The sequence below is a fragment of the Sphaerodactylus townsendi genome, linkage group LG04 (assembly GCF_021028975.2).
Source record: "Sphaerodactylus townsendi isolate TG3544 linkage group LG04, MPM_Stown_v2.3, whole genome shotgun sequence".
Lineage (NCBI taxonomy): Eukaryota > Metazoa > Chordata > Lepidosauria > Squamata > Sphaerodactylidae > Sphaerodactylus > Sphaerodactylus townsendi.
The window spans coordinates 14,557,911-14,628,494 of record NC_059428.1 but is presented as its reverse complement, the minus strand read 5'-3'; positions in this window follow the sequence as shown (position 1 = coordinate 14,628,494).

Below are 70,584 nucleotides of genomic sequence, written 5' to 3'. Positions count from 1 at the left end.
AGTCCATCTAGTCCAGCACTCTGCTACTCGCAGTGGCCCACCAGGTGCCTTTGGGAGCTCACCTGCAGGATGTGAAAGCAATGGCCTTCTGCTGCTGCTGTTCCGGAGCACCTGGTCTGCTAAGGCATTTGCAATCTGAGATCAAGGAGGATCAAGATTGGTAGCCATAGATCAACTTCTCCTCCATAAATCTGTCCAAGCCCTTTTTAAAGCTATCCAGGTTAGTGGCCATCACCACCTCCTGTGGCAGCATATTCCAAACACCAATCACACATTGTGTGAAGAAGTGTTTCCTTTTATTAGTCCTAATTCTTCCGCCCAGCATTTTCAATGAATGCCCCCTGGTTCTAGTATTGTGAGAAAGAGAGAAAAATTTCTCTCTGTCAACATTTTCTACCCCATGCATAATTTTATAGACTTCAATCATATCCCCCCTCAGACGTCTCCTCTCCAAACTAAAGAGTCCCAACACGCAACACGCATCCCCCTGCCCCATGGTAGCTATGCCACTGGTCTCAGGCAATGGACTTCCACATTACCTACCAACTGGTTCTTTTACCTGGAGAAGGAAGGGAATTTGTCAGCCATTCTGGAACCCCATTGGGTAGGAAAGTGGGGTATCAATGAAGTAATAAATAAATGCCTTCTGACAAAGTGATGATAATGTTGCGGTGATAAGATGGAGGCGGAGCCGCAGCTGAAAGTTGACAGTGTGTGGCAGGAACTGTGTTAAATGCGAGGACGAGCATCTTTGGAAAAGCACTCCAATGGGTGTGGAGCCTGTCACATTTTAATACATGTGCTGATTTATTTATTTTTTAAAAAAATTGTAAATAAACTCATTTTCATGCACCTTCGGCCTCTTTTGCTTTCTCTTTCTTGTCAAAAGGAACGCGACCTTACAACACTTGACCGAACCGTTGACTGATTTCTGCAGATTTGAGAAGCAAGGAATAGCTTCTATTTTAAAAGTCCTGACAGCTCTCATGCGCTATGTTCGAATTTATAAGCACCAGGAGTGATGCACGAATACAGAATATCACCCAGAGAACTGGGGTGTGTTGTTTGTGTAGCCCACAATACAAGAAACTGCAAATGGATCGTTTATAACTAAGGGTTATGAAATTGTGTATAGAGCAGGGACAGCAAGCAGAGAAAAGTTTTTCTCCCTCCTAAAATATTAGGACTTGAGGACACCCAATGAAAGAGGGGGGACAAGAAGAGGCGCTTGGTCACTGTTCTGTTCCCCAAGCGAAACTGTTTCTGGTGCCCTGAGCCCGTCCAGAACAGAGTGGGAGAGTCACAAGGTTCGACAGTTCAAACAAAAGGTTTAATGTATTGTCAAAAGATTTCATGGCTGGATTCAACTGGTTCTGGTGGGTTTTCTGGCCTAGAAAACCCACCAGAACCAAAAGGTTTAATATTTAGAAGAATGGAGACCCTAACCCCTCCCAGGGTCTGCCTAAAATAAAGTAATTGCTTGACTGGACAGTAGAAGCTGTGGACTTTTATTCTTTCTTTGATTGCTTCCAGGAAAGTCCACTTCTGTAAGTTCCTTGAGTCTTTATCTGGCTACTATTCTCTGCAAACCTTAACTTTGTGCTCTGTGTATACCTTTGATGTGACAAAATACTGCTGCCTCCTGACTCCCTAGGCACCTGTATTGAACTGAACTGACTGAACAGGTGGATTACTGGATAATTAAAAAACACACTGCCTCTTGGGAAACTTCTTGAAGGGATAGGGCATTGATGGCGAACCTATGGCACGGTTGCCAGAGGTGGCACTCAGAGCCCTCTCTGTGCACACGCGCAGACAGAGTGCCCCCCACACACATCTAGGCTAGCCTGGGCCGCTGGGCTCAATTATTAGCATTAAACATTAGACCTACTTTTGGGGAAATAGTGTAGGTTACCCTGTTAAACGCTGTTAAACCCCACTGATTTTCATGGCAAGAACTAAAGTGTGATCCTTTACCTGGGAGTAAGCTCGGTTGCTGGCAATGGGACTTGCTTCTGAGTAAACCCTCCTAGGGTCATGATTCACCCGTTGGAAGAGTTGCACGGTTGCTTCAAAGCAAAGCCATCGACTACCACCAAGCTTGCTCCTGAGTAACGCAAGCCAATCATTTTTTCTAAACGAAAACCTCAGTATTCAGGTTAAATTACCGTGTTGGCACTTTGTGATAAATAAGTGGGTTTTGGGTTGCAATTTGGGCACTCGGTCTCGAAAAGGTTCGCCATCTCTGGGATAGGGGCTAACTAAAATTCCCTCCCTTTGGAGACTATAGAGAGGACTAAACCCATGCTATCTATGGGAAACTTATACTTAACAATGAAAGTAATATAGGGCCATGACAGTCACCCAATGAGTTATTGAAAAGTGGGATCCGCTGCCAGAGGAGTTAGCACAGATGGCTTTTAAAGAAGAGGGGTACATCAGTGGCAAGTACCCATGTTGATTAAAAGGAATCTCCTCATTCAGAAGCTGTCAATCTCTGAATACCAGGAGTAGGAAGCAATACCAAGGGGAGCCTCAGCCTCTGTGCCCCGTTGTTGGTCCTCCAGAGTAACTGGTTGACCATTGAGTGAGACAGGATGCTGGATTAGACAGGCCACTGGGTCAGATCCGGCGTGGCTGTCATGCTCTTAAGCACAGCCCCACTACTCCAGAAAGCATTGTGGTCAGTTCCACCTTCACTTTTCAGGACCCCCTGTAAAAATCTCAGTTATCCAGCAACAATCCTCTCGTGCAAAGATCCGATAACGGTGTATCGGTGCCAGGAACTAGCCTTTCAACTGTAATCAAAGGTCTGTTTCAGAGTTCGCCTTCTCTTGGCTTGCCTTGGAACGACAGAAAAACCACATTTGCCTTCCAAGAAGGCCTGCTCCTCACACCGCTTGGCTCCTGTCCCAAGATTTCATTATTTTAACCCTCCCATTAGCTCCCATTAGGGCTCCTTGTTTGAAGAGCTTTTACAAAATTAACCTTTGCAACCTCTGCAATTAGCAGAATCCTTTTTTCCCCCCCCCGCAGCAGCAGATTATATTGTTGTACCTACCTCCTTCAGACACAATACAGGATTGTGGTTTATTTTAAGAATGCTTTGTTGTAAAAGGAGGAATTATTCTACTCGTGGACGGTCAGTCCATTGTATGCTGGTTTCCTCAGCAAAAGATGGTTTCAGAGCATTCTTCATTTCCCCCACCTTTCATGCAAAGACCCAGGTAGTGCCAGAGTTTAAACCATGGTTATCCTAGGGCAGGGATCAGTGATGAAGGAACTGCGCTCAGGGCATGAACTGCCCCCACATGCCCAACACACACCCCCAACATGCCCCGATTCAACAGGCCCCCGCCCCCTCGTGACTGCAATGGGTGAACAGCCCCAGATATCCCCACTGAAGCTACGCCTCTGGCAGGGATCCCTGAGCTTTTTGAGCCAGTGAGCATCTTTGGTATTCTGACACAGGATGGTGGGCCCAGCCCCAAAATGTCACCCACAGAAGGCAGAGCCCAATCACAACATTTCAGAGAGAGAGAATATGCATAACTCACAAAGTGACTCTTCAACATTTGAGGCAGAGGCTCCATTTAACTGGATGCCTTTTAATCTGCCCAGCCAATCAGAAGCCCTGTTGGGTACAAGCTCACCTGGTCCTGCACACTTTCTAGGGAGGGGAGGGGAGGGGAGAAAGATGGTGTTGGACGCCATTTTGTTAGGTGCACGGGCACCACGTTGTGAACTCCAGATATACAAGGTCCTTGTTGCATGGGAAAGCACAGTTCAGACAAATTGTGGTTAACAAAGAAATGCCTTGTCTTGATCAAATGTCTTGATCTAAGGCCGTGGTGGCGAACCATTGGCACTCCAGATGTTATGGACTACAATTCCCATCAGCCCGTGGCCAATTAGCCATGCTGGCAGGGGCTGATGGGAATTGTAGTCCAAAACATCTGGAGTGCCAAAGGTTTGCCACCACTGATCTAAGGTATCCTTACTAACTCTAGCTAGTGCTGTGAGTCATGTTCAAATGCTGTCACACTGGTCATAATTTATTGAATTCATGATTTCTGAGCAATGTTTTTGCCAGTATGTTGACTTTAGGCTGTTCATTTCTTCCAGCGGGAGCCCTTCGGGGATTGGGCGGGATATAAATCCAATAAATAAATATAAATAAATAAATAAAATAAAAAGTCAGCCAGTGTTGCAACCCCACAACTCTGCCTGTTTCTCAATTCCATCTCAACATTGGTATAGTCCATGAAAATGGAATGGTGTAGGTGTTTATTTCTTTGTGTGCCTTTGCGTTTGTTACCATAAAGTCACAGCTGACTTTTGGTGACCCCGTGGGGTTTTCAAGCCAAGAGATGTTCAGAGGTGGTTTGATATTGACTGACTCTAACCCTAACTTAGGCTGACCAGACGTCCCGCTTTTGGCAGGACAGTCCCGCCTTCAAACAATTTGTCCCGCGTCCTGTGAGTTATTTCAATTGTCCTGATTTTTGGGAGGCTGCCGCACTGCCTTCTGGGGTGCAAGGCAGTGCGGCAGCCTCCCACGCACGCGGCCGCAGGAGCACGGCCTTCTGGGGCGCTGCCATTTCCCACCCTGTCATAGGGTGGGAAACAGCAGCACCCCAGAAGACAGTGTGCTCCTATGGCTGCGCACGCATGCGTGCACGGCCACCTACCCCCCCGTCTTGGTTCACAAAGGTGACCATCTGGTCACCTTACCCTAACTGCAACCCTGGACTTCCTTGGTGGTCTCCCATCCAAGTACTTATCAGGGCTAACCCTGATCAAACCCTGCTAAACTTCTGAGATCCATTGAGATTGTGCTGATCTTTCTTTGTTTACACCGTTCCTTTCAGCTCTATGGAACTCAAGACAAAAACCTAGGTTCCTAGGAGATCTCCCATAGTGGCACTAATCAGATTTGCTGAGGTCCAGAGAAGCTACTGAATCATTGTTTTTAGGGCCGGGGGGCGGGTCCTATATCTCCTAACATGGGAGTAAGACCCAATAAACGTGTTGGGCCTTCCTCCAAAGTAGATATTCACAGAACTGTGCTACAAAGGTATGAACGTGTAAATGCAGTGGGTCAGATTGTTTGTTTTGCAGAGTCATTAACAATGCCATCTCAAGCAAAGATATTCTTTTCAAAACGCTTCGATTTCAGTGGCAGTACAGCATAACTCTGTTTAGGAGGATACTGTAAACATTACAATGATTTTATTGCAGTTGATGAAACATGATCTGACATCTGTTGTGGGGATTGGAAAGGAAGGATTTTGTAGGCCACTTTGATACTCCATATGGTTAGTGTGACCAGATGTCCCGCTTTTGGTGGGACAGTCCCGCTTTTGACTAATTTGTCCTGCGTCCCGGGGTTTTTTTAAAATGTCCCGATTTTTGGAAGGCTGCCTTCTGGGGCGCTCCCCTGTGACAGGGCAGGAAACGGGTTTGGCAGTGTGGCAGCCTCCTGCGCTGCCGCACTGCCTTCTGGGGTGCTCCCGTTTTGGCTGGAAACGGGAGTGCCCCAGAAGGCAGTGCGCTCCTGCGGCTGCGCATGCGCGCTAACCCCCAATGGTGTCCTGCTTTAAAAAGGTGAAAATCTGGTCACCTTACCTATGGTTGAAAAAAGCTGAGTATAAATCCAAAATCTTCTCCTTCTATTAAAATCTATTTTAATAAATAAATAAATAAATATTGATTTAAAATGGCATAAAAACATAGCAACAATGATTGTGACAATAATTGTGACAAGAGCAGAAAAAGAGAAGAAAAAGTAAAATACTTTTTATAAATACTAACAGTCTTAGCCATCCACCAGAAAATGTAAAATGGTGCCTGTCAGACACAGGTAATATTTTTTTAAAGATATATTCAACATTTATTGAAAAGCAATTAAAAATAAGTCTGATATCAGGGTGGAGAAAGCGGGAAAACATAAAAACATAACAATTGTATTCTGGGACTGCACCATCACCCAGGCGTCACTCTGAAGCTGGAAGCATGGTGGTCAAAGTGTCCACTAGAGGGAGCCCTAGGAATATGGCAAAAGGATTATTCCGGTGAAATTAGGGAAGTCAATTTTATCCTAGAACCCACACAGTTTTTCTCAATGTTTTTGCCATGGGTAGAGTTACCAGGGTATGATTTTAGACATCCTGGTCCAAGAATCTATGAACATGTGCAGAGTTCATTTCCCTTGCCAAGAGTACAAGGATGGAGAGTGCTGCTTAGCATTTTGAGCACTTAACTTTGCCTACATAGAATCATAGAGTTGGAAAAGCCCCCAGGGCCATCAAGTCCAACCCCCTTCCATGCAGGAACACACAATCAAGGCACTCCTGACATATGTTCATCCAGCCTCTGTTTAAAAACTTCCAAAGAAGGATCCATTCCTGTTAGTTCCAAGTAAACGATCTCAGGATCTGCCGGAGACCCATGGACTAATGGATTTGTTTCATATGACAGCTTCCTATGAATCAGTCCTAGTTTTTTAAAGGGTTCTTACAAAATAAGCCATTTTATGAGGGAAAAAAACCATAAAGGGGAGGAATTACATATAATATGCAAGATAACTTCCCATGAGATGGCGAAATTACTTGGGGAATTCCACTCCTTTGTTTTGGGCAGTCTTTCCAGTAGCCTCTGGAGAATAACTATTAAACTTAGTAACAACCTTATTTGTCAAGTTATTTATTTTCCAAGATAAATGTACAACTGCTGATTGATTCCCAGCAAGGATGGCCCAGTTCAGATATAATGCAATAACCACAATAACCACACACGCCAGCTGGGTGACCTTGGGCTAGTCACAGCTTCTCAGAGCTCTCTGAGCCCCACCTACCTCACAGGGTGTTTGTTGTGAGGGGGGAAGGGCAAGGAGATTGTAAGCCCCTTTGAGTCTCCTGCAGGAGAGAAAGGGGGGATATAAATCCAAACTCTTCTTCATCATCTTCTTCTTCTTCTTCTTCTTCTTCTTCTTCTTCTTCTTCTTCTTCTTCTTCTTCTTCTTCTTCTTCTTCTTCTTCTTCTTCTTCTACTTTGCAGAATTAAGATTCAGTTTGCGGGAGGTCACTCAAACCCTGGTGTGTCTTGACAAACGGTGGTTTCCTCACCTTGGTAGTTTCTCTTGCAGAGATGCAGCTGGTATCCCAGCCTGCATTGCAACAAGAGCCATACTGGGATCAAACTCTTCTTCTTCATCAAGTCAAAGTTAGGTCAGGATATCCCTACTTGTCCTTCACATTAAAACCATGGTTCATAAATCAAGTGCAAAGTCTGGTCTCAGATTCTAGTTTGACTTGGTGTGACACAGTTAAGTGGCCCCTTCCGCACAGGCAGAATAATGCACTTTCAATCTGCTTTCAAAGCACTTTGCGGCTGGATTTTACTGTGTGGAGTGGCAAAATCCACTTGCAAACAATTGTGAAAGTCGATTGAAAGGGCATTATTCTGCATGCGCGAAAGAGGCCAGTGTGAACCCTCGTTCAGTCAACCACATTAGCCATATTTGTTTCTTTAAACCACGGTTTCCTATTATGTCTGAACTGAGCCACTATCTTCTTGCAAAGGAAGTGCTCTAACCACTGGCCATTGAAAACCATTTCATCACAGAAGTGGCTATTTCCACATAAGGAGACATGAAGTGGATGCTGAGAGGAAGAAGAGGACATTTCTCAAGTGCCCTCGCTGGGTTCAATCCCAGTAGACCTTTTCTCTTCCCTGAGGAAGAGTTTGGATTTATACCCCACTTTTCTCAACTGTAAGGAGTCTCAGAGCGGCTTACAAACTCCTTCCCATCCTCTGAAAGAACTGTGACTAGCCCCAAGATCAGGGGTCACTGAGGGAGGGAGGTCACTGGGGGAGGGGAGGAAGTAGTGGCGTAGGAGGTTAAGAGCTCGTGTTTCTAATCTGGAGGAACCGGGTTTGATTCCCCGCTCTGCCACCTGAGCTGTGGAGGCTTATCTGGGGAATTCAGATTAGCCTGTGCACTCCCACACACGCCAGCTGGGTGACCTTGGGCTAGTCACAGCTCTACGGAGCTCTCTCAACCCCACCCACCTCACAGGGTGTTTGTTGTGAGGGGGGAAGGGCAAGGAGCCCCTTTGAGTCTCCTGCAGGAGAGAAAGGGGGGATATAAATCCAAACTCTTCTCTTCTTCTAGTTGTGAATTACCTGTGTTGTGCAGGGTGTTAGACTAGATGGCTCTTGAGGTCCCATCTACCTCTATGTTTGGGGGCATTTTTCTGAACTAGCGAGGGTCCACCTATGCTCTTATGACATAAATGAACTTAAGCATGCCTCCTTTATCTCTGAAACGGACAGAAGTTCAACAGGCAAAGCATCTCCTGGCCCTTTCCTGAATCCAAAGAGAGCCACCTACTGATTTCTGCATGTCACTCAGCAATTAAAAGTCTAGAAGCTCTGTCTGGACAAAACCACGCCACCGCAACCCGACCATTGTAAAAGCCAGATGAACTGTCAGCATGGCAATTGAAAACTCTTTTCACGTCTCAGAAAGAAAAAAAATCATCACTGAGAACAATCAGAGCCCTCGTTGGGATACGAGTGTCAAAGGGAGGGGGCAGGAGAGAGATTGTGAGAGAGACTGTTTATTTCCATTTAAGGTGATTGACAAGGGCCATGATATAAATAAATTCCCATGAGGCCTTTGGACAAGATGAGGAGCTATTGAATACTGAAGTGGCCCTGCAGAGGGGACTTAAGAGGCTGGAAGAGACAGGGGCAAGGCAAGGTTAATGAGGAAAAATTGCAACAGCAAATCACACACACACACCCCATTTCGGATTCCATGATCTAACCCAACAGAAGAACCCAGCTAACAGATTTGGGAAGGAAGGTGATTTGAGCTAGAAAACGTACAGTTGGAGAGGAAATGAGTGAAGTGGTCTGTTTCCATCCCTGCCAATTTACACAGCCTTCAAATTTCAGGCAGAGTTTGGTGCGGAATAAAAATCTCCATCAGCGCACCTAGAGTTGTTGCACACCCTTTGAACTTATGAGACGGAAAGAGTCCCTCTGCATTCAACGGTTCCGTTAACAGTTTTCATTCTCTTTCCTCACCTGCTTAAGCAAACAGGGTTTAGATTCTCCCCCAAGCAGAGGAGGGAGAGAAAAGGAAATGTGGTTGGATAGGACAGGATGAGGAATTTTTTCCCACAGGTGCCTATCTTGGAAATGCAGCATCTCCAGGTTGCAACCTGGCAAGCCAACACTAACGGGGCTCTTCCCGTTTGACATTTAGGTAAGGGCTGTGACCCAGCAGTGGAATATTTGCTTGATATGCAAAGGGCCCCAGGCTCAATTGCTTGCATTTCCAGGTTTTTTAAAGAAACCAGTTAACCAAGAGACATGGATGTGTAGGCGCAGAAGGCATATAAAGGATATACTTTGTTATATGCAAAGGTTTTCTTCTTGCCCCCCATTACTTTCTTTCTGTAATGGGGAGTTGGCAACCATAATGCAGCTGAGCAAAGAAAAGATGCAGGCCTGAAAGTCTATTCTCTTTCTGTTACTTGGCAAGCTTGATAGTTTAAGCAGAGTGCCCTTTGTCCAGAGTTATACAAAATGTGCAGATTCAACTGTTTCAAGGTCTTAGATGCCTTGAATTTGCCCTTCTTCTGGAGACAGAAGATAGAAACATGAAAATGTTTAGGCTCTTTTCCTAGGAAGAAGGACAACAAAAGGCAATAGAGATAGGAAAGAAACAGGTCCTAGTTCATCTTGCGTCAAAGGATCAGATGCTCCCATCTTCCAATAAAGGTCTTAGAATACTCAAATGTTTTAGGGAAAGGGAAAATCTCCACCTTTCTGTTTGACTAAGTGATGATGATGAACTTTGGGGTGTATTCTTTTTACTGCTATTCTGATGTAACCTATAAAAGTAAGAACACACTGTCATTTTACGTGGTTCCCCTGATGCTGTTTGCCCGGTTGTTGGCGTGAATAAAATATTAAATTTTATTCCTTTGTCGGCTTAAGCTTTTTGGCTTAAATATTTTGAACCCGTTACCCTGCTGTAACAGATGGACCAATGCTGTGATTCAAAATAAGGAAACTTCATGTGTATTCATATGTGCTTGGTGATGACACTTAACCCTGTTACTAGCCATGTGACCAAGAAAAGAGATCAAAAGAGAAACTAAATGTACTGTATTTATGTAAAGTTTCCCCTTCAGTCGTGTCCGACCCTGGGGTACCACTGCAAGCAGTGATTTCATAGGCAAGCCGTTTTTGTGGGGTAGTTTGCCATTGCTTTCCCTGGCTATTCTTTACCCCCTAGCTATGAGCTAGGTACTCATTTACCGACCAAGAAATGGATGGATGGCTGAGTTGACCATGAGCCAGCTGCCAGGATATCTGACCCACAGGGGGCTCGAACTCCTGACCGTGTGAGTGGCAGTGCAAGCTCTTAACCACTACATCACGCAGCTCCTTTATGTACTAACCACTTTTTCTTATGTAACTATCACTCAGAAATGTTAAGTACATTGTTTATAATTCATGTGGCAGATCATATTCTGTTATTACTGGAACCACTTTAAGTCAGATTGTCTGTCAATTAATATGTATTCCTAAATGATAAAATAATTTTTTTAAAAAAGAGAAACTAAATGTATCTGCAGCTAACTCCGCTTCACAGGTTTTGGCTTCTCATGATCCATTTTTTCTAATTGGATGGAATGTGGTTCCACTATTCTCGACCCTGGCCACTGAAGGGGAGTCAGAGTAGATACTCAGAAGTTTCTTAACTCACAGCACCTGGATTCTCTTATTTGGGTAGCTAAATGTCTCTGCTTGCTGGGTTTCAATCAACAGCACAGTTATTTTCCAGCTTGAACTTGTTCATTGTAGGCCTGAAGTCTAAACCTTTCTTTGGCCATTTATGCACTTGTGGTCTGTCATACAGCGAGCATGCATACCTTTCAGGTCAGATTCTTGGTTGCACACATGTTTCCCTCCCCCCAAACACACCACACTGCAGATCAGAGAAGCTCGTGGTTTTTTTAAACCCGATAATACAAAAAATCCCCCCTCCTCACAGGGAAAGAGAAAGGAATTAGAGTGTGTTTTGCTTTTGGGGTTTTTTATCACTTCTCTGGGCTTTCTCCGTCCACACAACGGCCGTTCCTCCCCATGGAGATAGAACAAGGAAGAGCAGGGTGGGCTACAGGACACATCAGCTTTGCTGTGTTCACTTCACAATAGAAGAAACTCACAGAAACAGAAAACCTAGGGGCAGAGGTGGGATCCAGCAGGTTCTCACCAGTTCCCGAGAGTGGTGTGTGCCGAGAGGTGTGTGCCGAGAGGGGGTTACTAATTGGGTCTGCTTTTCCGTTAGAAATTCCATTAGGTCCAAAAATCATAAAGTCCTGTTGTTTCCTATGTGGCTGGTGAGCGAAGGTAGAAAACGGGATAATTCTCCCCGTTGGGCTGTTTTAAAAATATGTTTTAGAAATTTGGTAAAGTTCCTTGTTTAAGGAAAGTATCCTTCTTCTGATTTCTAGAAACAAAATTATTTGAACATATTAAGTATTTGACAGGCAGTCAATTAGAGGAGAAGCAGTTGTTTCTGTTGGCAGCAGACAATAGGACTTGCTATAATGAGTTTAAATTATGGACAGAAAGATGCCAGGCTAGAAATTAGGAACTTTTTTTTTACAGTAAGAGTTTTTTTACAGCAACAGAGAAATTATTAATGCCCTGCCCCCAGAATGCCCGCCCCCGCCCCTGTCGTGCCCTGCCCAGCCCCATTGGCGCTATGCCACTGTTTGAATCCCACCACCATGGGAACCTGTTACTAAAATTTTTGGATCCCACCACTGCCTGGGGGGAGGGGAAATGCAAAGCACACAGCAGTGAGGTAAACGCTGCATGCATAAATGGGCTTTATGTCAGGAATTGACATGGTGATCAAGGGGTTTCTCAGCTCAATGCTACTGTAACAAATTATGCTAACAGGGATGGCATGTACTTTGAAATGCACTTTCAGTTCAATGCAGTTGTTTCAGGATATATGTAACCAAACTGTGATATGCTGATGGAACTTTCCTTTCTATTGATCCTCCTTTATGGCTTCACATGTTTGTAGATATCTAGGCTGACCTTGATGGTTGAAACCCAGGGGAAACGAGAAGTAACTGTTGCCCTGCGGGGGTAGACATGCCAGGCGTCTGTATCTCTCTCTGTCCCCAACTTTGGGGCGCCTACGCTCCAAAATAACTCTTTTTATTTTTTATTTATTTATTTATTTATTTATTTATTTATTTATTTATTCTTTAGATTTTTATACCGCCCTATCCCCAGGGGGCTCCGGGCGGTGTACAACATATAGACATAATACAGTCATAAAATAGCTAAAACCTTTAAAAGCAGCGGTAGAAACAAAAGACTAAGTATAATAAGTATAATAAATATAAGTGGCGTCCGACAATCCCATTTTCAAAATCCTCTCCCAAGGGTGGGAGGGACGGCAGTCCCATTAGGTGACAAAAGGCCCAGGTGTAAGGGGCCGAGAAAAAAAGAAGAAGGGGGGCACCATCAGCGGCCGGGTCCTCCAAAGGCCCGGCGAAACAGCTCTGTCTTACAGGCCCTGCGGAACTCGCCAAGATCCCACAGGGCCCGGACAGCTGGGGGAAGAGTGTTCCACCAGGCCGGGGCCAGAGCTGTAAAAGCCCTGGCCCGTGTAGAGGCCAGCCTCAATTGGCGCCTCAAGGTCGGTGACAGAGAAAGATACAGTCACCTGGCACGTCTAACCCCACACAAAAACTCCATTTCTTGTTACCTCTCGGATATCTCCCACAATAACCAAGTCTAGGCAGCAGCTGGTGTTTAAAACAAGTAAGCAAGTCAGCAACCTTTTCCAGTTAGAACCAAACTGCACCCAATTTCAGAGCAAGAGATCCACAAATAGCCATTCCAGGGAAAGGCCATATGCATAACTTGGACATTCGAGAATGTTTCTGTTAATAAGGATTACTATTAATGTTAATCAGTATGTTGATTTAAAATCGATTAATTTTTGGCAGCCCAGATGTTGGTTGTCGTGAATCATTTTCTAGGAACACTCGAGGTGTAACCGTAAGATATATACAGACTCAGGATAACACTGAGTAAAAATTAATAGACAGTTGGAAAAATATAAAGATTGAGAACTATATGGAGTTAGAAAGAAAAGTGATATTAAAATGGTATAGAACACCAAAACAACTAGCCTATATGATAAAAGGACTTAGTTCTAAATGCTGGCACTGTGGAGACCAAGAGGCATATTATAGCCATATGTGGATAGAATGTTCAGAAGTAAAAAAAAAATGGACAACTGTATTAATATATATCGAGAAACTGGTGAAGATAAAGATTGATCTAAATAATGACTTAATGTTCATGGGAGTAATGGAAGATAGAAGGGTGGAAAAACAATATAGTTATATATCCAAAAGAATGATTAGAGCAGCCCATGCAACAATAGCTCTGGGCTGGAAAGAAAAGAAAAAATGGACACTTCAGAAATGGTAAGAATATATCTGGAAACAAGTGACACTGGATATTTTCGATATACCAACCAAAAATAAGACGTGGCAAGATAAACAGAATGAAATTTTGAAGATATGGATAATATACGTGGACCGGATGAAAGAAGCTCGAGTCATCGATGAAAAATGGGAGAAGAGGCTACAAAGAATGAACTCACTGCTGTTTTGTGTGAAAAAACTAAGAAGCAGCAGCAATGGGGGGAGGGAAAAAAGGGGGGAAATGTATTGTTTGAAAATGTATGAAGAAAGAAATTATTATCATAAACTGTAAAATTCAAATGATACAATAAAAAAATTCAAAAAAAAAAGGATAACACTGAGTGATGGTTTTAGTGCGTTTGTGTTAATGCCATCAAGTTGTTCCAACTCTTGGTGACCCTGTGAATCAATATCCTCCAAAATGTCCTTTTGTTAACAGTCTTGCTCAGATCTTGCAGGCTGAAGGCTGTGACTTCTTTTATAGAGTTGGTCTATTTCACATTGGGTCACTCTCTTTTCCTGCTGCCTTCAATAACCTTCTTGATTTTTCCATTGAGTCTTGTCTTCTCACAATGTTACCAAAGTATGATAGCATCCATTAAGAAGAAGGAGGAGGAGGAGGAGGAGTTTGGATTTATACCCCACCTTTCTCTCCTGTAAGGAGACTCAAGGTGGCTTACAAGCTCCTTTCCCTTCCTCTCCCCACAACAGACACCTTGTGAGGTAGGACTTTGTGACAGAGTCCAGAGAGAACTATGACTAGCCCAAGATAACCCAGCAGAAATGTAGGAGTGAGGAAACACATCTGGTTTACCAGTTAAGACCAGAGGTGGGATCCAGCAGGTTCTCACAGGTTCCCGAGAGTAGGTTACTAATTGTTTGTGTGTGCCGAGAGGGGGTTACTAATTGGTGATTTTGCCACGTGATTTTTGCCTCAGTTATGCCCCTCCTCTCAGCAGTAGCGCACAGAACTTGAAGCAGTCCAGCAGGAGGTGCACCGGCGTGCGTGGCAGCCTGCACCTGCGTGCATTCGTTTCCCGCCCAAGGACCGGCGCGGCAGCTGCGTCCTTGCCACAGCCCCACCCAGGAATGCCCCGCCCCTGGAATGCCCAGCCACGCCCCTGTCGTGCCCCACCCAGCCCCATTGGTGCTACGCCACAGTTTGAATTCCACCACCATGGGAACCTGTTTCTAAAATTTTTGGATCCCACCACTGGTTAAGACCATGGATGGTGGAGGGAAATAAAGCGCCTCCTGCCCGGCCGTTCATGTAGGAGTGGTTTCAATCCAGGATTTTTCAAAAGGATCACTGGTTTAGAAATTTTTGAAAATTCCGGGTTGCAGGAAATAAATTGAGGCAGGCTCATTTTGGGGGCGGGACCTGCACGAAGTCCCCCCCAAAAAAATGGGTTACATGGCATCCTACCCCCTTTACTTTTGGCCTGTGTGGCATTGACCTCAGCACCATCTGGATCAGCCCTGAATAATAACACAGTTGGGGCAATGCCCTGCCTCTGAAAATGGTGTTCTTGTTGCAACATTTGCAGGGAGTCTTGCCGACTGCGAAGCTGGGCATGGCTCGTGTCTCACAACCTGTTTGCCAAATAGCGATTCCAAGCAGCGTTTTACAACCAGTCTGCGCAAAGGATTGTTTAAAGACTGCCGTTTTAAAAAAGGGTCTCTCCCCAACACTATGCCATTTCTCCAAATCAAAGGCCCCTTCCGCACAGAGGCTGGGAAGGTCCCAGAACCAGCTGGGACGACGGCGCCGTGGAGCGCCGCCGTCCAGCCGACCCGCCTCTTCCCTATCCCTCTCCCGTCGCCTCCGTCGCCCTGCTGGCCTCCGTAGACCCGCCCACGCTGCCCTCCGACCTCCAGGGGTCGGAGGACAGTGAGGGAGGGCCTTCGGAGGCCAGCAGGGCTTAACGGAGGCGGCAAGGTGAGTGGGAGAGGGACGGGGACAACAGCGCATTCCCGGCGGTGCCATTCGCACCGCGCCGCCGGGAATGCGCTGTATTCCAAAAACCTCCCTCCAGGAGGGAGGTTTTTGGAGGCAGCCTGAGGCCGCCCTGGGGGGCGGGGGAAGGGAGCCAGGTCGGCACTGCTGCATTTTGGCAGCGCCGCCTGTGCGAACGGCTCCCTGGGGACAACTTTTTTGCCGTCCCCAGGGCATCATTATTGGCCCGTGCGGAAAGGGCCAAAATTAGGAGTTTTGTTATATGGAACAGAACCCAGAAACTTGAACAGCCGGGATGAATAAGAAATCCAAAGCTCACACCTAGAAAAGCTTCCGAGAGATTTATCTGTAGCATACACTCTCTTATTAAAAGACGAGAAAGCAGAATATTTTTTTTTTCAGACAACTTTCCCTTTTTCCTTCAGGACTCCGCAGGTACGGACAAAATGTTCCTTCGCCGGATACCGCATACAGAAGTCAACTACATTATCATTCCCTTGGCAGAATGGCTTAATGAGTTCAGGAAGATAAAAGAAAGGAAAGCAAAAGTGTTTTTTTTCCTAGACAATGGTCTCTTTTTCATTAAGGACTTAGAAGATAAAAAAGGCAATGTCTCCATTAGAATGTTTGCTAGACAAGGTGTCAGCAAGTACATTATTCTGCTTTCGACGAGAACGAAGCCACGGTGCTTTGATTTCCACAAATCGCACTTTCCAAAATCAAACGTGCCCGGCACACAATGCTTGTTGTCTCCCAAGATGCACGCCGCCCAGACTGCCAATTCACAGTCTTTTGAGAACCTGTTTGCGTTTGCAGAGGGAATGGAATTCAGAGCGGCAGCTGGTCAAACAGAGACTGTTGATGCAAAGTCATTAGACTGCCTCGTTTGCGCACGGGCAGGTTGTGTAGTCATTTTAAAGCCATGTACTGCTTTTCCACGCAGGCACCATCAGTGGCATCCATCCAATGTACTGGACTGAACTGCAGCTCCTAAGGAAAGAGCCAGCGTGGTGTAGTGGTTAAGAGCAGGTGGATTCTAATCTGGAGAACTGGGTTTGATTCCCCACCTGAGTGGCAGAGGCTTACCTGGTGAACCAGATGTGTTTCTGCACTTCTACATTCCTGCTGGGGGACCTTGGGCTAGTCACAGTTCTCTTTGAACTCTCTCACAAAGTCATACCTCACAAGGTGTTTGTTGTGGGGAGAGGAAGGGAAAGGAGCCTATAAACCACCTTGAGTCTCCTTAACAGGAGAGAAACTTGTGGGTGAACTTGTGGGTTATAACTTCAAACTCCTCCTCCTCCTCCTCTTCTCCTCCTCCTCCTCCTCTATTTGCAATCTGATGTTGGTAGATTCCACATGGTCCAAATATCCCAGGTTGAGCAAGGGAAATACCCCTGTTTGGCCGAGACATGCGCAACTGAACTAGATGAGGCAGTGCTCCCCCTCCTCGACTTCACCATGAGGCCAAGCTGTCATTTTGTAAAGTGAGTTCATATCAGGGAACCCCTTGTAATAGAGCCACAGGGCCTGGTTCTGGTTGAGACCTTCAGGAAGAAGAGGGGCTTCCCGCCAAAACATTATTCCGACCCAAAATAGTATTTGGGACATGTTGGTAACTAATGCCCCACCTCACTATTTCAAGTTGGGAAAATAACACAGATGGGAAGGAAGGACACATTCTCCCTCATACAATAACAGTAAGGGGACCAAATGGTCACCTTTGTAAACCAGGACAGGCGGGTAGGCGGGTGGCCGTGCATGCGCACGCAGCCGCAGGGGCGCACTGCCTTCTGGGGCGCTCCCGTTTCCCACCCTGCCACACTGCCTTCTGGGGAACGGGAGCGCCCCAGAAGGCCGTGCTCCTGCGGCCGCGTGCACGGGAGGCTGCCGCACTGCCTTGCGCCCCAGAAGGCAGTGCGGCAGCCTTCCAAAAAGCGGGACACTTCAAAAAACCCGCGGGACGCAGGACAAATTATTTTAAGGCGGGACTGTCCCGCCAAAAGCGGGACGTCTGGTCAGCCTAAATAACAGGGCCCCTGCAGAGCTGTTGAAAGGAGTTCTGTGGAGGGAATTCACTCTACAAAATGGCGGCATGTCCTGAGGGTGAACTTGTGGATGCAGTCTTGTTTCGTTTGGTCCTCAGCGCACCCGTTCAGCTCTGAGAAAAGCCAAGGCCAGAGAGACAAAGCCTTCTTTCCTCTTGTTTTCACCCCCCAGCAGGATCAAAATGACCAAAGGAAAAAGCTCGTAAGGGAAAATTAGTGTTTTCTTCTGTCAAGTGGGTGGGGAAAGAATGAACAAGAGAGGGAGGAAACAGAAAAACAGTGTCCAAATGCACATACTTAAAATGCTTGCAGTGTGATTTAGAACAGGGGTATTCACGCCTGAGCTTGGGGAGAACCACATTCACGTTTACAATCAACCCAAAGAGCCTCATGACTGTGAGATACACTGTGTATCACCACATCAAACAGGCACATACACAGCAAAATAAGATACTGCTATTCATGTGAAGTATATACATGCTAACCAGCGTGGTGTAGTGGTTAAGAGCAGTGGACTCTAATCTGGAGAACCGGGTTTAATTCCCCACTCCTCCAGCTGAGTGGCAGAGGCTTATCTGGTGAACCAGATGTGTTTCCGCACTCCTACATTCCTGCTGGGTGACCTGGGGCTAGTCACAGTTTTCTCAGAACTCTCTCAGCCCCACCTACCTCACAAGGTGTCTGTTGTGGGGGGAGGAAGGGAAAGGAGTTTGTAAGCTGCCTTGAGTCTCCTTATAGGAGAGAAAGGCAGAATAGACATCCGCCGCCGCCGCCACCGCCGCCGCCGCCTCCTCCTCCTCCTCCTCCTCCCCCACCACCCCCCCCTCCCCCCCCTCCGCCCCCCCGACCCCCCCCCCCCCCCACCCCCCCCCCCCCCCCAACCCCCCCCCCCTCCCTCCCCCCCCCCCCCCCACCCCCCCCCCCCCCCACCCCCCCCCCCCCCCACCCCCCCCCCCCCCCACCCCCCCCCCCCCCCACCCCCCCCCCCCCCCACCCCCCCCCCCCCCCACCCCCCCCCCCCCCCACCCCCCCCCCCCCCCACCCCCCCCCCCCCCCACCCCCCCCCCCCCCCACCCCCCCCCCCCCCCACCCCCCCCCCCCCCCACCCCCCCCCCCCCCCACCCCCCCCCCCCCCCACCCCCCCCCCCCCCCACCCCCCCCCCCCCCCACCCCCCCCCCCCCCCACCCCCCCCCCCCCCCACCCCCCCCCCCCCCCACCCCCCCCCCCCCCCACCCCCCCCCCCCCCCACCCCCCCCCCCCCCCACCCCCCCCCCCCCCCACCCCCCCCCCCCCCCACCCCCCCCCCCCCCCACCCCCCCCCCCCCCCACCCCCCCCCCCCCCCACCCCCCCCCCCCCCCACCCCCCCCCCCCCCCACCCCCCCCCCCCCCCACCCCCCCCCCCCCCCACCCCCCCCCCCCCCCACCCCCCCCCCCCCCCACCCCCCCCCCCCCCCACCCCCCCCCCCCCCCACCCCCCCCCCCCCCCACCCCCCCCCCCCCCCACCCCCCCCCCCCCCCACCCCCCCCCCCCCCCACCCCCCCCCCCCCCCACCCCCCCCCCCCCCCACCCCCCCCCCCCCCCACCCCCCCCCCCCCCCACCCCCCCCCCCCCCCACCCCCCCCCCCCCCCACCCCCCCCCCCCCCCACCCCCCCCCCCCCCCACCCCCCCCCCCCCCCACCCCCCCCCCCCCCCACCCCCCCCCCCCCCCACCCCCCCCCCCCCCCACCCCCCCCCCCCCCCACCCCCCCCCCCCCCCACCCCCCCCCCCCCCCACCCCCCCCCCCCCCCACCCCCCCCCCCCCCCACCCCCCCCCCCCCCCACCCCCCCCCCCCCCCACCCCCCCCCCCCCCCACCCCCCCCCCCCCCCACCCCCCCCCCCCCCCACCCCCCCCCCCCCCCACCCCCCCCCCCCCCCACCCCCCCCCCCCCCCACCCCCCCCCCCCCCCACCCCCCCCCCCCCCCACCCCCCCCCCCCCCCACCCCCCCCCCCCCCCACCCCCCCCCCCCCCCACCCCCCCCCCCCCCCACCCCCCCCCCCCCCCACCCCCCCCCCCCCCCACCCCCCCCCCCCCCCACCCCCCCCCCCCCCCACCCCCCCCCCCCCCCACCCCCCCCCCCCCCCACCCCCCCCCCCCCCCACCCCCCCCCCCCCCCACCCCCCCCCCCCCCCACCCCCCCCCCCCCCCACCCCCCCCCCCCCCCACCCCCCCCCCCCCCCACCCCCCCCCCCCCCCACCCCCCCCCCCCCCCACCCCCCCCCCCCCCCACCCCCCCCCCCCCCCACCCCCCCCCCCCCCCACCCCCCCCCCCCCCCACCCCCCCCCCCCCCCACCCCCCCCCCCCCCCACCCCCCCCCCCCCCCACCCCCCCCCCCCCCCACCCCCCCCCCCCCCCACCCCCCCCCCCCCCCACCCCCCCCCCCCCCCACCCCCCCCCCCCCCCACCCCCCCCCCCCCCCACCCCCCCCCCCCCCCACCCCCCCCCCCCCCCACCCCCCCCCCCCCCCACCCCCCCCCCCCCCCACCCCCCCCCCCCCCCACCCCCCCCCCCCCCCACCCCCCCCCCCCCCCACCCCCCCCCCCCCCCACCCCCCCCCCCCCCCACCCCCCCCCCCCCCCACCCCCCCCCCCCCCCACCCCCCCCCCCCCCCACCCCCCCCCCCCCCCACCCCCCCCCCCCCCCACCCCCCCCCCCCCCCACCCCCCCCCCCCCCCACCCCCCCCCCCCCCCACCCCCCCCCCCCCCCACCCCCCCCCCCCCCCACCCCCCCCCCCCCCCACCCCCCCCCCCCCCCACCCCCCCCCCCCCCCACCCCCCCCCCCCCCCACCCCCCCCCCCCCCCACCCCCCCCCCCCCCCACCCCCCCCCCCCCCCACCCCCCCCCCCCCCCACCCCCCCCCCCCCCCACCCCCCCCCCCCCCCACCCCCCCCCCCCCCCACCCCCCCCCCCCCCCACCCCCCCCCCCCCCCACCCCCCCCCCCCCCCACCCCCCCCCCCCCCCACCCCCCCCCCCCCCCACCCCCCCCCCCCCCCACCCCCCCCCCCCCCCACCCCCCCCCCCCCCCACCCCCCCCCCCCCCCACCCCCCCCCCCCCCCACCCCCCCCCCCCCCCACCCCCCCCCCCCCCCACCCCCCCCCCCCCCCACCCCCCCCCCCCCCCACCCCCCCCCCCCCCCACCCCCCCCCCCCCCCACCCCCCCCCCCCCCCACCCCCCCCCCCCCCCACCCCCCCCCCCCCCCACCCCCCCCCCCCCCCACCCCCCCCCCCCCCCACCCCCCCCCCCCCCCACCCCCCCCCCCCCCCACCCCCCCCCCCCCCCACCCCCCCCCCCCCCCACCCCCCCCCCCCCCCACCCCCCCCCCCCCCCACCCCCCCCCCCCCCCACCCCCCCCCCCCCCCACCCCCCCCCCCCCCCACCCCCCCCCCCCCCCACCCCCCCCCCCCCCCACCCCCCCCCCCCCCCACCCCCCCCCCCCCCCACCCCCCCCCCCCCCCACCCCCCCCCCCCCCCACCCCCCCCCCCCCCCACCCCCCCCCCCCCCCACCCCCCCCCCCCCCCACCCCCCCCCCCCCCCACCCCCCCCCCCCCCCACCCCCCCCCCCCCCCACCCCCCCCCCCCCCCACCCCCCCCCCCCCCCACCCCCCCCCCCCCCCACCCCCCCCCCCCCCCACCCCCCCCCCCCCCCACCCCCCCCCCCCCCCACCCCCCCCCCCCCCCACCCCCCCCCCCCCCCACCCCCCCCCCCCCCCACCCCCCCCCCCCCCCACCCCCCCCCCCCCCCACCCCCCCCCCCCCCCACCCCCCCCCCCCCCCACCCCCCCCCCCCCCCACCCCCCCCCCCCCCCACCCCCCCCCCCCCCCACCCCCCCCCCCCCCCACCCCCCCCCCCCCCCACCCCCCCCCCCCCCCACCCCCCCCCCCCCCCACCCCCCCCCCCCCCCACCCCCCCCCCCCCCCACCCCCCCCCCCCCCCACCCCCCCCCCCCCCCACCCCCCCCCCCCCCCACCCCCCCCCCCCCCCACCCCCCCCCCCCCCCACCCCCCCCCCCCCCCACCCCCCCCCCCCCCCACCCCCCCCCCCCCCCACCCCCCCCCCCCCCCACCCCCCCCCCCCCCCACCCCCCCCCCCCCCCACCCCCCCCCCCCCCCACCCCCCCCCCCCCCCACCCCCCCCCCCCCCCACCCCCCCCCCCCCCCACCCCCCCCCCCCCCCACCCCCCCCCCCCCCCACCCCCCCCCCCCCCCACCCCCCCCCCCCCCCACCCCCCCCCCCCCCCACCCCCCCCCCCCCCCACCCCCCCCCCCCCCCACCCCCCCCCCCCCCCACCCCCCCCCCCCCCCACCCCCCCCCCCCCCCACCCCCCCCCCCCCCCACCCCCCCCCCCCCCCACCCCCCCCCCCCCCCACCCCCCCCCCCCCCCACCCCCCCCCCCCCCCACCCCCCCCCCCCCCCACCCCCCCCCCCCCCCACCCCCCCCCCCCCCCACCCCCCCCCCCCCCCACCCCCCCCCCCCCCCACCCCCCCCCCCCCCCACCCCCCCCCCCCCCCACCCCCCCCCCCCCCCACCCCCCCCCCCCCCCACCCCCCCCCCCCCCCACCCCCCCCCCCCCCCACCCCCCCCCCCCCCCACCCCCCCCCCCCCCCACCCCCCCCCCCCCCCACCCCCCCCCCCCCCCACCCCCCCCCCCCCCCACCCCCCCCCCCCCCCACCCCCCCCCCCCCCCACCCCCCCCCCCCCCCACCCCCCCCCCCCCCCACCCCCCCCCCCCCCCACCCCCCCCCCCCCCCACCCCCCCCCCCCCCCACCCCCCCCCCCCCCCACCCCCCCCCCCCCCCACCCCCCCCCCCCCCCACCCCCCCCCCCCCCCACCCCCCCCCCCCCCCACCCCCCCCCCCCCCCACCCCCCCCCCCCCCCACCCCCCCCCCCCCCCACCCCCCCCCCCCCCCACCCCCCCCCCCCCCCACCCCCCCCCCCCCCCACCCCCCCCCCCCCCCACCCCCCCCCCCCCCCACCCCCCCCCCCCCCCACCCCCCCCCCCCCCCACCCCCCCCCCCCCCCACCCCCCCCCCCCCCCACCCCCCCCCCCCCCCACCCCCCCCCCCCCCCACCCCCCCCCCCCCCCACCCCCCCCCCCCCCCACCCCCCCCCCCCCCCACCCCCCCCCCCCCCCACCCCCCCCCCCCCCCACCCCCCCCCCCCCCCACCCCCCCCCCCCCCCACCCCCCCCCCCCCCCACCCCCCCCCCCCCCCACCCCCCCCCCCCCCCACCCCCCCCCCCCCCCACCCCCCCCCCCCCCCACCCCCCCCCCCCCCCACCCCCCCCCCCCCCCACCCCCCCCCCCCCCCACCCCCCCCCCCCCCCACCCCCCCCCCCCCCCACCCCCCCCCCCCCCCACCCCCCCCCCCCCCCACCCCCCCCCCCCCCCACCCCCCCCCCCCCCCACCCCCCCCCCCCCCCACCCCCCCCCCCCCCCACCCCCCCCCCCCCCCACCCCCCCCCCCCCCCACCCCCCCCCCCCCCCACCCCCCCCCCCCCCCACCCCCCCCCCCCCCCACCCCCCCCCCCCCCCACCCCCCCCCCCCCCCACCCCCCCCCCCCCCCACCCCCCCCCCCCCCCACCCCCCCCCCCCCCCACCCCCCCCCCCCCCCACCCCCCCCCCCCCCCACCCCCCCCCCCCCCCACCCCCCCCCCCCCCCACCCCCCCCCCCCCCCACCCCCCCCCCCCCCCACCCCCCCCCCCCCCCACCCCCCCCCCCCCCCACCCCCCCCCCCCCCCACCCCCCCCCCCCCCCACCCCCCCCCCCCCCCACCCCCCCCCCCCCCCACCCCCCCCCCCCCCCACCCCCCCCCCCCCCCACCCCCCCCCCCCCCCACCCCCCCCCCCCCCCACCCCCCCCCCCCCCCACCCCCCCCCCCCCCCACCCCCCCCCCCCCCCACCCCCCCCCCCCCCCACCCCCCCCCCCCCCCACCCCCCCCCCCCCCCACCCCCCCCCCCCCCCACCCCCCCCCCCCCCCACCCCCCCCCCCCCCCACCCCCCCCCCCCCCCACCCCCCCCCCCCCCCACCCCCCCCCCCCCCCACCCCCCCCCCCCCCCACCCCCCCCCCCCCCCACCCCCCCCCCCCCCCACCCCCCCCCCCCCCCACCCCCCCCCCCCCCCACCCCCCCCCCCCCCCACCCCCCCCCCCCCCCACCCCCCCCCCCCCCCACCCCCCCCCCCCCCCACCCCCCCCCCCCCCCACCCCCCCCCCCCCCCACCCCCCCCCCCCCCCACCCCCCCCCCCCCCCACCCCCCCCCCCCCCCACCCCCCCCCCCCCCCACCCCCCCCCCCCCCCACCCCCCCCCCCCCCCACCCCCCCCCCCCCCCACCCCCCCCCCCCCCCACCCCCCCCCCCCCCCACCCCCCCCCCCCCCCACCCCCCCCCCCCCCCACCCCCCCCCCCCCCCACCCCCCCCCCCCCCCACCCCCCCCCCCCCCCACCCCCCCCCCCCCCCACCCCCCCCCCCCCCCACCCCCCCCCCCCCCCACCCCCCCCCCCCCCCACCCCCCCCCCCCCCCACCCCCCCCCCCCCCCACCCCCCCCCCCCCCCACCCCCCCCCCCCCCCACCCCCCCCCCCCCCCACCCCCCCCCCCCCCCACCCCCCCCCCCCCCCACCCCCCCCCCCCCCCACCCCCCCCCCCCCCCACCCCCCCCCCCCCCCACCCCCCCCCCCCCCCACCCCCCCCCCCCCCCACCCCCCCCCCCCCCCACCCCCCCCCCCCCCCACCCCCCCCCCCCCCCACCCCCCCCCCCCCCCACCCCCCCCCCCCCCCACCCCCCCCCCCCCCCACCCCCCCCCCCCCCCACCCCCCCCCCCCCCCACCCCCCCCCCCCCCCACCCCCCCCCCCCCCCACCCCCCCCCCCCCCCACCCCCCCCCCCCCCCACCCCCCCCCCCCCCCACCCCCCCCCCCCCCCACCCCCCCCCCCCCCCACCCCCCCCCCCCCCCACCCCCCCCCCCCCCCACCCCCCCCCCCCCCCACCCCCCCCCCCCCCCACCCCCCCCCCCCCCCACCCCCCCCCCCCCCCACCCCCCCCCCCCCCCACCCCCCCCCCCCCCCACCCCCCCCCCCCCCCACCCCCCCCCCCCCCCACCCCCCCCCCCCCCCACCCCCCCCCCCCCCCACCCCCCCCCCCCCCCACCCCCCCCCCCCCCCACCCCCCCCCCCCCCCACCCCCCCCCCCCCCCACCCCCCCCCCCCCCCACCCCCCCCCCCCCCCACCCCCCCCCCCCCCCACCCCCCCCCCCCCCCACCCCCCCCCCCCCCCACCCCCCCCCCCCCCCACCCCCCCCCCCCCCCACCCCCCCCCCCCCCCACCCCCCCCCCCCCCCACCCCCCCCCCCCCCCACCCCCCCCCCCCCCCACCCCCCCCCCCCCCCACCCCCCCCCCCCCCCACCCCCCCCCCCCCCCACCCCCCCCCCCCCCCACCCCCCCCCCCCCCCACCCCCCCCCCCCCCCACCCCCCCCCCCCCCCACCCCCCCCCCCCCCCACCCCCCCCCCCCCCCACCCCCCCCCCCCCCCACCCCCCCCCCCCCCCACCCCCCCCCCCCCCCACCCCCCCCCCCCCCCACCCCCCCCCCCCCCCACCCCCCCCCCCCCCCACCCCCCCCCCCCCCCACCCCCCCCCCCCCCCACCCCCCCCCCCCCCCACCCCCCCCCCCCCCCACCCCCCCCCCCCCCCACCCCCCCCCCCCCCCACCCCCCCCCCCCCCCACCCCCCCCCCCCCCCACCCCCCCCCCCCCCCACCCCCCCCCCCCCCCACCCCCCCCCCCCCCCACCCCCCCCCCCCCCCACCCCCCCCCCCCCCCACCCCCCCCCCCCCCCACCCCCCCCCCCCCCCACCCCCCCCCCCCCCCACCCCCCCCCCCCCCCACCCCCCCCCCCCCCCACCCCCCCCCCCCCCCACCCCCCCCCCCCCCCACCCCCCCCCCCCCCCACCCCCCCCCCCCCCCACCCCCCCCCCCCCCCACCCCCCCCCCCCCCCACCCCCCCCCCCCCCCACCCCCCCCCCCCCCCACCCCCCCCCCCCCCCACCCCCCCCCCCCCCCACCCCCCCCCCCCCCCACCCCCCCCCCCCCCCACCCCCCCCCCCCCCCACCCCCCCCCCCCCCCACCCCCCCCCCCCCCCACCCCCCCCCCCCCCCACCCCCCCCCCCCCCCACCCCCCCCCCCCCCCACCCCCCCCCCCCCCCACCCCCCCCCCCCCCCACCCCCCCCCCCCCCCACCCCCCCCCCCCCCCACCCCCCCCCCCCCCCACCCCCCCCCCCCCCCACCCCCCCCCCCCCCCACCCCCCCCCCCCCCCACCCCCCCCCCCCCCCACCCCCCCCCCCCCCCACCCCCCCCCCCCCCCACCCCCCCCCCCCCCCACCCCCCCCCCCCCCCACCCCCCCCCCCCCCCACCCCCCCCCCCCCCCACCCCCCCCCCCCCCCACCCCCCCCCCCCCCCACCCCCCCCCCCCCCCACCCCCCCCCCCCCCCACCCCCCCCCCCCCCCACCCCCCCCCCCCCCCACCCCCCCCCCCCCCCACCCCCCCCCCCCCCCACCCCCCCCCCCCCCCACCCCCCCCCCCCCCCACCCCCCCCCCCCCCCACCCCCCCCCCCCCCCACCCCCCCCCCCCCCCACCCCCCCCCCCCCCCACCCCCCCCCCCCCCCACCCCCCCCCCCCCCCACCCCCCCCCCCCCCCACCCCCCCCCCCCCCCACCCCCCCCCCCCCCCACCCCCCCCCCCCCCCACCCCCCCCCCCCCCCACCCCCCCCCCCCCCCACCCCCCCCCCCCCCCACCCCCCCCCCCCCCCACCCCCCCCCCCCCCCACCCCCCCCCCCCCCCACCCCCCCCCCCCCCCACCCCCCCCCCCCCCCACCCCCCCCCCCCCCCACCCCCCCCCCCCCCCACCCCCCCCCCCCCCCACCCCCCCCCCCCCCCACCCCCCCCCCCCCCCACCCCCCCCCCCCCCCACCCCCCCCCCCCCCCACCCCCCCCCCCCCCCACCCCCCCCCCCCCCCACCCCCCCCCCCCCCCACCCCCCCCCCCCCCCACCCCCCCCCCCCCCCACCCCCCCCCCCCCCCACCCCCCCCCCCCCCCACCCCCCCCCCCCCCCACCCCCCCCCCCCCCCACCCCCCCCCCCCCCCACCCCCCCCCCCCCCCACCCCCCCCCCCCCCCACCCCCCCCCCCCCCCACCCCCCCCCCCCCCCACCCCCCCCCCCCCCCACCCCCCCCCCCCCCCACCCCCCCCCCCCCCCACCCCCCCCCCCCCCCACCCCCCCCCCCCCCCACCCCCCCCCCCCCCCACCCCCCCCCCCCCCCACCCCCCCCCCCCCCCACCCCCCCCCCCCCCCACCCCCCCCCCCCCCCACCCCCCCCCCCCCCCACCCCCCCCCCCCCCCACCCCCCCCCCCCCCCACCCCCCCCCCCCCCCACCCCCCCCCCCCCCCACCCCCCCCCCCCCCCACCCCCCCCCCCCCCCACCCCCCCCCCCCCCCACCCCCCCCCCCCCCCACCCCCCCCCCCCCCCACCCCCCCCCCCCCCCACCCCCCCCCCCCCCCACCCCCCCCCCCCCCCACCCCCCCCCCCCCCCACCCCCCCCCCCCCCCACCCCCCCCCCCCCCCACCCCCCCCCCCCCCCACCCCCCCCCCCCCCCACCCCCCCCCCCCCCCACCCCCCCCCCCCCCCACCCCCCCCCCCCCCCACCCCCCCCCCCCCCCACCCCCCCCCCCCCCCACCCCCCCCCCCCCCCACCCCCCCCCCCCCCCACCCCCCCCCCCCCCCACCCCCCCCCCCCCCCACCCCCCCCCCCCCCCACCCCCCCCCCCCCCCACCCCCCCCCCCCCCCACCCCCCCCCCCCCCCACCCCCCCCCCCCCCCACCCCCCCCCCCCCCCACCCCCCCCCCCCCCCACCCCCCCCCCCCCCCACCCCCCCCCCCCCCCACCCCCCCCCCCCCCCACCCCCCCCCCCCCCCACCCCCCCCCCCCCCCACCCCCCCCCCCCCCCACCCCCCCCCCCCCCCACCCCCCCCCCCCCCCACCCCCCCCCCCCCCCACCCCCCCCCCCCCCCACCCCCCCCCCCCCCCACCCCCCCCCCCCCCCACCCCCCCCCCCCCCCACCCCCCCCCCCCCCCACCCCCCCCCCCCCCCACCCCCCCCCCCCCCCACCCCCCCCCCCCCCCACCCCCCCCCCCCCCCACCCCCCCCCCCCCCCACCCCCCCCCCCCCCCACCCCCCCCCCCCCCCACCCCCCCCCCCCCCCACCCCCCCCCCCCCCCACCCCCCCCCCCCCCCACCCCCCCCCCCCCCCACCCCCCCCCCCCCCCACCCCCCCCCCCCCCCACCCCCCCCCCCCCCCACCCCCCCCCCCCCCCACCCCCCCCCCCCCCCACCCCCCCCCCCCCCCACCCCCCCCCCCCCCCACCCCCCCCCCCCCCCACCCCCCCCCCCCCCCACCCCCCCCCCCCCCCACCCCCCCCCCCCCCCACCCCCCCCCCCCCCCACCCCCCCCCCCCCCCACCCCCCCCCCCCCCCACCCCCCCCCCCCCCCACCCCCCCCCCCCCCCACCCCCCCCCCCCCCCACCCCCCCCCCCCCCCACCCCCCCCCCCCCCCACCCCCCCCCCCCCCCACCCCCCCCCCCCCCCACCCCCCCCCCCCCCCACCCCCCCCCCCCCCCACCCCCCCCCCCCCCCACCCCCCCCCCCCCCCACCCCCCCCCCCCCCCACCCCCCCCCCCCCCCACCCCCCCCCCCCCCCACCCCCCCCCCCCCCCACCCCCCCCCCCCCCCACCCCCCCCCCCCCCCACCCCCCCCCCCCCCCACCCCCCCCCCCCCCCACCCCCCCCCCCCCCCACCCCCCCCCCCCCCCACCCCCCCCCCCCCCCACCCCCCCCCCCCCCCACCCCCCCCCCCCCCCACCCCCCCCCCCCCCCACCCCCCCCCCCCCCCACCCCCCCCCCCCCCCACCCCCCCCCCCCCCCACCCCCCCCCCCCCCCACCCCCCCCCCCCCCCACCCCCCCCCCCCCCCACCCCCCCCCCCCCCCACCCCCCCCCCCCCCCACCCCCCCCCCCCCCCACCCCCCCCCCCCCCCACCCCCCCCCCCCCCCACCCCCCCCCCCCCCCACCCCCCCCCCCCCCCACCCCCCCCCCCCCCCACCCCCCCCCCCCCCCACCCCCCCCCCCCCCCACCCCCCCCCCCCCCCACCCCCCCCCCCCCCCACCCCCCCCCCCCCCCACCCCCCCCCCCCCCCACCCCCCCCCCCCCCCACCCCCCCCCCCCCCCACCCCCCCCCCCCCCCACCCCCCCCCCCCCCCACCCCCCCCCCCCCCCACCCCCCCCCCCCCCCACCCCCCCCCCCCCCCACCCCCCCCCCCCCCCACCCCCCCCCCCCCCCACCCCCCCCCCCCCCCACCCCCCCCCCCCCCCACCCCCCCCCCCCCCCACCCCCCCCCCCCCCCACCCCCCCCCCCCCCCACCCCCCCCCCCCCCCACCCCCCCCCCCCCCCACCCCCCCCCCCCCCCACCCCCCCCCCCCCCCACCCCCCCCCCCCCCCACCCCCCCCCCCCCCCACCCCCCCCCCCCCCCACCCCCCCCCCCCCCCACCCCCCCCCCCCCCCACCCCCCCCCCCCCCCACCCCCCCCCCCCCCCACCCCCCCCCCCCCCCACCCCCCCCCCCCCCCACCCCCCCCCCCCCCCACCCCCCCCCCCCCCCACCCCCCCCCCCCCCCACCCCCCCCCCCCCCCACCCCCCCCCCCCCCCACCCCCCCCCCCCCCCACCCCCCCCCCCCCCCACCCCCCCCCCCCCCCACCCCCCCCCCCCCCCACCCCCCCCCCCCCCCACCCCCCCCCCCCCCCACCCCCCCCCCCCCCCACCCCCCCCCCCCCCCACCCCCCCCCCCCCCCACCCCCCCCCCCCCCCACCCCCCCCCCCCCCCACCCCCCCCCCCCCCCACCCCCCCCCCCCCCCACCCCCCCCCCCCCCCACCCCCCCCCCCCCCCACCCCCCCCCCCCCCCACCCCCCCCCCCCCCCACCCCCCCCCCCCCCCACCCCCCCCCCCCCCCACCCCCCCCCCCCCCCACCCCCCCCCCCCCCCACCCCCCCCCCCCCCCACCCCCCCCCCCCCCCACCCCCCCCCCCCCCCACCCCCCCCCCCCCCCACCCCCCCCCCCCCCCACCCCCCCCCCCCCCCACCCCCCCCCCCCCCCACCCCCCCCCCCCCCCACCCCCCCCCCCCCCCACCCCCCCCCCCCCCCACCCCCCCCCCCCCCCACCCCCCCCCCCCCCCACCCCCCCCCCCCCCCACCCCCCCCCCCCCCCACCCCCCCCCCCCCCCACCCCCCCCCCCCCCCACCCCCCCCCCCCCCCACCCCCCCCCCCCCCCACCCCCCCCCCCCCCCACCCCCCCCCCCCCCCACCCCCCCCCCCCCCCACCCCCCCCCCCCCCCACCCCCCCCCCCCCCCACCCCCCCCCCCCCCCACCCCCCCCCCCCCCCACCCCCCCCCCCCCCCACCCCCCCCCCCCCCCACCCCCCCCCCCCCCCACCCCCCCCCCCCCCCACCCCCCCCCCCCCCCACCCCCCCCCCCCCCCACCCCCCCCCCCCCCCACCCCCCCCCCCCCCCACCCCCCCCCCCCCCCACCCCCCCCCCCCCCCACCCCCCCCCCCCCCCACCCCCCCCCCCCCCCACCCCCCCCCCCCCCCACCCCCCCCCCCCCCCACCCCCCCCCCCCCCCACCCCCCCCCCCCCCCACCCCCCCCCCCCCCCACCCCCCCCCCCCCCCACCCCCCCCCCCCCCCACCCCCCCCCCCCCCCACCCCCCCCCCCCCCCACCCCCCCCCCCCCCCACCCCCCCCCCCCCCCACCCCCCCCCCCCCCCACCCCCCCCCCCCCCCACCCCCCCCCCCCCCCACCCCCCCCCCCCCCCACCCCCCCCCCCCCCCACCCCCCCCCCCCCCCACCCCCCCCCCCCCCCACCCCCCCCCCCCCCCACCCCCCCCCCCCCCCACCCCCCCCCCCCCCCACCCCCCCCCCCCCCCACCCCCCCCCCCCCCCACCCCCCCCCCCCCCCACCCCCCCCCCCCCCCACCCCCCCCCCCCCCCACCCCCCCCCCCCCCCACCCCCCCCCCCCCCCACCCCCCCCCCCCCCCACCCCCCCCCCCCCCCACCCCCCCCCCCCCCCACCCCCCCCCCCCCCCACCCCCCCCCCCCCCCACCCCCCCCCCCCCCCACCCCCCCCCCCCCCCACCCCCCCCCCCCCCCACCCCCCCCCCCCCCCACCCCCCCCCCCCCCCACCCCCCCCCCCCCCCACCCCCCCCCCCCCCCACCCCCCCCCCCCCCCACCCCCCCCCCCCCCCACCCCCCCCCCCCCCCACCCCCCCCCCCCCCCACCCCCCCCCCCCCCCACCCCCCCCCCCCCCCACCCCCCCCCCCCCCCACCCCCCCCCCCCCCCACCCCCCCCCCCCCCCACCCCCCCCCCCCCCCACCCCCCCCCCCCCCCACCCCCCCCCCCCCCCACCCCCCCCCCCCCCCACCCCCCCCCCCCCCCACCCCCCCCCCCCCCCACCCCCCCCCCCCCCCACCCCCCCCCCCCCCCACCCCCCCCCCCCCCCACCCCCCCCCCCCCCCACCCCCCCCCCCCCCCACCCCCCCCCCCCCCCACCCCCCCCCCCCCCCACCCCCCCCCCCCCCCACCCCCCCCCCCCCCCACCCCCCCCCCCCCCCACCCCCCCCCCCCCCCACCCCCCCCCCCCCCCACCCCCCCCCCCCCCCACCCCCCCCCCCCCCCACCCCCCCCCCCCCCCACCCCCCCCCCCCCCCACCCCCCCCCCCCCCCACCCCCCCCCCCCCCCACCCCCCCCCCCCCCCACCCCCCCCCCCCCCCACCCCCCCCCCCCCCCACCCCCCCCCCCCCCCACCCCCCCCCCCCCCCACCCCCCCCCCCCCCCACCCCCCCCCCCCCCCACCCCCCCCCCCCCCCACCCCCCCCCCCCCCCACCCCCCCCCCCCCCCACCCCCCCCCCCCCCCACCCCCCCCCCCCCCCACCCCCCCCCCCCCCCACCCCCCCCCCCCCCCACCCCCCCCCCCCCCCACCCCCCCCCCCCCCCACCCCCCCCCCCCCCCACCCCCCCCCCCCCCCACCCCCCCCCCCCCCCACCCCCCCCCCCCCCCACCCCCCCCCCCCCCCACCCCCCCCCCCCCCCACCCCCCCCCCCCCCCACCCCCCCCCCCCCCCACCCCCCCCCCCCCCCACCCCCCCCCCCCCCCACCCCCCCCCCCCCCCACCCCCCCCCCCCCCCACCCCCCCCCCCCCCCACCCCCCCCCCCCCCCACCCCCCCCCCCCCCCACCCCCCCCCCCCCCCACCCCCCCCCCCCCCCACCCCCCCCCCCCCCCACCCCCCCCCCCCCCCACCCCCCCCCCCCCCCACCCCCCCCCCCCCCCACCCCCCCCCCCCCCCACCCCCCCCCCCCCCCACCCCCCCCCCCCCCCACCCCCCCCCCCCCCCACCCCCCCCCCCCCCCACCCCCCCCCCCCCCCACCCCCCCCCCCCCCCACCCCCCCCCCCCCCCACCCCCCCCCCCCCCCACCCCCCCCCCCCCCCACCCCCCCCCCCCCCCACCCCCCCCCCCCCCCACCCCCCCCCCCCCCCACCCCCCCCCCCCCCCACCCCCCCCCCCCCCCACCCCCCCCCCCCCCCACCCCCCCCCCCCCCCACCCCCCCCCCCCCCCACCCCCCCCCCCCCCCACCCCCCCCCCCCCCCACCCCCCCCCCCCCCCACCCCCCCCCCCCCCCACCCCCCCCCCCCCCCACCCCCCCCCCCCCCCACCCCCCCCCCCCCCCACCCCCCCCCCCCCCCACCCCCCCCCCCCCCCACCCCCCCCCCCCCCCACCCCCCCCCCCCCCCACCCCCCCCCCCCCCCACCCCCCCCCCCCCCCACCCCCCCCCCCCCCCACCCCCCCCCCCCCCCACCCCCCCCCCCCCCCACCCCCCCCCCCCCCCACCCCCCCCCCCCCCCACCCCCCCCCCCCCCCACCCCCCCCCCCCCCCACCCCCCCCCCCCCCCACCCCCCCCCCCCCCCACCCCCCCCCCCCCCCACCCCCCCCCCCCCCCACCCCCCCCCCCCCCCACCCCCCCCCCCCCCCACCCCCCCCCCCCCCCACCCCCCCCCCCCCCCACCCCCCCCCCCCCCCACCCCCCCCCCCCCCCACCCCCCCCCCCCCCCACCCCCCCCCCCCCCCACCCCCCCCCCCCCCCACCCCCCCCCCCCCCCACCCCCCCCCCCCCCCACCCCCCCCCCCCCCCACCCCCCCCCCCCCCCACCCCCCCCCCCCCCCACCCCCCCCCCCCCCCACCCCCCCCCCCCCCCACCCCCCCCCCCCCCCACCCCCCCCCCCCCCCACCCCCCCCCCCCCCCACCCCCCCCCCCCCCCACCCCCCCCCCCCCCCACCCCCCCCCCCCCCCACCCCCCCCCCCCCCCACCCCCCCCCCCCCCCACCCCCCCCCCCCCCCACCCCCCCCCCCCCCCACCCCCCCCCCCCCCCACCCCCCCCCCCCCCCACCCCCCCCCCCCCCCACCCCCCCCCCCCCCCACCCCCCCCCCCCCCCACCCCCCCCCCCCCCCACCCCCCCCCCCCCCCACCCCCCCCCCCCCCCACCCCCCCCCCCCCCCACCCCCCCCCCCCCCCACCCCCCCCCCCCCCCACCCCCCCCCCCCCCCACCCCCCCCCCCCCCCACCCCCCCCCCCCCCCACCCCCCCCCCCCCCCACCCCCCCCCCCCCCCACCCCCCCCCCCCCCCACCCCCCCCCCCCCCCACCCCCCCCCCCCCCCACCCCCCCCCCCCCCCACCCCCCCCCCCCCCCACCCCCCCCCCCCCCCACCCCCCCCCCCCCCCACCCCCCCCCCCCCCCACCCCCCCCCCCCCCCACCCCCCCCCCCCCCCACCCCCCCCCCCCCCCACCCCCCCCCCCCCCCACCCCCCCCCCCCCCCACCCCCCCCCCCCCCCACCCCCCCCCCCCCCCACCCCCCCCCCCCCCCACCCCCCCCCCCCCCCACCCCCCCCCCCCCCCACCCCCCCCCCCCCCCACCCCCCCCCCCCCCCACCCCCCCCCCCCCCCACCCCCCCCCCCCCCCACCCCCCCCCCCCCCCACCCCCCCCCCCCCCCACCCCCCCCCCCCCCCACCCCCCCCCCCCCCCACCCCCCCCCCCCCCCACCCCCCCCCCCCCCCACCCCCCCCCCCCCCCACCCCCCCCCCCCCCCACCCCCCCCCCCCCCCACCCCCCCCCCCCCCCACCCCCCCCCCCCCCCACCCCCCCCCCCCCCCACCCCCCCCCCCCCCCACCCCCCCCCCCCCCCACCCCCCCCCCCCCCCACCCCCCCCCCCCCCCACCCCCCCCCCCCCCCACCCCCCCCCCCCCCCACCCCCCCCCCCCCCCACCCCCCCCCCCCCCCACCCCCCCCCCCCCCCACCCCCCCCCCCCCCCACCCCCCCCCCCCCCCACCCCCCCCCCCCCCCACCCCCCCCCCCCCCCACCCCCCCCCCCCCCCACCCCCCCCCCCCCCCACCCCCCCCCCCCCCCACCCCCCCCCCCCCCCACCCCCCCCCCCCCCCACCCCCCCCCCCCCCCACCCCCCCCCCCCCCCACCCCCCCCCCCCCCCACCCCCCCCCCCCCCCACCCCCCCCCCCCCCCACCCCCCCCCCCCCCCACCCCCCCCCCCCCCCACCCCCCCCCCCCCCCACCCCCCCCCCCCCCCACCCCCCCCCCCCCCCACCCCCCCCCCCCCCCACCCCCCCCCCCCCCCACCCCCCCCCCCCCCCACCCCCCCCCCCCCCCACCCCCCCCCCCCCCCACCCCCCCCCCCCCCCACCCCCCCCCCCCCCCACCCCCCCCCCCCCCCACCCCCCCCCCCCCCCACCCCCCCCCCCCCCCACCCCCCCCCCCCCCCACCCCCCCCCCCCCCCACCCCCCCCCCCCCCCACCCCCCCCCCCCCCCACCCCCCCCCCCCCCCACCCCCCCCCCCCCCCACCCCCCCCCCCCCCCACCCCCCCCCCCCCCCACCCCCCCCCCCCCCCACCCCCCCCCCCCCCCACCCCCCCCCCCCCCCACCCCCCCCCCCCCCCACCCCCCCCCCCCCCCACCCCCCCCCCCCCCCACCCCCCCCCCCCCCCACCCCCCCCCCCCCCCACCCCCCCCCCCCCCCACCCCCCCCCCCCCCCACCCCCCCCCCCCCCCACCCCCCCCCCCCCCCACCCCCCCCCCCCCCCACCCCCCCCCCCCCCCACCCCCCCCCCCCCCCACCCCCCCCCCCCCCCACCCCCCCCCCCCCCCACCCCCCCCCCCCCCCACCCCCCCCCCCCCCCACCCCCCCCCCCCCCCACCCCCCCCCCCCCCCACCCCCCCCCCCCCCCACCCCCCCCCCCCCCCACCCCCCCCCCCCCCCACCCCCCCCCCCCCCCACCCCCCCCCCCCCCCACCCCCCCCCCCCCCCACCCCCCCCCCCCCCCACCCCCCCCCCCCCCCACCCCCCCCCCCCCCCACCCCCCCCCCCCCCCACCCCCCCCCCCCCCCACCCCCCCCCCCCCCCACCCCCCCCCCCCCCCACCCCCCCCCCCCCCCACCCCCCCCCCCCCCCACCCCCCCCCCCCCCCACCCCCCCCCCCCCCCACCCCCCCCCCCCCCCACCCCCCCCCCCCCCCACCCCCCCCCCCCCCCACCCCCCCCCCCCCCCACCCCCCCCCCCCCCCACCCCCCCCCCCCCCCACCCCCCCCCCCCCCCACCCCCCCCCCCCCCCACCCCCCCCCCCCCCCACCCCCCCCCCCCCCCACCCCCCCCCCCCCCCACCCCCCCCCCCCCCCACCCCCCCCCCCCCCCACCCCCCCCCCCCCCCACCCCCCCCCCCCCCCACCCCCCCCCCCCCCCACCCCCCCCCCCCCCCACCCCCCCCCCCCCCCACCCCCCCCCCCCCCCACCCCCCCCCCCCCCCACCCCCCCCCCCCCCCACCCCCCCCCCCCCCCACCCCCCCCCCCCCCCACCCCCCCCCCCCCCCACCCCCCCCCCCCCCCACCCCCCCCCCCCCCCACCCCCCCCCCCCCCCACCCCCCCCCCCCCCCACCCCCCCCCCCCCCCACCCCCCCCCCCCCCCACCCCCCCCCCCCCCCACCCCCCCCCCCCCCCACCCCCCCCCCCCCCCACCCCCCCCCCCCCCCACCCCCCCCCCCCCCCACCCCCCCCCCCCCCCACCCCCCCCCCCCCCCACCCCCCCCCCCCCCCACCCCCCCCCCCCCCCACCCCCCCCCCCCCCCACCCCCCCCCCCCCCCACCCCCCCCCCCCCCCACCCCCCCCCCCCCCCACCCCCCCCCCCCCCCACCCCCCCCCCCCCCCACCCCCCCCCCCCCCCACCCCCCCCCCCCCCCACCCCCCCCCCCCCCCACCCCCCCCCCCCCCCACCCCCCCCCCCCCCCACCCCCCCCCCCCCCCACCCCCCCCCCCCCCCACCCCCCCCCCCCCCCACCCCCCCCCCCCCCCACCCCCCCCCCCCCCCACCCCCCCCCCCCCCCACCCCCCCCCCCCCCCACCCCCCCCCCCCCCCACCCCCCCCCCCCCCCACCCCCCCCCCCCCCCACCCCCCCCCCCCCCCACCCCCCCCCCCCCCCACCCCCCCCCCCCCCCACCCCCCCCCCCCCCCACCCCCCCCCCCCCCCACCCCCCCCCCCCCCCACCCCCCCCCCCCCCCACCCCCCCCCCCCCCCACCCCCCCCCCCCCCCACCCCCCCCCCCCCCCACCCCCCCCCCCCCCCACCCCCCCCCCCCCCCACCCCCCCCCCCCCCCACCCCCCCCCCCCCCCACCCCCCCCCCCCCCCACCCCCCCCCCCCCCCACCCCCCCCCCCCCCCACCCCCCCCCCCCCCCACCCCCCCCCCCCCCCACCCCCCCCCCCCCCCACCCCCCCCCCCCCCCACCCCCCCCCCCCCCCACCCCCCCCCCCCCCCACCCCCCCCCCCCCCCACCCCCCCCCCCCCCCACCCCCCCCCCCCCCCACCCCCCCCCCCCCCCACCCCCCCCCCCCCCCACCCCCCCCCCCCCCCACCCCCCCCCCCCCCCACCCCCCCCCCCCCCCACCCCCCCCCCCCCCCACCCCCCCCCCCCCCCACCCCCCCCCCCCCCCACCCCCCCCCCCCCCCACCCCCCCCCCCCCCCACCCCCCCCCCCCCCCACCCCCCCCCCCCCCCACCCCCCCCCCCCCCCACCCCCCCCCCCCCCCACCCCCCCCCCCCCCCACCCCCCCCCCCCCCCACCCCCCCCCCCCCCCACCCCCCCCCCCCCCCACCCCCCCCCCCCCCCACCCCCCCCCCCCCCCACCCCCCCCCCCCCCCACCCCCCCCCCCCCCCACCCCCCCCCCCCCCCACCCCCCCCCCCCCCCACCCCCCCCCCCCCCCACCCCCCCCCCCCCCCACCCCCCCCCCCCCCCACCCCCCCCCCCCCCCACCCCCCCCCCCCCCCACCCCCCCCCCCCCCCACCCCCCCCCCCCCCCACCCCCCCCCCCCCCCACCCCCCCCCCCCCCCACCCCCCCCCCCCCCCACCCCCCCCCCCCCCCACCCCCCCCCCCCCCCACCCCCCCCCCCCCCCACCCCCCCCCCCCCCCACCCCCCCCCCCCCCCACCCCCCCCCCCCCCCACCCCCCCCCCCCCCCACCCCCCCCCCCCCCCACCCCCCCCCCCCCCCACCCCCCCCCCCCCCCACCCCCCCCCCCCCCCACCCCCCCCCCCCCCCACCCCCCCCCCCCCCCACCCCCCCCCCCCCCCACCCCCCCCCCCCCCCACCCCCCCCCCCCCCCACCCCCCCCCCCCCCCACCCCCCCCCCCCCCCACCCCCCCCCCCCCCCACCCCCCCCCCCCCCCACCCCCCCCCCCCCCCACCCCCCCCCCCCCCCACCCCCCCCCCCCCCCACCCCCCCCCCCCCCCACCCCCCCCCCCCCCCACCCCCCCCCCCCCCCACCCCCCCCCCCCCCCACCCCCCCCCCCCCCCACCCCCCCCCCCCCCCACCCCCCCCCCCCCCCACCCCCCCCCCCCCCCACCCCCCCCCCCCCCCACCCCCCCCCCCCCCCACCCCCCCCCCCCCCCACCCCCCCCCCCCCCCACCCCCCCCCCCCCCCACCCCCCCCCCCCCCCACCCCCCCCCCCCCCCACCCCCCCCCCCCCCCACCCCCCCCCCCCCCCACCCCCCCCCCCCCCCACCCCCCCCCCCCCCCACCCCCCCCCCCCCCCACCCCCCCCCCCCCCCACCCCCCCCCCCCCCCACCCCCCCCCCCCCCCACCCCCCCCCCCCCCCACCCCCCCCCCCCCCCACCCCCCCCCCCCCCCACCCCCCCCCCCCCCCACCCCCCCCCCCCCCCACCCCCCCCCCCCCCCACCCCCCCCCCCCCCCACCCCCCCCCCCCCCCACCCCCCCCCCCCCCCACCCCCCCCCCCCCCCACCCCCCCCCCCCCCCACCCCCCCCCCCCCCCACCCCCCCCCCCCCCCACCCCCCCCCCCCCCCACCCCCCCCCCCCCCCACCCCCCCCCCCCCCCACCCCCCCCCCCCCCCACCCCCCCCCCCCCCCACCCCCCCCCCCCCCCACCCCCCCCCCCCCCCACCCCCCCCCCCCCCCACCCCCCCCCCCCCCCACCCCCCCCCCCCCCCACCCCCCCCCCCCCCCACCCCCCCCCCCCCCCACCCCCCCCCCCCCCCACCCCCCCCCCCCCCCACCCCCCCCCCCCCCCACCCCCCCCCCCCCCCACCCCCCCCCCCCCCCACCCCCCCCCCCCCCCACCCCCCCCCCCCCCCACCCCCCCCCCCCCCCACCCCCCCCCCCCCCCACCCCCCCCCCCCCCCACCCCCCCCCCCCCCCACCCCCCCCCCCCCCCACCCCCCCCCCCCCCCACCCCCCCCCCCCCCCACCCCCCCCCCCCCCCACCCCCCCCCCCCCCCACCCCCCCCCCCCCCCACCCCCCCCCCCCCCCACCCCCCCCCCCCCCCACCCCCCCCCCCCCCCACCCCCCCCCCCCCCCACCCCCCCCCCCCCCCACCCCCCCCCCCCCCCACCCCCCCCCCCCCCCACCCCCCCCCCCCCCCACCCCCCCCCCCCCCCACCCCCCCCCCCCCCCACCCCCCCCCCCCCCCACCCCCCCCCCCCCCCACCCCCCCCCCCCCCCACCCCCCCCCCCCCCCACCCCCCCCCCCCCCCACCCCCCCCCCCCCCCACCCCCCCCCCCCCCCACCCCCCCCCCCCCCCACCCCCCCCCCCCCCCACCCCCCCCCCCCCCCACCCCCCCCCCCCCCCACCCCCCCCCCCCCCCACCCCCCCCCCCCCCCACCCCCCCCCCCCCCCACCCCCCCCCCCCCCCACCCCCCCCCCCCCCCACCCCCCCCCCCCCCCACCCCCCCCCCCCCCCACCCCCCCCCCCCCCCACCCCCCCCCCCCCCCACCCCCCCCCCCCCCCACCCCCCCCCCCCCCCACCCCCCCCCCCCCCCACCCCCCCCCCCCCCCACCCCCCCCCCCCCCCACCCCCCCCCCCCCCCACCCCCCCCCCCCCCCACCCCCCCCCCCCCCCACCCCCCCCCCCCCCCACCCCCCCCCCCCCCCACCCCCCCCCCCCCCCACCCCCCCCCCCCCCCACCCCCCCCCCCCCCCACCCCCCCCCCCCCCCACCCCCCCCCCCCCCCACCCCCCCCCCCCCCCACCCCCCCCCCCCCCCACCCCCCCCCCCCCCCACCCCCCCCCCCCCCCACCCCCCCCCCCCCCCACCCCCCCCCCCCCCCACCCCCCCCCCCCCCCACCCCCCCCCCCCCCCACCCCCCCCCCCCCCCACCCCCCCCCCCCCCCACCCCCCCCCCCCCCCACCCCCCCCCCCCCCCACCCCCCCCCCCCCCCACCCCCCCCCCCCCCCACCCCCCCCCCCCCCCACCCCCCCCCCCCCCCACCCCCCCCCCCCCCCACCCCCCCCCCCCCCCACCCCCCCCCCCCCCCACCCCCCCCCCCCCCCACCCCCCCCCCCCCCCACCCCCCCCCCCCCCCACCCCCCCCCCCCCCCACCCCCCCCCCCCCCCACCCCCCCCCCCCCCCACCCCCCCCCCCCCCCACCCCCCCCCCCCCCCACCCCCCCCCCCCCCCACCCCCCCCCCCCCCCACCCCCCCCCCCCCCCACCCCCCCCCCCCCCCACCCCCCCCCCCCCCCACCCCCCCCCCCCCCCACCCCCCCCCCCCCCCACCCCCCCCCCCCCCCACCCCCCCCCCCCCCCACCCCCCCCCCCCCCCACCCCCCCCCCCCCCCACCCCCCCCCCCCCCCACCCCCCCCCCCCCCCACCCCCCCCCCCCCCCACCCCCCCCCCCCCCCACCCCCCCCCCCCCCCACCCCCCCCCCCCCCCACCCCCCCCCCCCCCCACCCCCCCCCCCCCCCACCCCCCCCCCCCCCCACCCCCCCCCCCCCCCACCCCCCCCCCCCCCCACCCCCCCCCCCCCCCACCCCCCCCCCCCCCCACCCCCCCCCCCCCCCACCCCCCCCCCCCCCCACCCCCCCCCCCCCCCACCCCCCCCCCCCCCCACCCCCCCCCCCCCCCACCCCCCCCCCCCCCCACCCCCCCCCCCCCCCACCCCCCCCCCCCCCCACCCCCCCCCCCCCCCACCCCCCCCCCCCCCCACCCCCCCCCCCCCCCACCCCCCCCCCCCCCCACCCCCCCCCCCCCCCACCCCCCCCCCCCCCCACCCCCCCCCCCCCCCACCCCCCCCCCCCCCCACCCCCCCCCCCCCCCACCCCCCCCCCCCCCCACCCCCCCCCCCCCCCACCCCCCCCCCCCCCCACCCCCCCCCCCCCCCACCCCCCCCCCCCCCCACCCCCCCCCCCCCCCACCCCCCCCCCCCCCCACCCCCCCCCCCCCCCACCCCCCCCCCCCCCCACCCCCCCCCCCCCCCACCCCCCCCCCCCCCCACCCCCCCCCCCCCCCACCCCCCCCCCCCCCCACCCCCCCCCCCCCCCACCCCCCCCCCCCCCCACCCCCCCCCCCCCCCACCCCCCCCCCCCCCCACCCCCCCCCCCCCCCACCCCCCCCCCCCCCCACCCCCCCCCCCCCCCACCCCCCCCCCCCCCCACCCCCCCCCCCCCCCACCCCCCCCCCCCCCCACCCCCCCCCCCCCCCACCCCCCCCCCCCCCCACCCCCCCCCCCCCCCACCCCCCCCCCCCCCCACCCCCCCCCCCCCCCACCCCCCCCCCCCCCCACCCCCCCCCCCCCCCACCCCCCCCCCCCCCCACCCCCCCCCCCCCCCACCCCCCCCCCCCCCCACCCCCCCCCCCCCCCACCCCCCCCCCCCCCCACCCCCCCCCCCCCCCACCCCCCCCCCCCCCCACCCCCCCCCCCCCCCACCCCCCCCCCCCCCCACCCCCCCCCCCCCCCACCCCCCCCCCCCCCCACCCCCCCCCCCCCCCACCCCCCCCCCCCCCCACCCCCCCCCCCCCCCACCCCCCCCCCCCCCCACCCCCCCCCCCCCCCACCCCCCCCCCCCCCCACCCCCCCCCCCCCCCACCCCCCCCCCCCCCCACCCCCCCCCCCCCCCACCCCCCCCCCCCCCCACCCCCCCCCCCCCCCACCCCCCCCCCCCCCCACCCCCCCCCCCCCCCACCCCCCCCCCCCCCCACCCCCCCCCCCCCCCACCCCCCCCCCCCCCCACCCCCCCCCCCCCCCACCCCCCCCCCCCCCCACCCCCCCCCCCCCCCACCCCCCCCCCCCCCCACCCCCCCCCCCCCCCACCCCCCCCCCCCCCCACCCCCCCCCCCCCCCACCCCCCCCCCCCCCCACCCCCCCCCCCCCCCACCCCCCCCCCCCCCCACCCCCCCCCCCCCCCACCCCCCCCCCCCCCCACCCCCCCCCCCCCCCACCCCCCCCCCCCCCCACCCCCCCCCCCCCCCACCCCCCCCCCCCCCCACCCCCCCCCCCCCCCACCCCCCCCCCCCCCCACCCCCCCCCCCCCCCACCCCCCCCCCCCCCCACCCCCCCCCCCCCCCACCCCCCCCCCCCCCCACCCCCCCCCCCCCCCACCCCCCCCCCCCCCCACCCCCCCCCCCCCCCACCCCCCCCCCCCCCCACCCCCCCCCCCCCCCACCCCCCCCCCCCCCCACCCCCCCCCCCCCCCACCCCCCCCCCCCCCCACCCCCCCCCCCCCCCACCCCCCCCCCCCCCCACCCCCCCCCCCCCCCACCCCCCCCCCCCCCCACCCCCCCCCCCCCCCACCCCCCCCCCCCCCCACCCCCCCCCCCCCCCACCCCCCCCCCCCCCCACCCCCCCCCCCCCCCACCCCCCCCCCCCCCCACCCCCCCCCCCCCCCACCCCCCCCCCCCCCCACCCCCCCCCCCCCCCACCCCCCCCCCCCCCCACCCCCCCCCCCCCCCACCCCCCCCCCCCCCCACCCCCCCCCCCCCCCACCCCCCCCCCCCCCCACCCCCCCCCCCCCCCACCCCCCCCCCCCCCCACCCCCCCCCCCCCCCACCCCCCCCCCCCCCCACCCCCCCCCCCCCCCACCCCCCCCCCCCCCCACCCCCCCCCCCCCCCACCCCCCCCCCCCCCCACCCCCCCCCCCCCCCACCCCCCCCCCCCCCCACCCCCCCCCCCCCCCACCCCCCCCCCCCCCCACCCCCCCCCCCCCCCACCCCCCCCCCCCCCCACCCCCCCCCCCCCCCACCCCCCCCCCCCCCCACCCCCCCCCCCCCCCACCCCCCCCCCCCCCCACCCCCCCCCCCCCCCACCCCCCCCCCCCCCCACCCCCCCCCCCCCCCACCCCCCCCCCCCCCCACCCCCCCCCCCCCCCACCCCCCCCCCCCCCCACCCCCCCCCCCCCCCACCCCCCCCCCCCCCCACCCCCCCCCCCCCCCACCCCCCCCCCCCCCCACCCCCCCCCCCCCCCACCCCCCCCCCCCCCCACCCCCCCCCCCCCCCACCCCCCCCCCCCCCCACCCCCCCCCCCCCCCACCCCCCCCCCCCCCCACCCCCCCCCCCCCCCACCCCCCCCCCCCCCCACCCCCCCCCCCCCCCACCCCCCCCCCCCCCCACCCCCCCCCCCCCCCACCCCCCCCCCCCCCCACCCCCCCCCCCCCCCACCCCCCCCCCCCCCCACCCCCCCCCCCCCCCACCCCCCCCCCCCCCCACCCCCCCCCCCCCCCACCCCCCCCCCCCCCCACCCCCCCCCCCCCCCACCCCCCCCCCCCCCCACCCCCCCCCCCCCCCACCCCCCCCCCCCCCCACCCCCCCCCCCCCCCACCCCCCCCCCCCCCCACCCCCCCCCCCCCCCACCCCCCCCCCCCCCCACCCCCCCCCCCCCCCACCCCCCCCCCCCCCCACCCCCCCCCCCCCCCACCCCCCCCCCCCCCCACCCCCCCCCCCCCCCACCCCCCCCCCCCCCCACCCCCCCCCCCCCCCACCCCCCCCCCCCCCCACCCCCCCCCCCCCCCACCCCCCCCCCCCCCCACCCCCCCCCCCCCCCACCCCCCCCCCCCCCCACCCCCCCCCCCCCCCACCCCCCCCCCCCCCCACCCCCCCCCCCCCCCACCCCCCCCCCCCCCCACCCCCCCCCCCCCCCACCCCCCCCCCCCCCCACCCCCCCCCCCCCCCACCCCCCCCCCCCCCCACCCCCCCCCCCCCCCACCCCCCCCCCCCCCCACCCCCCCCCCCCCCCACCCCCCCCCCCCCCCACCCCCCCCCCCCCCCACCCCCCCCCCCCCCCACCCCCCCCCCCCCCCACCCCCCCCCCCCCCCACCCCCCCCCCCCCCCACCCCCCCCCCCCCCCACCCCCCCCCCCCCCCACCCCCCCCCCCCCCCACCCCCCCCCCCCCCCACCCCCCCCCCCCCCCACCCCCCCCCCCCCCCACCCCCCCCCCCCCCCACCCCCCCCCCCCCCCACCCCCCCCCCCCCCCACCCCCCCCCCCCCCCACCCCCCCCCCCCCCCACCCCCCCCCCCCCCCACCCCCCCCCCCCCCCACCCCCCCCCCCCCCCACCCCCCCCCCCCCCCACCCCCCCCCCCCCCCACCCCCCCCCCCCCCCACCCCCCCCCCCCCCCACCCCCCCCCCCCCCCACCCCCCCCCCCCCCCACCCCCCCCCCCCCCCACCCCCCCCCCCCCCCACCCCCCCCCCCCCCCACCCCCCCCCCCCCCCACCCCCCCCCCCCCCCACCCCCCCCCCCCCCCACCCCCCCCCCCCCCCACCCCCCCCCCCCCCCACCCCCCCCCCCCCCCACCCCCCCCCCCCCCCACCCCCCCCCCCCCCCACCCCCCCCCCCCCCCACCCCCCCCCCCCCCCACCCCCCCCCCCCCCCACCCCCCCCCCCCCCCACCCCCCCCCCCCCCCACCCCCCCCCCCCCCCACCCCCCCCCCCCCCCACCCCCCCCCCCCCCCACCCCCCCCCCCCCCCACCCCCCCCCCCCCCCACCCCCCCCCCCCCCCACCCCCCCCCCCCCCCACCCCCCCCCCCCCCCACCCCCCCCCCCCCCCACCCCCCCCCCCCCCCACCCCCCCCCCCCCCCACCCCCCCCCCCCCCCACCCCCCCCCCCCCCCACCCCCCCCCCCCCCCACCCCCCCCCCCCCCCACCCCCCCCCCCCCCCACCCCCCCCCCCCCCCACCCCCCCCCCCCCCCACCCCCCCCCCCCCCCACCCCCCCCCCCCCCCACCCCCCCCCCCCCCCACCCCCCCCCCCCCCCACCCCCCCCCCCCCCCACCCCCCCCCCCCCCCACCCCCCCCCCCCCCCACCCCCCCCCCCCCCCACCCCCCCCCCCCCCCACCCCCCCCCCCCCCCACCCCCCCCCCCCCCCACCCCCCCCCCCCCCCACCCCCCCCCCCCCCCACCCCCCCCCCCCCCCACCCCCCCCCCCCCCCACCCCCCCCCCCCCCCACCCCCCCCCCCCCCCACCCCCCCCCCCCCCCACCCCCCCCCCCCCCCACCCCCCCCCCCCCCCACCCCCCCCCCCCCCCACCCCCCCCCCCCCCCACCCCCCCCCCCCCCCACCCCCCCCCCCCCCCACCCCCCCCCCCCCCCACCCCCCCCCCCCCCCACCCCCCCCCCCCCCCACCCCCCCCCCCCCCCACCCCCCCCCCCCCCCACCCCCCCCCCCCCCCACCCCCCCCCCCCCCCACCCCCCCCCCCCCCCACCCCCCCCCCCCCCCACCCCCCCCCCCCCCCACCCCCCCCCCCCCCCACCCCCCCCCCCCCCCACCCCCCCCCCCCCCCACCCCCCCCCCCCCCCACCCCCCCCCCCCCCCACCCCCCCCCCCCCCCACCCCCCCCCCCCCCCACCCCCCCCCCCCCCCACCCCCCCCCCCCCCCACCCCCCCCCCCCCCCACCCCCCCCCCCCCCCACCCCCCCCCCCCCCCACCCCCCCCCCCCCCCACCCCCCCCCCCCCCCACCCCCCCCCCCCCCCACCCCCCCCCCCCCCCACCCCCCCCCCCCCCCACCCCCCCCCCCCCCCACCCCCCCCCCCCCCCACCCCCCCCCCCCCCCACCCCCCCCCCCCCCCACCCCCCCCCCCCCCCACCCCCCCCCCCCCCCACCCCCCCCCCCCCCCACCCCCCCCCCCCCCCACCCCCCCCCCCCCCCACCCCCCCCCCCCCCCACCCCCCCCCCCCCCCACCCCCCCCCCCCCCCACCCCCCCCCCCCCCCACCCCCCCCCCCCCCCACCCCCCCCCCCCCCCACCCCCCCCCCCCCCCACCCCCCCCCCCCCCCACCCCCCCCCCCCCCCACCCCCCCCCCCCCCCACCCCCCCCCCCCCCCACCCCCCCCCCCCCCCACCCCCCCCCCCCCCCACCCCCCCCCCCCCCCACCCCCCCCCCCCCCCACCCCCCCCCCCCCCCACCCCCCCCCCCCCCCACCCCCCCCCCCCCCCACCCCCCCCCCCCCCCACCCCCCCCCCCCCCCACCCCCCCCCCCCCCCACCCCCCCCCCCCCCCACCCCCCCCCCCCCCCACCCCCCCCCCCCCCCACCCCCCCCCCCCCCCACCCCCCCCCCCCCCCACCCCCCCCCCCCCCCACCCCCCCCCCCCCCCACCCCCCCCCCCCCCCACCCCCCCCCCCCCCCACCCCCCCCCCCCCCCACCCCCCCCCCCCCCCACCCCCCCCCCCCCCCACCCCCCCCCCCCCCCACCCCCCCCCCCCCCCACCCCCCCCCCCCCCCACCCCCCCCCCCCCCCACCCCCCCCCCCCCCCACCCCCCCCCCCCCCCACCCCCCCCCCCCCCCACCCCCCCCCCCCCCCACCCCCCCCCCCCCCCACCCCCCCCCCCCCCCACCCCCCCCCCCCCCCACCCCCCCCCCCCCCCACCCCCCCCCCCCCCCACCCCCCCCCCCCCCCACCCCCCCCCCCCCCCACCCCCCCCCCCCCCCACCCCCCCCCCCCCCCACCCCCCCCCCCCCCCACCCCCCCCCCCCCCCACCCCCCCCCCCCCCCACCCCCCCCCCCCCCCACCCCCCCCCCCCCCCACCCCCCCCCCCCCCCACCCCCCCCCCCCCCCACCCCCCCCCCCCCCCACCCCCCCCCCCCCCCACCCCCCCCCCCCCCCACCCCCCCCCCCCCCCACCCCCCCCCCCCCCCACCCCCCCCCCCCCCCACCCCCCCCCCCCCCCACCCCCCCCCCCCCCCACCCCCCCCCCCCCCCACCCCCCCCCCCCCCCACCCCCCCCCCCCCCCACCCCCCCCCCCCCCCACCCCCCCCCCCCCCCACCCCCCCCCCCCCCCACCCCCCCCCCCCCCCACCCCCCCCCCCCCCCACCCCCCCCCCCCCCCACCCCCCCCCCCCCCCACCCCCCCCCCCCCCCACCCCCCCCCCCCCCCACCCCCCCCCCCCCCCACCCCCCCCCCCCCCCACCCCCCCCCCCCCCCACCCCCCCCCCCCCCCACCCCCCCCCCCCCCCACCCCCCCCCCCCCCCACCCCCCCCCCCCCCCACCCCCCCCCCCCCCCACCCCCCCCCCCCCCCACCCCCCCCCCCCCCCACCCCCCCCCCCCCCCACCCCCCCCCCCCCCCACCCCCCCCCCCCCCCACCCCCCCCCCCCCCCACCCCCCCCCCCCCCCACCCCCCCCCCCCCCCACCCCCCCCCCCCCCCACCCCCCCCCCCCCCCACCCCCCCCCCCCCCCACCCCCCCCCCCCCCCACCCCCCCCCCCCCCCACCCCCCCCCCCCCCCACCCCCCCCCCCCCCCACCCCCCCCCCCCCCCACCCCCCCCCCCCCCCACCCCCCCCCCCCCCCACCCCCCCCCCCCCCCACCCCCCCCCCCCCCCACCCCCCCCCCCCCCCACCCCCCCCCCCCCCCACCCCCCCCCCCCCCCACCCCCCCCCCCCCCCACCCCCCCCCCCCCCCACCCCCCCCCCCCCCCACCCCCCCCCCCCCCCACCCCCCCCCCCCCCCACCCCCCCCCCCCCCCACCCCCCCCCCCCCCCACCCCCCCCCCCCCCCACCCCCCCCCCCCCCCACCCCCCCCCCCCCCCACCCCCCCCCCCCCCCACCCCCCCCCCCCCCCACCCCCCCCCCCCCCCACCCCCCCCCCCCCCCACCCCCCCCCCCCCCCACCCCCCCCCCCCCCCACCCCCCCCCCCCCCCACCCCCCCCCCCCCCCACCCCCCCCCCCCCCCACCCCCCCCCCCCCCCACCCCCCCCCCCCCCCACCCCCCCCCCCCCCCACCCCCCCCCCCCCCCACCCCCCCCCCCCCCCACCCCCCCCCCCCCCCACCCCCCCCCCCCCCCACCCCCCCCCCCCCCCACCCCCCCCCCCCCCCACCCCCCCCCCCCCCCACCCCCCCCCCCCCCCACCCCCCCCCCCCCCCACCCCCCCCCCCCCCCACCCCCCCCCCCCCCCACCCCCCCCCCCCCCCACCCCCCCCCCCCCCCACCCCCCCCCCCCCCCACCCCCCCCCCCCCCCACCCCCCCCCCCCCCCACCCCCCCCCCCCCCCACCCCCCCCCCCCCCCACCCCCCCCCCCCCCCACCCCCCCCCCCCCCCACCCCCCCCCCCCCCCACCCCCCCCCCCCCCCACCCCCCCCCCCCCCCACCCCCCCCCCCCCCCACCCCCCCCCCCCCCCACCCCCCCCCCCCCCCACCCCCCCCCCCCCCCACCCCCCCCCCCCCCCACCCCCCCCCCCCCCCACCCCCCCCCCCCCCCACCCCCCCCCCCCCCCACCCCCCCCCCCCCCCACCCCCCCCCCCCCCCACCCCCCCCCCCCCCCACCCCCCCCCCCCCCCACCCCCCCCCCCCCCCACCCCCCCCCCCCCCCACCCCCCCCCCCCCCCACCCCCCCCCCCCCCCACCCCCCCCCCCCCCCACCCCCCCCCCCCCCCACCCCCCCCCCCCCCCACCCCCCCCCCCCCCCACCCCCCCCCCCCCCCACCCCCCCCCCCCCCCACCCCCCCCCCCCCCCACCCCCCCCCCCCCCCACCCCCCCCCCCCCCCACCCCCCCCCCCCCCCACCCCCCCCCCCCCCCACCCCCCCCCCCCCCCACCCCCCCCCCCCCCCACCCCCCCCCCCCCCCACCCCCCCCCCCCCCCACCCCCCCCCCCCCCCACCCCCCCCCCCCCCCACCCCCCCCCCCCCCCACCCCCCCCCCCCCCCACCCCCCCCCCCCCCCACCCCCCCCCCCCCCCACCCCCCCCCCCCCCCACCCCCCCCCCCCCCCACCCCCCCCCCCCCCCACCCCCCCCCCCCCCCACCCCCCCCCCCCCCCACCCCCCCCCCCCCCCACCCCCCCCCCCCCCCACCCCCCCCCCCCCCCACCCCCCCCCCCCCCCACCCCCCCCCCCCCCCACCCCCCCCCCCCCCCACCCCCCCCCCCCCCCACCCCCCCCCCCCCCCACCCCCCCCCCCCCCCACCCCCCCCCCCCCCCACCCCCCCCCCCCCCCACCCCCCCCCCCCCCCACCCCCCCCCCCCCCCACCCCCCCCCCCCCCCACCCCCCCCCCCCCCCACCCCCCCCCCCCCCCACCCCCCCCCCCCCCCACCCCCCCCCCCCCCCACCCCCCCCCCCCCCCACCCCCCCCCCCCCCCACCCCCCCCCCCCCCCACCCCCCCCCCCCCCCACCCCCCCCCCCCCCCACCCCCCCCCCCCCCCACCCCCCCCCCCCCCCACCCCCCCCCCCCCCCACCCCCCCCCCCCCCCACCCCCCCCCCCCCCCACCCCCCCCCCCCCCCACCCCCCCCCCCCCCCACCCCCCCCCCCCCCCACCCCCCCCCCCCCCCACCCCCCCCCCCCCCCACCCCCCCCCCCCCCCACCCCCCCCCCCCCCCACCCCCCCCCCCCCCCACCCCCCCCCCCCCCCACCCCCCCCCCCCCCCACCCCCCCCCCCCCCCACCCCCCCCCCCCCCCACCCCCCCCCCCCCCCACCCCCCCCCCCCCCCACCCCCCCCCCCCCCCACCCCCCCCCCCCCCCACCCCCCCCCCCCCCCACCCCCCCCCCCCCCCACCCCCCCCCCCCCCCACCCCCCCCCCCCCCCACCCCCCCCCCCCCCCACCCCCCCCCCCCCCCACCCCCCCCCCCCCCCACCCCCCCCCCCCCCCACCCCCCCCCCCCCCCACCCCCCCCCCCCCCCACCCCCCCCCCCCCCCACCCCCCCCCCCCCCCACCCCCCCCCCCCCCCACCCCCCCCCCCCCCCACCCCCCCCCCCCCCCACCCCCCCCCCCCCCCACCCCCCCCCCCCCCCACCCCCCCCCCCCCCCACCCCCCCCCCCCCCCACCCCCCCCCCCCCCCACCCCCCCCCCCCCCCACCCCCCCCCCCCCCCACCCCCCCCCCCCCCCACCCCCCCCCCCCCCCACCCCCCCCCCCCCCCACCCCCCCCCCCCCCCACCCCCCCCCCCCCCCACCCCCCCCCCCCCCCACCCCCCCCCCCCCCCACCCCCCCCCCCCCCCACCCCCCCCCCCCCCCACCCCCCCCCCCCCCCACCCCCCCCCCCCCCCACCCCCCCCCCCCCCCACCCCCCCCCCCCCCCACCCCCCCCCCCCCCCACCCCCCCCCCCCCCCACCCCCCCCCCCCCCCACCCCCCCCCCCCCCCACCCCCCCCCCCCCCCACCCCCCCCCCCCCCCACCCCCCCCCCCCCCCACCCCCCCCCCCCCCCACCCCCCCCCCCCCCCACCCCCCCCCCCCCCCACCCCCCCCCCCCCCCACCCCCCCCCCCCCCCACCCCCCCCCCCCCCCACCCCCCCCCCCCCCCACCCCCCCCCCCCCCCACCCCCCCCCCCCCCCACCCCCCCCCCCCCCCACCCCCCCCCCCCCCCACCCCCCCCCCCCCCCACCCCCCCCCCCCCCCACCCCCCCCCCCCCCCACCCCCCCCCCCCCCCACCCCCCCCCCCCCCCACCCCCCCCCCCCCCCACCCCCCCCCCCCCCCACCCCCCCCCCCCCCCACCCCCCCCCCCCCCCACCCCCCCCCCCCCCCACCCCCCCCCCCCCCCACCCCCCCCCCCCCCCACCCCCCCCCCCCCCCACCCCCCCCCCCCCCCACCCCCCCCCCCCCCCACCCCCCCCCCCCCCCACCCCCCCCCCCCCCCACCCCCCCCCCCCCCCACCCCCCCCCCCCCCCACCCCCCCCCCCCCCCACCCCCCCCCCCCCCCACCCCCCCCCCCCCCCACCCCCCCCCCCCCCCACCCCCCCCCCCCCCCACCCCCCCCCCCCCCCACCCCCCCCCCCCCCCACCCCCCCCCCCCCCCACCCCCCCCCCCCCCCACCCCCCCCCCCCCCCACCCCCCCCCCCCCCCACCCCCCCCCCCCCCCACCCCCCCCCCCCCCCACCCCCCCCCCCCCCCACCCCCCCCCCCCCCCACCCCCCCCCCCCCCCACCCCCCCCCCCCCCCACCCCCCCCCCCCCCCACCCCCCCCCCCCCCCACCCCCCCCCCCCCCCACCCCCCCCCCCCCCCACCCCCCCCCCCCCCCACCCCCCCCCCCCCCCACCCCCCCCCCCCCCCACCCCCCCCCCCCCCCACCCCCCCCCCCCCCCACCCCCCCCCCCCCCCACCCCCCCCCCCCCCCACCCCCCCCCCCCCCCACCCCCCCCCCCCCCCACCCCCCCCCCCCCCCACCCCCCCCCCCCCCCACCCCCCCCCCCCCCCACCCCCCCCCCCCCCCACCCCCCCCCCCCCCCACCCCCCCCCCCCCCCACCCCCCCCCCCCCCCACCCCCCCCCCCCCCCACCCCCCCCCCCCCCCACCCCCCCCCCCCCCCACCCCCCCCCCCCCCCACCCCCCCCCCCCCCCACCCCCCCCCCCCCCCACCCCCCCCCCCCCCCACCCCCCCCCCCCCCCACCCCCCCCCCCCCCCACCCCCCCCCCCCCCCACCCCCCCCCCCCCCCACCCCCCCCCCCCCCCACCCCCCCCCCCCCCCACCCCCCCCCCCCCCCACCCCCCCCCCCCCCCACCCCCCCCCCCCCCCACCCCCCCCCCCCCCCACCCCCCCCCCCCCCCACCCCCCCCCCCCCCCACCCCCCCCCCCCCCCACCCCCCCCCCCCCCCACCCCCCCCCCCCCCCACCCCCCCCCCCCCCCACCCCCCCCCCCCCCCACCCCCCCCCCCCCCCACCCCCCCCCCCCCCCACCCCCCCCCCCCCCCACCCCCCCCCCCCCCCACCCCCCCCCCCCCCCACCCCCCCCCCCCCCCACCCCCCCCCCCCCCCACCCCCCCCCCCCCCCACCCCCCCCCCCCCCCACCCCCCCCCCCCCCCACCCCCCCCCCCCCCCACCCCCCCCCCCCCCCACCCCCCCCCCCCCCCACCCCCCCCCCCCCCCACCCCCCCCCCCCCCCACCCCCCCCCCCCCCCACCCCCCCCCCCCCCCACCCCCCCCCCCCCCCACCCCCCCCCCCCCCCACCCCCCCCCCCCCCCACCCCCCCCCCCCCCCACCCCCCCCCCCCCCCACCCCCCCCCCCCCCCACCCCCCCCCCCCCCCACCCCCCCCCCCCCCCACCCCCCCCCCCCCCCACCCCCCCCCCCCCCCACCCCCCCCCCCCCCCACCCCCCCCCCCCCCCACCCCCCCCCCCCCCCACCCCCCCCCCCCCCCACCCCCCCCCCCCCCCACCCCCCCCCCCCCCCACCCCCCCCCCCCCCCACCCCCCCCCCCCCCCACCCCCCCCCCCCCCCACCCCCCCCCCCCCCCACCCCCCCCCCCCCCCACCCCCCCCCCCCCCCACCCCCCCCCCCCCCCACCCCCCCCCCCCCCCACCCCCCCCCCCCCCCACCCCCCCCCCCCCCCACCCCCCCCCCCCCCCACCCCCCCCCCCCCCCACCCCCCCCCCCCCCCACCCCCCCCCCCCCCCACCCCCCCCCCCCCCCACCCCCCCCCCCCCCCACCCCCCCCCCCCCCCACCCCCCCCCCCCCCCACCCCCCCCCCCCCCCACCCCCCCCCCCCCCCACCCCCCCCCCCCCCCACCCCCCCCCCCCCCCACCCCCCCCCCCCCCCACCCCCCCCCCCCCCCACCCCCCCCCCCCCCCACCCCCCCCCCCCCCCACCCCCCCCCCCCCCCACCCCCCCCCCCCCCCACCCCCCCCCCCCCCCACCCCCCCCCCCCCCCACCCCCCCCCCCCCCCACCCCCCCCCCCCCCCACCCCCCCCCCCCCCCACCCCCCCCCCCCCCCACCCCCCCCCCCCCCCACCCCCCCCCCCCCCCACCCCCCCCCCCCCCCACCCCCCCCCCCCCCCACCCCCCCCCCCCCCCACCCCCCCCCCCCCCCACCCCCCCCCCCCCCCACCCCCCCCCCCCCCCACCCCCCCCCCCCCCCACCCCCCCCCCCCCCCACCCCCCCCCCCCCCCACCCCCCCCCCCCCCCACCCCCCCCCCCCCCCACCCCCCCCCCCCCCCACCCCCCCCCCCCCCCACCCCCCCCCCCCCCCACCCCCCCCCCCCCCCACCCCCCCCCCCCCCCACCCCCCCCCCCCCCCACCCCCCCCCCCCCCCACCCCCCCCCCCCCCCACCCCCCCCCCCCCCCACCCCCCCCCCCCCCCACCCCCCCCCCCCCCCACCCCCCCCCCCCCCCACCCCCCCCCCCCCCCACCCCCCCCCCCCCCCACCCCCCCCCCCCCCCACCCCCCCCCCCCCCCACCCCCCCCCCCCCCCACCCCCCCCCCCCCCCACCCCCCCCCCCCCCCACCCCCCCCCCCCCCCACCCCCCCCCCCCCCCACCCCCCCCCCCCCCCACCCCCCCCCCCCCCCACCCCCCCCCCCCCCCACCCCCCCCCCCCCCCACCCCCCCCCCCCCCCACCCCCCCCCCCCCCCACCCCCCCCCCCCCCCACCCCCCCCCCCCCCCACCCCCCCCCCCCCCCACCCCCCCCCCCCCCCACCCCCCCCCCCCCCCACCCCCCCCCCCCCCCACCCCCCCCCCCCCCCACCCCCCCCCCCCCCCACCCCCCCCCCCCCCCACCCCCCCCCCCCCCCACCCCCCCCCCCCCCCACCCCCCCCCCCCACACACCCCCCCCCCCCCCCACCCCCCCCCCCCCCCCCCCCCCCCCCCCCCCACACCCCCCCCCCCCCACCCTCCCCCCCCCCAAACCGCCCCTCCCCCAACATGCCCCGTCCCCCAAAACGCCCCCGCCCCCCCACACCCCCCCCCCCCCCACCCCCCCCCCCCCCCCCCCCCCCCCCCCAGCCCCCCCCCCCCCCCCCCACCACATTTATTAAAATTATATAAAATTGTGGGCAAAGGGTATCTCTATTCACATTCTGCAATGAAGGCAGTTTTTCCACTGGAGTGAAAATGCCGGAACGATTAACCCCGGGGAGCAGAGAGGGAGCGAGAAAAAGAGCCACGGTTTATGCCAAAAGAACGAAAAGAGCTTTCCTTGGCCCTCGAACTTGTCAGAAACACGGTCGAGGTAGCTCAAAAGGATTACGGGAGCCTTCGGCCCAACCCGTCTCCGTCGCAGGCTGTCTGTTGGCGTTACTTCGAGAAGTTCAGGAAAGCCGACTCTCTGGGGTCCGTCCCTTCCCAAATCCTTGCTAATTTGAAGGTTACGAGAGGAGACACGCTGGAAAAACGGAATCAGATCACAGCTGCGTCAGGCCCAGGGTAGCTGCCAACACATACACTAGGCCCAGCGGGTACATTGGCACTTTGGATGAAGCGCAACCACCCACAAAACTAATCGGATCACCGTGCTGCTCTGTGACCAGCCGGCCAACTCACTTCAAGAGCGACTTCAGTCTTGTTTGCCTTCCTCTCTCACTGTGAAACCCGCCCCCCCCCTATAATTTGGATTTTTGCTGGAAAGGGACGTGTTGTGGGAACCTACCAAGCCGTTCCTTTCCGTTCAGACTTAGCACCCCCCCCCCGCTTACTTGCTCTTTCAGATCTTCTGCTATACCTTTGCACTTTGCTGAGACAGAGGCCCTTTCCGCACGGGCCTTGAGCGGGGGTGCATCGGCATAAATGAGCCAATGCATCCCCCGGGGACGGTCCCGGTAGGGGAGCAGGCGACGGTGCAGCCTTTGCACAGGCTGCGCTGTCACCGAATGCCTTACCTTCATCTCCTGGCTTCCGGCGCATCACAGAGGCCAGGGGGACACATACCCCTAGCCTGAGCGATGGCTCTGGAGTCGCAGGCCAGTTGTGTGTGCCCCCTGGCCTCTCCAACGCGCCAGAAGCCAGGAGACGAAGGTAAGGTGTTCTGGGAAGGCGGGAGGGGAATGGTGCCTTCCACCCACTGCCGTGCGATGCCACTATTGAAAAATCTCACTTCTGGAGCGATGTTCAACAGTGGCGTCTTTCCGCCACTTGGGCGTTCCAAGCACGGCGCTGCTGCTATGCGAACGCCACCCCAGGGATGGTGTTTTTAGCATCCCTGGGGCGCTGTTATTCGCCCATGCAGAAACAGCCTTAGTGTTCGAGAAGCCAACTCTGGAGATTTTGGGTGGAATCTCGGAAGGGACCATAGAGCCATGGAGTCCGCCCTCCAAAGCCGTCTTCTCCAGGGGAGCGGGCTTCTGTCATCTAGAAATCAGTAGTGATTCCGAGAGATCTCCAGCTCAACCCCACCCCATAGAAGTTAGTAAATTTACCTAGTGTGGTTTGGGGTTTATTTAGGGTTGCCAGACCATGGCTGGCAAAATGACAGAAGGTTTAAGGCCAGGGATAAAGGAAGTCACAACACTGCATGCACCGTTTCATCACTTCTAGCAAAAACCTTAGAGTGGCATGGAGCAGTTGTGGGTTTTCTACCGGAAGTGACATCACAGTGCGTGTGATGACACCTTTTACAGCTACCGCTCCAAGCAAGGGAACTGGGGGACAAGGGATTCCAGACTCAGACCAGGGACTGGTCAGCCTCATGTTATTGTGTCAGACAAGGGAGGCTGAGATCCCCACTTCGTTACCACTTCGTTACCCAGGTGAGCTTCGGCCAATCACAATCAACTCAACCTATCTCCCGGCATGTATGCTTCTCGGAGGCCCTTAAGAACATAAGAACAAGCCAGCTGGATCAGACCAGAGTCCATCTAGTCCAGGGGTAGGGAACCTGCGGCTCTCCAGATGTTCAGGAACTACAATTCCCATCAGCCTCTGTCAGCATGGCCAATTGGCCATGCTGGTAGAAACTGATAGATATCGACGCAATTCTGATGAGTGCAGGGAACCTGCGGCTCTCCAGATGTTTCAGGAACTACAATTCCCATCGGCCTCTGTCAGCATGGCCAATTGGCCATGCTGGTAGCTGATAGAGGAAGCCAATTCCCTGGTACATCTGAAGAAACGCGGAGTCCTGATCTAATCTCGTTTTCTCAAGAAGCTAGGGAAAGGAACACAGCCTGCCCCTCCACCCTAGTCTTCTTACAACAGTGAGGGCTGCTAGCTCTGAGTGGGGAAACAGCTAGGCCCCTTTTGCACATGCAGAATAATGCACTTTCAATCCACTTTCAATGCACTTTGCAGCTGGATTTTACTGTGCGGAATAGCAAAATCCACTTGCAAACAATTGTGAAAGTGGATTGAATGTACATTACTCTACATGTGTCTTGCGAAGAAAGGGGAAACAGTTAAGTTTTCGAAACCAGGGAGATGGCAAGGCTTGGGGAAGGAAGAGACCCCGAAATGCCATAGAGTCCACTCTTCAAAGCTGCCATATTGTCCAGGAGTAACCCTCCTTGTGAAAGCAGCAAGGCTCAACAGAATAACTAACCTGTGGTTCCCCAGTGAACTTTATGGCAGAGATAGCGTTGAACCCTGTTCCTCCCAGTCTTAATAGACAACACTTTACCTTCTGCCCCAAACATGATCCTCATTCATTCAATCCTTGTTCGAGAGCCAACCTGGTGTAGGGGTTAAGAAGAAGAAGAAGAGTTTGGATTTATATCCCCCCTTTCTCTCCTGCAGGAGACTCAAAGGGGCTTACAATCTCCTTGCCCTTCCCCCCTCACAACAAGCACCCTGTGAGGTAGGTGGGGCTGAGAGAGCTCTGAGAAGCTGTGACTAGCCCAAGGTCACCCAGCTGGCGTGTGTGGGAGTGTACAGGCTAATCTGAATTCCCCAGAAAAGCCTCCACAGCTCAGGTGGCAGACTGTTCTATGTTGTCGACTATACTGACTCGCTCTGTGCAATTCGCATTGAGTGCCTGTGACAAAGAGGAGGGGAGGAGAGTATAAATAATGTCACTAACATAAATAATGACTGGTAAAACATCTATCAACACTTGGATCCTTCGATGTACAAGCCTATGATCTGGAAGATCCAGGTTCAAATCCTCACAGACGGTGGGCCACTCACTTTCTCAGTCTATAGTGTACACAAGGGGTGCGTGCAACCTGGATAACCAGGCAAGCAAATATTGAACACTGAAAATCCAACACGAGCAACCAGCTCCCGGATATATTCTGGCTTTGAAAATCTTCAAAGGCCCGTGACCGTGTGATATTTTCAAATGCTGCTCAGTGAGTCATATACAAATACAAATACAAAACCTTTAATGGCATATAAGTGAGTCATATATAAACTTGTTCTTAACAACAATCAAGTCGGACTTCTTTCGGCTCTGCAAAGTTTTCTTTCACGGCAAAAATGCAAGCCAGAATATATCCGGATGCTGGTCGCTCGCGTTGGGTTTTCGATATTCAATGTTTAGTCAACTGCTATCCCTGTAAATATTAGGGAAGCAATTGTAAAAGTGCTGATTGGTTCTTACGAATGCATCCTTGTCTGTATGTGAGACTTCCTTGGAGATCCGCTGGGGCATTACTGAGACACAGCCCTTTTAATGTATCTATTGTTGATTTAATAAGCTCACAAATTATACAGTCTATGTCTGCTAGCCACGTTGTGTGCAAATATTTGCCTGCTTGCTTACCTTCTCAGCAGTGGTGGGATCCAAAAATTTTAGTAACAGGTTCCCATGGTGGTGGGGTTCAAACAGTGGCGTAGCGCCAATGGGGCTGGGCGGGGCACGACGGGGGCATGGCTGGGCATTCTGGGGGAGGGGCATTCCTGGGTGGGGCTGTGGCAAGGATGCAGCTGCTGCGCCGGTCCTTGGGCGGGAAACGAATGCACACAGGCGCAGGCTGCCACACACGCCGGTGCACTTCCTGCTAGACTGCTTCAAGTTCTGCGCGCTACTGCTGAGGAGTGGAGGAGGGGCGTAACTAAGGCAAAAATCACGTGGCAAAATCACCAATTAGTAACCCCCTCTCGGCACACACAAATAATTAGTAACCTACTCTCGGGAACCTGTGAGAACCTGCTGGATCCCACCTCTGCTTCTCAGTCTAGAAGAAGAAGAGTTTGGATTTATATCCCCCCTTCTCTCCTGTAGGAGACTCAAGGGGGCTTACAATCTCCTTGCCCTTCCCCCCTCACAACAAGCACCCTGTGAGGTGGGTGGGGCTGAGAGAGCTCAGAAGACCTGTGACTAGCCCAAGGTCACCCAGCTGGCGTGTGTGGGAGTGTACAGGCTAATCTGAATTCCCCAGATAAGCCTCCACAGCTCAGGCGGCAGAGCTGGGAATCAAACCCGGTTCCTCCAGATTAGATACACGAGCTCTTAACCTCCTACGCCACTGCTGCTCCCTAGTCACTGCTGCTCCCTAGTCTAGCCTGCCTTGCAGAGTTGTTGTGAGAATAAAACAGAGGGAAGAAAAATGCATGCCGCTCAAAACCACAGTGCTCAAAGTGCGCATGAATGGGGATTTTGCCTCTTCAAATCTTTTTGTACTCACAATGGTGAGAGGCTGAAATCTCTGTGTGTGTTTTTAATCCCTCTTTCAGCGCATACTTACGTAAGAATTTAGGATTGTCAGCGAAGAATCCTAGCCATCGCAAAGGACAGGGCGACCCGTTCAAATTAAGCAAGGTTGCATTCATGTCCTAGGTGAGGGCTCCCCAGCACCTGCTGAGCTTTTCAGAAAGCGTCCACGAGCATTTGGGGGCAGGGCTTGTAATTGGCAGAGGAAAAGGTTTTCCACAGCTGCAGCTACCAAGAGGATCAGGAAAACCAATAAGCTGTGGGCTGGGGCTTCCAGTCTGCCTTCAGTTTTTCCTTTTTTTTTAAATTCCTCTTTCTCTTTCTCCCTTCCCCCACACCCACCCCAGGGCTTCCCTCACTTGCTTTTATTTTCCTTCTGCGATTCTTTCGCAAAACAAAGAGAAAGTTATTGTGTCCATTTTATTTTCAAAACCTATATCTAGCCTCTGGGTTCTCGTAAGTGGGTCTGTCTCTTGGGGCAGCTATTTTGGGGTGGCGCCCACCCACCAGCGGTCTCAAAATGCCAAGGATGCCTACAGGCTGGGAAAGGTCAGGGGTCCATTTATTAGCCGCCTCTGGACACCCTATGGCCCCTTCCGCGCATGCAGAATAATGCACTTTCAATCCACTTTGCAGCTGTGCGGAATAGCAAAATCCACTTGCAAACAGTTGTGAAAGTGGACTGAAAGTGCATTATTCTGCAAGTGCGGAAGTGGCCCCCATTTCTCTTTTGCTACATATCTGCCCAAAGTTTCCTTTCCCTTTGAGGCCCGCCGAGTGCCTGCTTTGCCCTCTTTTTGGCAACAAAACCAAAACATTCTGTTAATCCAGGCTTTTAGCTAAGACACAGATGTCAAACTCGCGGCCCTCCAGATGTTATGGACTACAGTTCCCATCATCCTCTGCCAGCATGATGCTGGTAGGGGATGATAAAGAGGAACTATGAGTCCTGTATCTGGAGAACCATGAAGTTTAACACCTATATAAACTAAAGAGGTTGATCTTTTAATACTTTTTTTAACCTGGAAATGGTTCAAGTTAAGATGTCGCGAGTCTGCACAGTCTCTGTTTGCATGCAGGACTGGGTTCGCAAAGCTGGATTTTAATGGACCGCTTTTAATTTTTTTAAGCCACCTTGGACGGGGGCCCGCAGAGGCGGCAGAAAAAAAAAACACATCCCAAATGATAAAAAATCAATAAACTTTTAAGCCAGCGGGCCTTGTATTGCAAACGCAGATTTCTAAGAAACGTTCAAGTATCTTACAGGATGCGTCAGCCCAATGGTTTTGCAATGGAGGGAGGAAAAAAATGTTAACAGCTGGTCAAAACGGCTAATATCTCCTGGGTGTCACCCAATAAAGTGCATGTGATTGTAATCAGCTGTTTTCTCAGGCGCTGCACAGCCCAATCCATGCTGGCATTTCCAAAATGTGTGCCGGACATAATATCCTCTCCTGTTATTCCCCATGGGCATGACTTTCTTTCATTCCCTCACTCCAGTGGTGCTCGGAAGCGCTGGACATTTGCTTCTGATCAGCTCCCCTCCGGTAGTCCTCAGTCCAAATCCAAGAACAAATAATAATTGTTCTATTTTGGGGCCGGGCCGAAGACAACAAGGGAGCACAGGCCGGGCGTGTTTGCAGAGGCATGGCGATAAGAAGTTAAACATTAATCTCCCTCCAAAGAAAAGAAAGAAAACTCAGCCCGTGAGCAGACTTGTATCCTTGAATTCCAGCAGTTTCTGATAAATACGTGCCAAAGACTTTCAAGGGGGCACACACGGTTCCTTCCTCCAATAACCTTGCAAGGTAGGCTAGGGTGAAGGAGAGTTGTTGGCCTAATTCAGGGCTTATCAGTCAAGGCCTGAAGGATTTCCTTCCCCAAGAGATATTCATCTTTCTCCACTGATCACTGATCTTTCACTAACAAGCAAAGACATTTCTGTTCTTTCTAGTATTTATTCTCTAATTGACTCTTTGCCAGTTATCATATATGTGTCGTTTTTAAAGTGGACTTGTGTTGCCTTTTAAACTGTTCATGGCCTTGAAAGCCCAAAGTGGGCAGAAAGGCAGGACGCCAGTGTTTAAAATAAAATGCAAATGCCTCCGTGGGAATTGGAACTCAGCTCTCAAGTTGGATAATCGAATTGCAACACCACACTGGCTGTTTTTTCAGATGCTTATGCTTCCTCTTATTAATTCACACATTGGAGTCTTGGTACTTGTTCTAGGGAAATAGCAGATGTTTCTCAACTGTACCAAGGAGGGGTGTAATTTAATCCCCCCCCCCCCCGTAATGTATGCTTAGGGGTCCCAAAGCAGGAAATGAGAGGCAGCATACCAGCAACTTTGTTACTGGTATTCTGTACCAACTTATTTTCACCCAACTGTAGCTTTTCAAGCTGCTGGTGGAAACTGACAGAGCTGAATGCTTCCTTATACAAAAAAATCCCTGCAACAAGAAAACTAGTGCATCAGGGTAAAGTCTAAGTTAGAACTCTTCTCCCTGACACCAGATATTTTACACCTGGGGAAATTTTAGTTAATGCAAAACCATTCGGATCCATGGTCTGCAATGGTACCATCAAGAAACACCCACTGGTGATTAGGAATCAGTACTTAGCCAGTCCTGTCTAGCAGTTAGAGTGTTGAACTAGGACCATGATGGCGAACCAATTGGCCATGCTGGCAGGGGCTGATGGGAATTGTAGTCCATAACATCTGGAGTGCCAAAGGTTCGCCATCACTGAACTAGGATCTCAGGAGACCCGGGTTCAAATCTTCACTCTACCACAAACCTTGGGCCAGTCGCTCCTGCTGACCCTCGCCTACCTCAAAGGGCCGTTGTCAGGATAAAATGAGAAAGAGAGAACCAGGTTGGTTGGAAGGAAGAGTGGAATAAAAATATGCTAAACGGATAAGACCTCTTCCAGCCGTAACAAAACCATACAGAACCAAGGATGGGCAAGCATTTGCTATTCTTTCGCATTGCCCAGTCTAGAACTCAAACTCTGCATTTTTTTCCCCATTTAAGACAGTCACCATCAGTGCGCTGACAGTTTCAGGCGGATAGCTGCGTTAGCCTTCAATAAAACAGTCTTTGATCAAAGATCTTTGATCAGATACATCAGTGTGATCTTGAACACTGACATATCTGAGACATGGGAATACATGGGAGATGTATTTTGCGTCTTCCACATCCTGGAGATGCGCATGCAGTGATCTTGCACACTGACGTATCTGAGAGGAAAGAGGAAATACCAAGGACTTTGGCTTCCTTTGCAACATTAGAGGAAAACCGGCTCAGCATTTAGCAGAACATCTTAACTCTCCACTCATTCCTGCAGGGACACTTCATAAGACACCTCAGGTGAACGTCAGAGCTCAAATATGAAGGGAGGTATTTCCCCAAAATACTGCAAGGGGGGGGACACATCTGTTGATGCAGAAGTCTCTCCAAATTGCTCTGTCTCCGCTGTTGTGAACACCAAATGCCAGAGTACCGTCCGCGCCACCTGGAGGCCCTCACAGGAACAGCAGGGTGAAATATAACCCAAATATTGCCCCATCCAAAACTTTCTCAAGGGGTCTTGCAAGGAAAGACAGCTCTGCAAGCGTCCGGTGTACACGCCAGCTGTGCCCAACGCCACGTGCAAACTGCGTTCCTCTCTCTGGCACACAGACTACTGCACGTGGGCTTTTTAGGACAAGGCTGAACAGTGCAATTAAGAACTCCCTGACTTCAGTGGATTTAAAAGGGCAAAACTCTGGCCCCTTCCGCACACGCAAAATAATGTGTTTTCAAACCACTTTCACAACTGTTTGCAAGTGGATTTTGCTATTCCGCACAGCTTCAAAGAGCACTGAAAGCAGTTTGAAAGTGCATTATTCTGCATGTGCGGAATGAGCCTCAGTTTCAGATCACGCTGTAAAATAAGTTGGCATGGAAATAAATAATTGCCTGTTGCACGACACGTTTCTTCAACAGCCTGTTAATAAACATGCTCACCTGTGGACATGCACAAACGGAGGCTGTATCTTCAACACTGACATTACAGGGTCTTTGGAATCACAGCTGGCTACAGTCTTCCCCAAAACAAACCTCTCTTATATGGAAACAAGGCTGGAAAAATGCGTACACCCTCATGTGCTAAACTTGCACAAGCGGCTCTTTTGTGGCATAAATGTTTCTGGCAGTGACGGCTCAGAGTCACGGTGTCCAAATAGACCCCTTGCGTCATTTTCCCACACGGCGGACACATTTTTTCCGGGTCTGTATAAAAGTGGAGCAAACGTCACCGGTGAAAGACTCTTTCTTCTCCTGGAACTTAGTTAGGGAAGGCATTTCCAAAAGGTGGAAGGAATTGTCTGGAGGAAGAATGGGTGGGTTTCCAACCCAGATCAAAGCCGCAGCCTCTCAACGGACGGCTATGGGGCAAAGTCAGGATGCAGGATTTAACTGAATCCCGATTTAATTTCCCAGCTGCAAACTGGGGAATTCCAAATTAGATGGATAATCATCCGCTTGAGTTTAAGGGAAACCCAGACTGTCTCACCTCTATATTCTGGCTCACTTTACAGGGTTGTTGTAAGGATTAAAAATATGTACCTACTGCAGCAAATGGGAATCCCAGGTGTCCTTTCTAGTCATACAAGAAGATATAGTTGAAAGGGAAATAGAGGGAAAGAAAGGCGAACACGTCCCACCTCTAAATTTGGGGGCAACTTTAAAGGGACTGAAATTCTGGCTTGCTTCTGGATAGTTGCTGAGATCTGCACTGTCGATTGGAATTCCTTGGACTTGATAAAGGGGTTTCTTTGAAAAGGAAATTCTTTCTGGCCCCTTCCACACATGCAGAATAATGCACTTTCAATCCACTTTCAAACCACTTTGCAACTGGATTTTTACTGTGCGGAATAGCAAAATCCACTTGCAAACAATTGTGAAAGTGGATTGAAAGTGCGTTATTCTGCAGGTGCGGAAGGGGCCTCTGTCTTTGGAATGGGGGGAAAAGTATGCGTGCAGACAGGCAACCAAGTTAGAGTTTGAAACGCAAACTAAGAAGAAGAGTTTGGATTTATATCCCCCCTTTCTCTCCTGTAGGAGACTCAAGGGGGCTTACAATCTCCTTGCCCTTCCCCCCTCACAACAAACACCCTGTGAGGTAGGTGGGGCTGAGAGCTCCGAGAAGCTGTGACTAGCCCAAGGTCACCCAGCTGGCGTGTGTGGGAGTGCACTGGCTAATCTGAATTCCGCAGATAAGCCTCCACAGCTCAGGCGGCAGAGCTGGGAATCAAACCCGGTTCCTCCAGATTAGATACACGAGCTCTTAACCTCCTACGTCACTGCCCCCTGCCCTTTACCCCTGCAGAAAAGTTATTTCCCCTGAGAAAAGGAGATTTGGGGAAAAGGGGGAAGTAAATACTCAGCATCCCAGACCTCAGATAGAAGGCACACAGTGCTGACACGTTGTGGGAAATCGACATGCATTTCGGGTGCAGCCCTACAAACACTTTCCTGGGAGTAAGGTCCATTGAATAAAAGGGGGCTCCTTTCTGAGTAGACATGATTAGGATGGCTGCCACAACGCAATCCACAGGATCCTTTCCTGGGAGGAAGGTCCCTTTCATAAAAGGGGGTTTACTTCTGAGTAGACCCAATAAGGACGGCTCCCACAGCTGCAATCCTCAAGCTCCTTTCCAGGGAGCAAACCCCGGCGAGTCATGTGGGGTTGACTCCCGAGTAGACCTGCTTGGCCCTACAGAAAGAAGGCAAGGCAAGGCAGAGGTGCAGACGGACTTGGCCAGCGGTGCCCAACTCACCTGGTCATCTCCGGGCGGATCTCCACGCGTCCCCCCCCCAAGGTCAGGCTGGCGAAGCCTCAGGTGCCATCCCGTCGTGCCAGCCTTCCGCGCTGCCCACCTGGGACGGAGGGAAGTCTCCAACGTCCCCACCCGCTCGCCCCCCAAGTCGGTGCGCCCGATCCTCTCCCGGCTGGGGGGCTTCCCCCTCCAACGCCCCGCTCCGCGGCTCGACCCTCGCAGCGCAGGAGCAGAAGGCGGGGTGGGTGGGAGGGAGGGAGAGAAAGCACCCACAGGGGCCCCGATCCGTCTGGCAGGTGTCGCCCGGGCGCCTCCCGCGCTCCTTCTGCAAGTCCGGGCTCAGCCCTCTTTGCAGTAAAGGAAACTTTCCCCGGGCGAGGAGGCAGCCGGCTCGGCGGCGCAGGCGCCATGTGACCGAGCCCACCCCTTCGGGTCGGCGGACCCAGCGCCCCTCCCTCCCCTGGGCGCCCCCCCCCCCTTTGGCCCAAACTCCTGCAGCAGCTGCTGGGGCGAAAGATCTCCCCGGGAGGGGGGGAGAGCCGTCGTGGGCGCCCCCCTCCAAAGCAAGGGGGGCCACCCTCCTCTCTGGCTTCCTCCCCCACCGCCCCAGGGTGGGTGCAGTTGGGGGCCCCTGCAAAGTCGTGGCTTGGGACCCCTCCGCTGCGCCTGCCTCGACGCCACGTCTCTGGCTGGGCGATTTGGGCCGCCCGGAGGGAAAATCTGGCTAATATCGGGGGGGGGGGGGGTGCAGTGGGAAGGAAGGGCCCCAGGAAGGCCTTGTCTGCGGTGGCCCCGTGGGAAGGCGGAAGGACCCCGTTTCGGTCCTGGGCGGGGGAGGGGGCGGTGAAAAGGGGGCGTGTCAAAGAGAGATCCTGGAGACCCTGTGCCAATCGGGCAGAGTCGCCATTGGTCTAATGCAAGACAGCTCCATGAAAAGGGGGCTGATGTGGTAGAGAGGTGGAGCGTCTAGTCTGCACGCAGAAGGCGCCGGGTTCGAACCCCCAGACCCTGGAAAGGCATAGCCAGCCGTGGTCAATCTTGATAGGCTGGTGATCTAACCTTCTCTTCACCTTCTCTTCTGAGGCTATGGCTGAGAGGGAGTTCCAAGCGTGGTGTAGTGGTTCAGACTGTAATCTGGAGCACTGGGGTCGATCCCCCACTCTAATCTGGTGAACCAGGTTTGCTTCCCCACTCCTACATATGAAGCCTGCTGGTTGACTTTGGGCCAGCCACAGTCCTCTCAGAACTCTCTCAGCCCACCTACCTCACAAAGGAAGCCTTTTTGAGACTCCTTAAAGGTAGAGAAAAGTGGGGTATGAATCCCAACTCTTCTTCTTCCTTGCAGAGACTCCAGACAAAAGAGGCCTCGAGTCCCTAAAAACTGAGTTAGTCCAGAATGTAACATGACTCATTGGTTTGGATCCAAAAGTGCTCTTACACTGGAGGAAGCGCTCTTCCATTAGTGGGAAAGCATCTTTCCATTAGAATATGAGAACTGCAGTGTAGCACTTTCCCACTACCACGAAGTGTGGCTTGTACACAGGGATCGCTCTGAGACCTGCCTCAGTTCCCTTAACAGGAGATGAATACAACAGCTGTCAGTTCCTCAGTAAGTAAAGGCCCCTCACGAAACACCCACATTTGCCTGTAATGGACAGGACGTTCCTCTGCATTACGGCAGACTCTTATCTGGCGAATCGTGTTTGTTTCCTTGCTCTTCCACGTGCTGGGGGACCTCGGACCAGTCACAGTCCTCTCGGAACTCTCTCAGCCCCAACTACCTCACAAGGTGTCTGTTGTGGGGAGAGGAAGGGAAGGTGATTGGAAGCTGCTTGGAAACTCCTTACAGGGAAGAAAAGTGGGGTATGAATCCAAACCCTTCCTCAAAGTCGGTCATGTCTACTCAGACAGGTGGCAGCTCTGCAGGGGATCTGGCTGAGGTCTTTCATGTTACCTCCTACCTGCATGCCAAACAGGCAGTGACATATCTGATGCTCTCCCACTGTTCTGGTCATATGGGGGGGGGCGCAAAATCGGCCCCCCACATGACCAGGAAGTCCTGCTGTCTCATTTTCAGTGCCTTGAGGGCCCCCCGGCCCCGGCCCCGGACTCACAGCCGGCAGCCAGCAGTCTCTTCTGACCTCCCCTCCGGGCAGACCAGAAGAAACTGCAGTCCCGGCCTCAGAGACCTTCTTTTATAAGCACTGGGGGTTGGGGAGCAGGAAGTCCTACCCCTTCCTGTTCCACAAGCCACACCCCCTGGCAAACCCAGCCGGCAGGAGGAGTCTGGGGGGGAGGTGGGCACCCTGGACCTTGCCCATGTCCATGGTGACATGGGCAAGGTCGAGGGCAGTGGGGGCGGAGCCTGGGGGTGGGGGCGGAGCCTGGGGGTGACCTGGAGACAATTTGTCTGCGGGCACCATTTATCCCTGGCATGCCTCTGCAAGCAGGTGTGGTTTCAAAGAGCCACAGCCCTTCCACCAGGGCATGAAACAAACATGTCAAGCTGCCTCGTAGTAAATCAGACCACGAGTGTATCAATGCCAGTGTGGTGCAGTGGTTAAGAGCAGGTGGATTCTAATGTGGAGAACCGGGTTTGATTCCCCACTTTTACTACATAAGTGGCAGAGGCTTATCTGGTGAACCAGATGTGTTTCCGCACTCCTACATTCCTGCTGGCTGATCTTGGGCTAGTCGCAGTCCTCTCAGAACTCTCTCAGCCCCACCTACCTCACCAGGTGTCTGTTGTGGGGAGAGGAAGGGAAAGGAACTTGTAGGCCACCTGGAGTCTCCTTACAGGAGAGAAAGGTGGGGTATACATCCAAACTCTTCTTCTTTTGTCTGCTCAACACAGGCAGAGGTCTTTCACCTACTGCTTGGTGCTTTAAACAGGAGATGCTGGGAATTAAATCTGCAACCTCCCAAGCAGGTATTCTACCACTGAGCCAAGCCCTCTCCCCATGGCTCTCCAGAGGTATTTCGCATCACATTCTGCTTGGTCCTTTTAACTGGAGAAACCGGGGTTGGAAACTGGGGCCTTCTGCAGATGCCCTGCCGCTGCGCCACGAGTAAAACATCTGTAGTTTGAAGAACCAGTCTTAATCGGCCAATATAAAGCTATTTCATACGTTCATGGGGGTGAATGACCACAAAGGGTTTCCAGATGGTCCTGCAAATGGCATGTAAGTTTTGAAAGGCGGGATGGCACGATTGTCCTGACAATGGCTTTGTGAGGTCTTGCCTGCTGTTCCGTTTTCTGCTCTGTTGGCCGCCACGGAGTGTGAGCATCCTGACAGAGCGAGATCCCATTCAACCTTGTGGCAAAACGGAGATTTAATCCTAAACTTCCCACATTCTAATTACACAGTACTTCACGTTCATGCAGAAGGCAGAATAGGAACAACTTCCTGGCTTGCTCATATTTATTTGCTTTCTTGAGGACCCATCAGTTTCTTCTCTCCCTTTCCATCCTTACAACGGACCTGGATGATGATGATGAAGAAGAAGGAGGAGGAGGAGTTTGAATTTATACCCTGCCTTTCTCTCTTGTAAGGAGATTCAAGGTGGCTTACAAGCTCCTTTCCCTTCCTCCCCCCACAACAGACACCTTGTGAGGTAGAGCGGGCTGACAGAGTTCTGAGGAAACTGTGACTAGTCCAAGGTCACCCAGCAGGAATGTAGGAGGGCGGAAACACATCTGGTTTACCAGATAAGCCTCTGCCACTCAGGTGAAGGAGTGGGGAATCAAACCCGGTTCTCCAGATTAGAATCCACGTTCTCTTAACCACTACACCACGCTGACAGGACCAAGCTCACCCAGCAAGGTTCCATGGCAGTGTGAGGACTGGAATTCGGGTCCCACAGACCCTAGTCCAAAACTGTAACCACTACACCATTCTGATTCTTTTTCACCTTGATGGCCACCATAACCAACACGAACTGTCCATGAATTTTAAAATATTTTCGTTGCAGAGTGAACAGGATGCTCACGGGTTGATGACATGTGTCTTTCAACAAACCTCAATATAGCTTCCTTTTTGAATATTCCAAAGGAAGTGGAATATCAGTAGCAATTTTTCAAACACAAACTTCTTCTCTTGGTCGGAATGAAAGTCCTTCTGGGAATATTTCCGTTTCCATTCTACATTACACCACGCCAGAAACACCAGGGCTTCAAAAAGTAAATAATGAAGAAGAAGGAGGAGGAGGAGTTTGAATTTATACCCTGCCTTTCTCTCTTGTAAGGAGATTCAAGGTGGCTTACAAGCTCCTTTCCCTTCCTCCCCCCACAACAGACACCTTGTGAGGTGAACTTGAACTTCTTCCCTTTGTTTAAAATTGGTTCCTAATGATTAAAAGTTACCCCACGGGTGAATCAAGGAAAGCTTTAGATGATACCATCCGTTTGCTGATTATTATTTCATGTATAAGGGCTATTCGTGGTGATTAATTATTAGCATTGTTTTTACTGGATGGTTACTGGAAAGTCTGTGATTTGAAAGAGGGGATATGATTTTTTAAAAAACGTGTTAAATAATAAATAGACTTTGTGGCTTTATAATAAATAGACTTTTTATTTATTATTATAATAAATAGACTTTGTGGCTTTATAATAAATAGACTTTTATTTATTTATTATAATAAATAGACTTTGTGGCTTTATAATAAATAGACTTTTTATTTATTTATTATTATAATAAATAGACGTTGTGACCAAATGCTCGCTTCTGTTATATCCAGCCGCTAACATGTTTGATGCCATAAGATTTGCAGGGGGGAAGGGCAATGAAAGTCTGTGGATTTGGAACTGCCAGCTCAGAATTGCAGGTGCCAAGCGATATCTACAAATCAAGGTCGTACCTTTCACTCGGCCAATTCCTGGCCAAAACTATGCAGGCATTTCTGTTCGCCGTCAGCCAAAAGCGTAAAGCCGGTTTTCAGGGCTGCGGAGAGCGAGCTTTGCTTCAAATGAAAAAATACTTTCCTTATCTGAGACAGCGTAATCGCAAAACTGAACACTTTCCAAATACAAGTTGAAATGACTCCAAGAATCGAACGGTGTCTTCCCGCTAAGTTAGTCCCATTAATTTGCACGCAGCTGCAAGTTGTATCCACAAGGAGCAATAATATGGGAAGAATTTTTATTGCTTGAAAAAAGGGGGGGATGCTTGAGAAACGCAGACCAGTTCAGTATACCCACACAGCTGACTAATGAGTAAACATGGTGTGCGTTTCATTACGTTGCTATCCTTCCTCTGAGGAGAGGAGGGCTGCGCAACATATACAGAGTCACAGCACAGTATGTGGCTGGAGCATGAAACTAGGACTGGGCAGACCCGGGTTCAAATCTCTGTTTGCAATAAGTCTCATTGGAAATTTGGAGGTTAGCTATTCTCTCTCAGCATAACCTGACCTCCCAGGGCTATCATAAGGATAAGAGGGAAGAGGGTGCCAGGAAAAACTTCAGCTACCTAAAAGGTAGCTTGGACAGATTTAATAGGAGGAGAAGTCGATCTATGGCTACCAATCTTGATCCTCCCTGATCTGAGATTGCAAATGCCTGAGCAGACCAGGTGCTTGGGAGCAGCAGCAGCAGGAGGAGGAGGCCATTGCTTTCACCTCCTGCATGTGAGCTCCCAAAGGCACCTGGTGGGCCACTGCGAGTAGCAGAGTGCTGGACTAGATGGACTCTGGTCTGACCCAGCAAGGCTCTTGCTTATGTTCTTATCTGTTTCTACACATTAAGCTTCTATTGAAAAGCCAAGATGTGTTTCTCCAGAATTGTTGACGGTTCTATTTGAAACCTCATAATGGGATAAGCTGCCCTGAGCTGGTTGTTTCAGAGTAGCCTGATCTCGTCAGAGCTCAGAAGCAAAGCAGGGTCAACCTTGGTTAGTACTTGGATGGCAGACCACCAAAGAAGTCCGGGGTCACAACCCCGAAGTCGGCAGTGGCAAACTGTTCATCTCTTGCCTTGAAAACCCTATAAGTAAGGTGACCAGACGTCCCGCTTTTGGCGGGACAGTCCCACCTTAAACCAATCTGTCCTGCGTCCCGCGGAGTTTTTTAACTGTCCCGATTTTGCCTTTGGGGCGCTCCCCGGGTTCTCGCCCTGTCACAGGGTGGGAAACAGGGGAGCGCCCCAGAAGGCAGTGCAGCAGCCTCCCGCACTGCCGCACTGCTTTCTGGGGCGCCCCCGGTTCATGCGCGCCCCCCCATCCCGGTTTAAAAAGGTGACAATCTGGTCACCTTACCTATAAGGGCCCCATAAGTTGATTGCAATGTGATGGCACTTTCCACCATCAGTGGGAAAAGTTGCACGAGGGTGGGGATTTGAAAGAAGGAAATGGAAAAGTGGGGAAAAGGTTCTCCTTCAATGTTTCTAGTCACCCTTGCATTTATTAGGGACGTATTGATATGTCTCTATTCTGCACTGGTTAGACCTCACCTGGAATATTGTGGGCTTTGAAATTCAAGAAGGATGTTGAGAAGCTGGAACAGGTCCAGAGGAGGGCAACCAAAATGGTAAAAGGTCTGGAATCAATGTCCTATTGGGAGAGACTTAGGGAGCTGGGGATGTTCAGTTTGATGAAGGGAAGGTTAAGAGGTGCCGTGACAGCCATGTTTAGATATTTGAAGGGATGTCATGTTGGTGAGGGAGCAAGCTTAACTATTGGAGTTGTTCCAGATCTAAAACAACATTGGATGTAAGTCATACTTAAAAACGCACACCCGTTATCTTTGTCTATCAGCACAAGTTAATCCTTTTTAAAAAGCATTTTATTTTTATAGATATGAACAGAACATACAAAAGATGAACATTAAAAACCCTATCAAGACAACAGTTAATTATATCAAAAGACCAAGAAAAGAAACAATAAAC